This window comes from Passer domesticus, chromosome 3, assembly GCF_036417665.1.
Source record: "Passer domesticus isolate bPasDom1 chromosome 3, bPasDom1.hap1, whole genome shotgun sequence".
Classification (NCBI taxonomy): Eukaryota; Metazoa; Chordata; class Aves; order Passeriformes; family Passeridae; genus Passer; species Passer domesticus.
This window is the reverse complement of record NC_087476.1, coordinates 34,084,943-34,156,837: the sequence shown is the minus strand read 5'-3', so window position 1 is coordinate 34,156,837 and position 71,895 is coordinate 34,084,943. Positions and strand designations below refer to the sequence as shown.

At 40.3% G+C, this 71,895-nt stretch overlaps 1 protein-coding gene and 3 long non-coding RNA genes across 5 annotated transcripts; all 4 read left to right on the top strand.

Moving 5' to 3' along the window:
* Positions 1-240: 240 nt before the first annotated feature.
* On the top strand, positions 241-7,630 carry TENT5A (terminal nucleotidyltransferase 5A). Of its 2 annotated transcripts, none has more exons than XM_064412526.1 (3): positions 241-398; positions 1,243-1,750; positions 2,764-7,630. In XM_064412526.1, exons 2-3 carry the CDS (start codon positions 1,328-1,330, stop codon positions 3,541-3,543), a joined length of 1,203 nt encoding a protein of 400 aa, XP_064268596.1. In that variant the 5' UTR covers positions 241-398; positions 1,243-1,327; the 3' UTR covers positions 3,544-7,630. The 2 variants fall into 2 exon arrangements, with proteins under 2 accessions (XP_064268596.1, XP_064268595.1); XM_064412525.1 differs by lacking the exon at positions 241-398 and adding an exon at positions 806-1,034.
* Positions 7,631-10,339: 2,709 nt separating this feature from the next.
* On the top strand, positions 10,340-13,873 carry LOC135298006 (uncharacterized). Its single transcript, XR_010359965.1, has 3 exons — positions 10,340-11,115; positions 12,084-12,319; positions 13,555-13,873. It is a non-coding gene; the product is annotated as an uncharacterized LOC135298006 (long non-coding RNA).
* A 26,672-nt stretch (positions 13,874-40,545) lies between these two features.
* Positions 40,546-68,695, top strand: LOC135296320 (uncharacterized). Its single transcript, XR_010358390.1, has 5 exons — positions 40,546-40,612; positions 61,082-61,299; positions 62,527-62,920; positions 63,120-63,295; positions 65,273-68,695. It is a non-coding gene; the product is annotated as an uncharacterized LOC135296320 (long non-coding RNA).
* On the top strand, positions 46,910-50,901 carry LOC135296319 (uncharacterized). Its single transcript, XR_010358389.1, has 3 exons — positions 46,910-47,143; positions 48,975-49,058; positions 49,797-50,901. It is a non-coding gene; the product is annotated as an uncharacterized LOC135296319 (long non-coding RNA).
* Positions 68,696-71,895: the final 3,200 nt, after the last annotated feature.

Below are 71,895 nucleotides of genomic sequence, written 5' to 3'. Positions count from 1 at the left end.
GCATGTACGTAACAGGTGAAAAGCAGATACATTCATCGTTATTTAAGAGAAAATGCAAATAGAATATATGGGTATGTTTATATAATATGCTTGTCTTCCACATCATTTTTACGGCTCCGCGGTTACCCAAGTTGTACTCTATAGGCGGGATGCTCCTCTGGAAAGCACTGGCTCTTCTGTGGTCTTCGAGATGTCTTTTTCCCCCCCTCGCCGGCGAGGAGGGCGGGCGGGCACGGGGGAAGGGGCCGGGCCGGGGCCGGGCAGGCACGGCGTGATGCCGCTGGGCTGCCGCAGGCGGCTCTGGAAATCTCGGTCAGCAGCCGAGCAGCGCAAACCACACGGCCCGGGATCCTCGGCATCTGCTTGGAGAGGGGCTCTTGCCAAATTCCGTCGCTCTGGTATGAAGTTTGGCTGAGCCTGGGATGACCGGGAATGTCGGGGGGGGGGGGGGTGGGCGGGGGGTAAAACGGCAGAGGAAAAAAAACCCCGGGAATGAATGGCAGCGCGGAGCTGGGTGCCCCGGGCGCGCATGTGGGCACGGCAGGAGCGGGAGGCCCGCGCCCGTTCGGGGCAGGGAGCGCGGCTGCACTTGTTGCCTGCCCGGAGCCGAGCCGGGGAGGCTGCGCCGCGCTGCGCGGGTCTCCCGGCCCGGGGCGGTGCGGGACGGCCGCGCTGGGCGCTCCGCCGGCGCGCAGGGGCGGGCGGCAGGGAGGGAGGGAGGGCGGGAGGGAGGGCGGCCCGCGGGTGCGCGGGGTGTGGGCGGGCCGGGGGCACCGCCGAGGCCGGGCATGCAGATAGAGGGGGCGGGACGCGGGCGCCGTGACTCGGAGCCCCGGAAGCGCGGAGAAACCCCGTATAAAAACTACTGGGGACCTTTCCCGGCCAGAACTACGAAAGCTCCGGAGACGGCGGCAGCCTGCGGCGGCAGCGAGCGGGGCGGCCTCTTGGGCGGTGCGGGGCGGCCTCTCCGTCGGCGCGGGGCGGCCTCTGCCCCGGCGGGAGCGCGGAGAGCGGCGCAAGCAGCGGCGCTGCAGGTCGGGCACCTTCCCTTATCCTGCAGCACCACCTGGCTCCGGGGGGCTTCTTCTTCCCCCACTCCCCATTTTATTTATTTATTTTTTAATCTAATCAGTAGGTGTGTCCCCCCGCTTCCCCACTGAAAGGGACGGCCGCAGGGGAGCGGAGCCCGGGCGCCGGGTGCGCGCAGCTGCTGACCGCTGGCTTTTCCTCCTCTTTTGCCAGGCGCGGAGAGAGAGAGGCCCCGGGGGGCCGGCGGGGAGCCGGAGCGGTGCCTGGATCCAGCCCGGGGAGGCGGCGGCCGCTCGCCATGGCAGACGATGAGAAGGCCGGCGGGAGTTCCGCGGACGGCGGCGAGAGCGCGCACTGCAACGTGCTGAGCTGGGAGCAAGTGCAGCGTCTGGACCGCATCCTCAGCGAAACCATCCCCATCCACGGCCGCGGTAACTTCCCCACACTGGCCATGCAGCCTCGCCAGATCGTCAAGGTGGTGCGGAGCCGGCTGGAAGAGAAGGGCATCGGCCTGCGGGACGTGCGGCTGAACGGCTCGGCCGCCAGCCACGTCCTCCACCAGGACAGCGGCCTGGGCTACAAGGACTTGGACCTCATCTTCTGCGCCGACCTCAAAGGAGAAGCCGAATTTCAGACTGTGAAGGACGTGGTCTTGGACTGCCTCTTGGATTTCTTACCCGAGGGGGTGAATAAGGAGAAGATCACGCCTCTCACACTCAAGGTAAACCTGCCCTGTGCCCAGGCACCCGGAGCGGGCAGGTGTGCGCGCCTGCCTGCCGGGAGTGGGCACCTTCCCCCTGGGGATGGAGTGGTGCGCTCAGGGACGCAGCTCCCCCCACCCCTCCGCGACTCACGGGAACCCCGAGCGATTTATTCACCCCACGCTTAAAACCGAGGAGGAGTTTACAGTGAAGCGCCCTGACCGGGGCTCTTCAGGATCAATTAGCTCTTTCTCCCTGCCGGTTGATTTGCTGGGAGCGTTGTTTTACCTGGGGCGTGTGCCAGGCGCTGCACACCTCTCTCCCAGCCCGGCTCGGCTGCAGCTCGGCGTGCCGGCTCCGCTTCCCGGGTGCACGGGGAGTGTAGATGGATTTAACATCTGCAACAAGGAAACCCCGTCTGCAAGGCATGCTTCCAGCTGTGCTAAGTGCCCCAGTGGGGAGGCATATTCCCTCCTCTAGAAGACACTTCGCTTGAGTTGGTTAGGCTGAATCCAAATCCTTCCAGATTTTTAGGGGGATTTTTTTTTTTTTAATATGCGACTGATTTATGGAACCTGCACTGGCAGGATTGAGGGGAATGAACACTTGCTAACTTGTTCTTTGGGAAGTAGAGAGAAAGAAGTGAAAACCAATAAATAAGATTTCTTTTCAGATTGTAGTAGTGACCTTCTGCATATGGGTGCAGCCATATTTGGCAGATGTGCCATGGACTTAGTCTGTAGGTGTATTTAGAAGTGACTGAACAAAGTAGTGTTGCTATATGCTTCCCTTGCATGACACAGTCCCAGCAGAATACCCTCCCCTGTCATACCCTTGCAGTGACAGCATTTGGAGCTCTCACATTAAGCACTTACTCTGTGGTTTGTATCTGCAGGCTCCACGAAATCTTTTATGAAATGCAAATACGGGGGGGGAGGGGCTTGGGGGGCTTGGGAGGGGTGAGCAGACACAGTGATGGAGAAATTTCTTGGATCTTTGTCTTGATTTGCTCATTTTGTCTTTCTGATTATAGGAGGCTTATGTGCAGAAAATGGTAAAAGTATGCAATGATTCAGACCGGTGGAGTCTTATCTCCCTGTCCAACAACAGTGGCAAAAATGTGGAGCTGAAATTCGTGGACTCTCTGAGGCGGCAGTTTGAATTCAGTGTCGATTCCTTTCAAATCAAGCTGGACTCCCTGCTGCTTTTTTATGAGTGCTCAGAGAATCCGATGACTGAAACTTTTCACCCAACTATCATTGGCGAGAGCGTTTATGGGGATTTCCAGGAAGCCTTTGATCACCTCTGCAACAAGATAATTGCCACAAGAAACCCAGAAGAAATCAGAGGAGGTGGTCTTCTGAAGTACTGCAACCTTTTGGTAAGGGGCTTTAGGGCAGCCTCTGAATCTGAGATTAAATCCCTGCAGAGATACATGTGTTCGAGGTTTTTCATTGACTTCTCAGACATTGGCGAACAGCAGAGAAAGCTGGAGTCCTACTTGCAGAACCACTTTGTGGGATTAGAAGACCGCAAGTATGACTATCTCATGACCCTTCACGGTGTGGTGAATGAGAGCACAGTGTGCCTGATGGGACATGAGAGGAGACAGACTCTGAATCTGATCACCATGCTGGCCATCCGGGTCCTAGCCGAGCAAAATATCATCCCCAACGTGGCCAATGTCACCTGCTATTACCAGCCAGCCCCATACGTAGCAGATGCCAACTTCAGCAATTACTATATTGCCCAGGTTCAGACGGTGTTCCCTTGCCAGCAGCACACATACTCTACTTGGCTGCCCTGTAATTAAGAACTGAAATTAGTAGACCCCGTGGAGAGAACTTTCTCTAAGATGCAGGAAGGGGTGACGGGTCCCTCTGAAGTGGGGTGTTTTGTGCAATGACGATCTGCTCTAGTTTTCAAGCTTGGGACAAGCTTGTGATTTTTCTAATAATTAATGGGAGCATGATCAAGAAAGAGCCCCAAAATAATTGGATCCTACCCCAGAGCACAAGAGGCCTGTCATTAAAAGCAACCAGCTTCCCCTGAAATAAGTGAGGGAGGAATGCTTGATGACAATATGGGTTGGCAATATCTGCTCCCATAGCTTTGGCATAGAGAAGGTGGGAAAGCCTTATTTTCTTTTATTTTTATTCTTACTCTAGAATGGGATCTGCAAAAGGGAGAATAAGAAAGAAACAAAACACAAAAAAAAAAACAACAAAAGAAAAAACTTCACAAAAAACAGTTCTTTATATATTCAGGAGTTAAAAGTTAGAGGCATAAAGCAGAGATAAGCTGAATAAAGTTGTATATTGGAATTACTGCATTTGGGGCTTGCAGCAAGTGCCGTCTATGGATTGACCATGTAGAATGTATAGCTTGCTTGACTAGAATGCTTTACCAGAAACAGCTTGCTCCAAATGAACAGTAGTGGATTGGTACAGTTATAGAAACAGAATCACGTACGATGACAAAGTCCATTATTTCCAGCTGTGTGCATGCCTCACATTTTAAAAATGTGAGAATGCTGGAAAACCAGCTGTGGCAAGAAGTAGATACTTAAGGACCAAAGATTTCACAAAAAAGTTATCCAAGCAAAGAAGATACAGTAGAGTATATATATATAAATATATATATATATATGTAAAAGGAGATGTTCCTATATTTGTACACACCAATAGTAATCAAAAGTGCCTGATGCCTTCATAAAATTTGAAGTGAGAAAAAAAAATATAGTTTTGTGGTTTAACCATGCATTTTGTTTTATCAGGGACACAAGGATAAAAAAAAAAAAGCAAACCAACCCATAAGCTTGTGAATAAGTGGTGGAGGAAATGCCCTATTTTTTTTTCTTGGCAAATACCTGTATAGAGTTAATGTTTTGTCGGTGTGCTATTATCCTAGGTACGTGTGTGTATGTGTGTATATATGTTTGTGTGTGTATATATGTACATGTTATTGGTGTATATCTATATATATACACACACAATATATATTAATGTGGTCTAGGAAAATGTAGCAATTAAGGAATGTTTAAATAAAGTACTACTTGTTTTCCAGTTTGCAACAGGATGTCATAGGACAGTGGGCACCTTGCAGTGAAATTTTAACCCACACCTGAGAAATTTGGAGTAAATGAACCAGTCAGGATTAAGGTGGGATTCAGATAATGTCTTTGGTTGCAAGAACAAGGATTACAGTAATTCATTGGGTTGCTTGTGAGCCATAATAATTCCACAGATGGAGAAACATATGACTAGCTGATTTTTTTAACTGTTTTGTACTGTAATGCCATTTTGACATTTAACCCACTAATGTTGTGACTGCATACCTCCATGATGTGTAATTTCAGTGAACGTGGATCAAAGATAGGTTTATTTAAACCCCCTGACAGCTAAAGAATATTGTATTAGTTGGTAATTTGAACACTAATTGTTAATATTTAAAGGAGTATTTTTAATAGAATGCATTATGCATTCCAGGACCACTAGAATTTAGCAAATGTGAAATGAACCCTTTTTAAGAGTGTTGCACGATTGCTGAAAATTATATTTTATATATATATTATATATATATATATTTTTATGCAAATATTAAACATCTTTGATCTGGTTGTCACACTGCATTTACAATTTTAGTACTGTACTTTATTTAAATGGAATCACTTTACATTGGAACAATAGCTATTCACTTTCATTTCCTCTCCCGAAAGACCAGCAGGGGGGAAAAAAACCAACCTCCTCTGCTGCTGTTTTCACTTCAGTGCCATCTCAGAAGGTGTTAAATTCTTTGTTGTGCTTTGAAAACCTAATGACTAAGTGACACTTGACTCTGATAGTTTGCTTTTTCTTTCTGAGGGAGGAGAAAAAAAAAGGGAATTCAGGCTTTTGAAGGAAATCCGTCTGTGCCCTGCCTGGTCACAGGCACGGTCTGGCGCTGGAGTCAGGGCAGAGGCAGGGAGAGGGCTCGTGTCCTGGCAGTGTATTTTCCCTATGGAGTGAGTAAGGTACATCTATTTTTGTCGCGCTTTGTACTTTTCACTCTGCAGGCACTTTAATAGGAACCCGATTTGTTTACTGAAGCACCTTCCCTGCGGGTCCTTCAGGAAACTTAAAAGCTGGTCCATTGCCATTGCTAGCATTGACGTGCAGACCTTGTCCCCACCTTCCCTTCCTTTGGTGCTGCTTCTTGTCCCGGCGAGGTTCCCTGCAGCCCGCTGCAGGCTCCGGGCTGGGTGCTCCTGGCCCGCTGCTCCTGGGTTGCTAGCGGAAGCGAGCGGAGGGCTGGGGAAATAGGATCAGCTGGTAATGTGGTATGTCTTCTCTCCCACAACTATTTGTGGCAAATAAATGACTCATCCTCCCTTTAAAAGGGTTTGAGAATCTATAGCTGTGCCACAACCACAGAATGCTGATAATACATGATACAGTGCTGTTTTTCCTTTGAAGGACCCTTTATTTTTGCCATTGCTTGAAAGAAAGTTTTGAATTACTTCCTCTCAGCTCAAATCTAATTGTGGGTTGGGTTTTTTTTTTTTTGATTGACAGCAGCTAGTTACCTTGTAGTGCATACAGCAGGACTCTGAGCTAAACTGCACCTTTTGGCATTTGCATTTTGATACATATATAATATGTTTTTATATATATTATATAGGTATTCCAGATCTGTTTTGCATATGTTAATGATGAAGTGGTGGAACTGGTGGAGCTTTGTTTTATTTGTGGCTGGTGGCTTAAAATGTGCCTGGTGTTAGAGGTGGGAAGAAGGCATGAGTTCAGGCCAAGAGTAAAATAAGAACCCCTTTTCAAAGCTGGTTTATTTCTGTTGTTTGCACACCTTTCCCTCCATAAAGTCTGACTTCTTTTTAACTCTTTTTTTCCCTCCTCTTCAGCACACTGGTACTTTTAAAGTTAATAACCGTGTTCTTGCTTTGTAGACTTGATCTGTCCCATCCAATCAGCTGTAAGGTTAGAGCTTGTGCTGCAGAAGACAGTGCCCCTTTTAAAGAGCTGAACTGATTAAAGACATTGACCTGATTACAGTAAAACTGTTTGTGCCACCACTGAATTTCCTGCTAACCAACAGGGCGCTAAACTTGGTTAAATGTAACGATCGTGAAACAACCAAGAGCTTTTAAATGGGATTTTTCTTCTTTTTTTTCTTTTCTTTTCTTAGATGTAGCTGTCCTCTCAAATGCAAGAACATTTCTCCTAAAAATAGAAGGGCAATTAGAAGACCAAAAAGATGATATTTTTCTAGTTTCTTGTATTGCACTTAAAATATTTTTTATCTTGCACAAAGGCCTTCACAGAAATCCTTTAAACAGCTCTTACTAAATGCTTGGTTTGCATCACATCGGAAGCTCCTACCGGTTCAAAAAAGGCGCTTTTTTTAATTGAGAAAATAAAGTGTGATAGATAAAACTGCACAGAAAAGGAAAAATTGTATTTGCATATTCAGCTCCTATCTGAGTATATTCTTTTGTACGGTTTTCTTTATGCAGAGAATTTCCCTTGCAAGAAAGAAAATCAGTGTACTGTTTTGCTGTTGTAATAGTGGTTTGCTAACAAAATAAATAGTAAAAAAAAAAAATAGCCTGCAAATTTCAAGACATCTTGGCTAAAGGCACTGCAGGCTCCTGCAGTCTGTAGGAGTCTGTGCAGATTTGCTTTCCCTCAAATTTCCTTACAACTGTTGCCTTCTGCAAGGCATCCTGTTGCAGCAAACTGCTCCTTGGATTGCTCTTTTGGAACATTTTGACTATAGGCTTTGTCACAGACAGAAAAAGAGCTGATGGAAAACAGACTCTAGAGGGAACAGATTGTGAATTTTGTTTACAGCATCCAATATTTGGATTTTTTTGTAAATAAAAAGAAGTTATTTTTTTCTATTGATTTGTGTCTGCTGTCTTCCATGTCTGAAATAGCTCTGGCCTGCTCCTACTGAATACCAAGTTCGCTTTCATTAAAAGAGGACAAGGGCAGCACTTTTCTGAGAAGAGTAGCATTCGGCTGCTTTCCGATTGGAGCACAGAACATTTTGAAAAGCCCTGCCTCGTGCCAGCTGAGTTTGGCTGGCTGTACTCAGCTGCAGAGGAACCTCCCCAGCCACTGCCAAAAATACACACTCCAGCACCAGTTGGGCTGTGCAAATGGTCTGAAACACGAAAAGGAACCAGTGCCATGGCAACCCCACGCCCTCACCGCCCTCCCAGTGTAGGGACAGGGCATTTGTGATGGCTGTGATCAGTGCACCACAAACCACCATGCTGGCAGGAGTGACGGGGTCCTGGTGTCCTTGAGGTGTATTTGGTAGGGGCTGATGTCTCCACCTTGCCATTTTGGTAGGTCTGGGGGCAATGCTGTGCTGCTGCCTGGGTTTAAAGGTGGTGCCAGCTCTAGGGGATGGGGTGCTGCAAGTCCTGAAGCTTGGGGCACTGCTGGGGAGAAGGGATGCACATGCCTGATGGATGCAGCTGCTGAATCATTCCACTTCTTCCTGCAGATTCAATGTTTACTCTTCTTCCCTGCCCTACAATGCTGCCCTTGTCAGCAGAGGTATTTTCTGTTTTTTATGTTTGCAGGAGAGATGCCTCAGTAATGAAGGCTAATTTCCTCAAACAGCACTTCAAGGGGATATGAAATATTAATTTGCAATGCTCGTGGCAATACTTTTTCAGCCATGGTGCCTCAGACTGACCCAAATTTGAAAAATACTGGCTAAGAGTGCACTATGTAGCTCTTACTAGGCTCATTCATATACTGTGCTGGTCTTGGAAGTCTCAAACTGGCTCAGTGGGAGTGTGAATATGCTTATTGTAATGATAAGTGAACCTGTACTCCTGTGTAGAAAAAACAACCAAACAAGCTGGTGGGATTGCTCATTTTTCCAGGCCCAGGAGCAGCCCCCTTGCCGAATGCCGGGTGCCTTCTGCATAGTACCTCTTTTGAAATCACCTGGTCAGGAGGGGGGTGCACTCAGCATCCCTGCCCATACAGCATCATATTTCCTCCCATGTTACTGCCAGAAAAAGGAGGGGCACGTGGCCTACCCTTTCCTCCTGTTAACTTGCTCAGTTAGGGAATATTTCAGGCAGTTTGACAAAGGCAGCTACCCAAAGACACAGATGAAAACTGGGGGATTGGAAATCATTTTAATCTAAATGCCTTTGCTTTTATCTCAAAATCAAAGTCCAGATGGATGCTCCTATACTTTGGAGCAAGTTAATTCCCATTTCTCTGCTTGGATTTGGGGGGATTTTTTGGAAAGCACTACTAGTTGAGTGGAGCGTTGTGAGTCCTCTTTCCCAAACTGAGAAGGAGTGTGATGCAGACACAGCCAACTGAGTGCTCACTTTAGGATGCTGTGATTTTCTGGAGGGAGGAAGCGGTCAGTACTGAAGAGGAGGGAGGCCGAAAGCAAAGTGGGACAGTGGAAATCACCTGAACAACAACACTGTGGAAAGCTGGAGGACATGCTGATAGATTACAGTAGGAGAGGAGAAATAGCTCAAGTCTTTAACTTCTGCTAAAATAAGTCAGATCAGAGAAGCTGTCACTTATCAAGATAAGTTACAGTCTGCGGTTTTCCTTGGCTGCAGCAACACATATTTATTTTATTGCCATAAAATAAAGTACGCAGGAACCTCTTCAGTCAGGAATGAAACTGAGTTTCTAGTTTTTATAGAATTATTTAGGTTGGAAAGACCTTTAAGATCACCATGTCCAACTGTTTACCCATCACTACCAAGTCCACCACTAAATCATGTCCCTAAGCACTACATCTGCTTATCTTTAAATACCTCCAGAGACGGTCACTCCACCATGCTTCTTAGGGCAGCGTGTTCCAATGCTTGACAACTTTTTTGGTGAAGGAATTTCTTCCTAATATCCAACCTAAAGCTCCCCTGGTGCAACTTGAGGCCTTTTGCTCTTGTCTGTGAAAGCTCTGCAGAGAGTTTTGTAGAAGTTGCACGCACCTTTTCCCCAAGTGCCTGAGTGGATCTAGTCATGCCTTCCTGAAGCTGCCACCAAGCAACCTCCTCCCTTTTTTTTATGTTTTTTAGTGACATTCAGTGCATGTGGCTCTATGAACTTAGGTAAAGCACAGCTATATGCTGTTGCATTGGAGCTGGTGTAGTTTTGCAGCAATGCCTTGAATATCTACAGATGTGTGTCAGAAGCAGCTCTGCAGTGGCGCTCTAGTCTGCACAAGGATCGAGAGCACAAAATCAAAATCTGTACATTAGAGAAGAAATATTCACTGTTCAAAAGCCTGATAAGCTATCGTGAACAGACTCATCTCCTACATACTTACATAGACTTGGGTTGTCCAGAGAGTGTGTTTTGTGGATGCAAAATTTCACTATTTCATGTGACTGTTGCACCAGGATATGCAGTGACAGTACTTTGCAGAAAATTTTCTTTTTTGCATTGTTTGGGAAAAAAAAAATGTCCTAAATACACACCTAAATATTGGGTGCACAGCATGAATATTCTCCGTGGTGAAAACATTCCTTAGATTCCCATAATGGCTTTGAGGGCACAAATTGCTGTTTTTCAAGAGGACATTGTTCTTAAACATAGTTTTCCTTCTGTTGAACTTAGGGGTGAAAATGTTTTATGAGTGAACAACTCTCCTTAGTTATATTTTCTTCTTGAAAATGGAGACATCCAGAACAGCCAGCAGTTTCAAAAAATGAAACTCTCTTGTATGTAAAGGGTCTCTTTTCTGGAGTTCATCCCTTGGGGGTTGTAGAACAGTCTGCCTTCTAAAGTCACAGCTAAAGACAGTAGACAATGAATGTCCTCTGGAGATGTCCAGCTCATCCTTGTCTGTGTGTGTAAGTGGTCACCTCTCTGCAGCATGAACGAAGGTGGTGAGGGGTGCCTGGAGCAGGAAGACAGGCACTGCTGAGGGAAGTGTACATGGCTCTGTGATAGTTTTCTCTCAGGAAATGTGTTCCTTAGTAAATGTGTGCTTGAAGAGGATTCACGTGACTGCAGTAACTGCATGGCTGTTGTTTTAACCATGTCTCCCTTTCTTGGCTTATTCTGTCAATCCAAGACATCTGTGGAAGTTCCTGCAGTACATTCTGATGTGGAACAATAATTGCAAGGAAACCTTTCTGCAATCACATCCAGTCTTAATTTAACTAATGCTTTGAGGAAAAGATAAAGCCATGGTGCTTTTGCTTTTTAGTCTTTTGTCCTTGAGTAGTTTCTCACAGTTTCACTTCTGCATTGCTGTTCTCTGCTTACTTTTCTGCTGCCTTCTCGTCCTGATTCTTGCAGAAGAAGGAGGGACCAGCCCCACACACTTCTCTTCAGACTGTCAGTAATTCTGCTGCTCTCTGGTGTTTGAGAGCCACTGATGGAAGGTGGGTGCTGGATGGGTCATTAGGTGAGGTTCAGCAAGAGGAGTGGAATATCTCTGTGCAACCACGTGTCCTGGCTATCTTGGGAAATGCTCTTCAGAAATATTTGAAGCCAAGCTGTCCACTGGCAGTTCTTCATGACAGGGAAATTATTCATACAGCCTTATACAGTTACTTGAACTTCTCAAGAAGTGCAGAATAACAGTTAAATTAATTCAAAATTTAGTAAAACAACAGTTATGGTTAAATCGGGGGAAAATGCACTACAGGGCACTTATTAAAATGTCAGCATGCAAACTAGTAAGAGAAGCTCTTCCTCAGTATAAAATACTTCCTTGACTATACTGTTTGGGCGTCAGCAGGGTGTTTATACACTTTGAAATCCAGACACTTGGATTTGGTTTAATTTACCCACTGAAGAACAGTTTGCATATCTTGCTCCTCACCTCAGTCTTTGTTGTTTGGGAAGCAACAAACACATGATTGGGGTCTGCTTTGCAAGAGTGGTGTAAACTATGACTTGACTGATTTATGTAAGTGCTGTTTATAAGTAAAACCCTATAAATGTCAGCCAGTGGCAGAAGCGAAACCAAGAATTTGGGCTTCCTTCTCACCAGCTGTGAACAGTTCTTTTGCATTTTTATGGAACTATAAAATTGAATAGTGCATCTTCTGTAGATGGAGCTTTCTGACATGCTTTTCATTTCTTCCCAACCCTCTGTCACTAATAATGTCAAATATTTAAGGCTGTATTTTCTAGTATGGCAAAACCATCCCTGCCCGTTTTTGCTGAAGTCATGGACCCCTGTGGGGTCACACAGAGACATTTGTGCTGTGTGCTAGGTGCTTTGGAAGCAGCATCTCCTTTGCTGCATCCGTCATAGCTCTTTACATATGCCATACTTCATACCGTTATTTAAGTCACAGAAGTTCCAAGAACTTGAAATTAATCAGTTTTCCTCCAAACCTAGACCCAGACAGCCCCAGATCTGTCAGCAGAGTCTTACAGACACAGCTTGCCACGTGCCATTCTCTGCCCCAGGGAGAATATCTGTATCTGATGATTACAGCATCCACCTTGGATCAGGCTATGGCTGTTGCTCTTATGAAGACAATGCATTTGGCAGCAGAGACTCTGCAGAGCTGCACTGCTGGCTATCCCAAAGGCTATCTACTAAGAAGAGAGAAAACACAGCTTCCAATTGTGGTAGGAACTACTGTCAGTCTTTCTGAGAAATGCACACACAATATTGGCTCAACGCTGGACACAATATATTTGCTTTGTGGAGTTTTGTGGGCAGACATATTTTCCACAGATCATCTGTTGCATCACTTGCATTTTAGTTGTCATGGGTGCATGTTGTTGACCAATGCACATGGAAGTGCTCTTTAAACTCTGCTCTTTGACTGCTCAGAGGGTATTCTGTATAGCAGAAAGGTACCCAGCAGATATTGTTCACTGCTAAAAGCTCCACCTTTGGTGTCAAGACATTTTCATGATAGTCTTCCCTGTGGGATAAGGAGTGTTCATCATCACAGAAATGCCCTCCCACAGCAGTGGGAACATCCATGAGTGACGGGAAGCATCTGATGAAATTCCAGCCAATGCATGAGACACCTGAGCAGAAGCTGTGGAGTCAAGAGACTCTTCCTCTGGCTTTAGGCAGTCTCTGCATGCAGCAATAGCAGCTGCCTCAGTGATTGAGGAGGCATGTGGGGAGCACACAATGCAGATTTGGTGGCTGAGCTTGACCTGAGCATTACTTGTTACTTCTTTGTTGTCGACTGTTTGTTCTGCAGTAACAATCAGAGGGCATGACCAGGTTAGGACCCATTGTACCAGGCCCTGTGCAAACACCCCTGTGTAAGTCCTGTCCCTTAGAGCCTCTCTGTGTGGAGATTTGAATGAGCTTATTTTTTCCTTTAGCTGTCTCACAGTAAGTCAACTTATTTCTTAAGGCAGGCTCTTGTTTTTTTTTTAAGAAATGGAAAATAATGTGCAAAAATTGTTCCCAAAGAGGCAATTTTCATGAAATATTATGGAATTTTGTAAATTTGTTCATCTGCTAAGTCTGTCATGTCATAATCTCAGCTTGCCTTCGTGAATAACTGAACTCAGTTGTTCTCTTAAAAGGCTGTGTACTGGATGCAATACTTTTTTGTCAGAGACCTGAAATCAGTTCTATAGTCAATGCAGACACAGGTGCATTTCTCTTCCCTCCATTTTGAATTTCAATTACTTCAGGAGGTGAAACGAAACAACTGTGGAGTAGTGTGCAGTGACATTAAATGACTGCAGAGCCACAACCAGCAACCCTGCTGAACAAACTGAGCCCACAATTGGAATTTCTTGAAACTGTGCTTCCCCCAAATGAGTGGGTGTCCTGACTGGGCTTATTGATTTTTATTTCTATAAAGGTGATACTTTTTTTTTTCTTTTAGGCTGGCCACCAGACAAATGCATGAGGGTAAAGGAATTTCCTTAACGAGTAAAGACTGATCACTTTGCAGGATTGCCTGCATCAGTCAACTGGTGAATCCACATCCCTGTAATACTCACTGTCATAAATCTACAATGTCCCAGGTTTAAACTGATTGAAGAGACTCACTATCCTGGGACACACAGTTTCACTGAATGTGTATTGCTTCCTGAATATATCAAACTGCAGTGTTTGGAAAATTTTGAGCCGTTTATGGGCAAAAGTTGCTAGAAATAAAGTTTAGTTATGGAAGACCATTGTATATAATGAGCTGAAGGGAAAGGAAGCCTAATAACAGTCCTTTATGTAATTCAATAAAATATTTGAAACTCAGCTGTAAGTCTGTGACTATGGCAGCTCCCACAAGAGCCGTGGACTGTGGTCATGGTGTAGTCTGTGTTTTCACCATCATTCCCTCTTTTCTGGGTTTATATTTCAGCTGTAAAACATCTGTCACAAATCAGGTGAGTCCACACAGGGCTTAAACCCACAAAAGGCAAGAAATTCAGACTTAGGGCTGGAACTCCCTGTCCTGCCCCCCTGACAGGCTCCTGCACTGTGTCATGCTGCCAGTTGGGAGAAGTGGAAGCCTGTGGGCAATCTCCTCCATGAAGCTCTTATTGTAGCTGCCTAATAGGAGCTATTTTTAAATATATAATCCACCTCTTCCACCCCAAAGTTTAATGCTGTGCGTTACCAAAAGTTTGGCTCATGCCTCTGGTGTTCTGATAAACATTAGTGGAGTGGGCATTTTTCATGAAAGCTTGGCATGAAATATAGGAACTTATTCAAATACGAACTGTATTTGCTTTCTGAAAGACGTATGGATTTCTAATCAAATAATTTGATAGGTATCGTTTAAATAACATGCCAAGAAAGATCAGAAGGATAACCTTTTTTTGAAAAAGTGTTTCAAATATTGCTCATTTTAGTTGTGCAACAGACAGAAACATTCTTGTTTGGAAAGGTCAGGCTAAGACCTATTTACTTTGCACCAATAATTTTGGATCCAGCTTTTCCTAAACATAGCAAAAGCAAAAATTGGCAAATCTAAACAAAAATCCCACTGATTTTTTTTGGGAAGCAGCTGCTTCAATAATCAGAGATATGGCCAGTCTACTGTAGAAAATGTCCTTCTCTTGTTCAAGCTGACTTTCCCAAAGATCAGGGACAGCTCATGGCTCAGATTCCCTACATAGCAGGAGGCTAATGTAATTTCTGCTCTCTTCTTTGGACAGATGACAGCAAAAATCACAGTGGCTGGTGCCCTGTTCCCTTGAAGGAGGCTTGCAATAGAAAGTACAACCTGCTACTTTGTTCTTTACTCTCATCACCCCAGAGCTTTGAGGGCAGAATCCATTCTCAGTTTCCACAGCCCTTGCAGGATGCTGGCAAGAGGAGCTTGGAATGAGTGTGGTCAGGTCACCACACAGTTGGCCTTGACCTGTGTAGTAGCCATAGTGTACACCTAATTTGTTGGACGTGAAGCAGGGGAAAAGTGATTTATGAAATCCTTTTTCAATAGATCTGGATTATGGCAATTTTCTTCTTACAATGAAGAGGTGGGTTTTGATGGAGCTGTAGGAAGAAACAATGTGTTACTTGAGGGGAATCCGGGGTATGGGATTTCCTACACTGCTTATAATGTGAGGTGAGCTGGCCAGGGTTTTCAGGCAAGCCTGCCTGGGCTCTTTTCCTATACTGAACATACAAGAGACTCCAGTGTCATGTGGCTCACACAGCACTCCAGCAGCTGCCCCCATGACAGGTCATGTTTCTCTCAGGCTGTCATGATTTTGGATGTAGTGACCAGGGCAATTCAAACACACCTCCTCCCATCTTTGCACCCAGTTAGGGACTTGAAATAAAAAAGAACACACCCTGGTGTGCAGGGAAAGAGATCAAGGGAAATGGTGGTGGGCTGCCATGATGCAGAGCTGAGCATCTCAGATACCATGGAGAGCAGCACTGGTGTCAGGAGAGGAAATAGTAAGTCAAGAGCTCAGTCAGAAAAACACTTTTTGGCTCTGGGACGAAACCTCGGAAGGCACATGGGGACAGAAAATAGCTTAGGTTAGCACTGAAATGGAAATTAATAGAAGGGATAGAAGATGCAGAAAATTGGTACTGAAACAGGGTATTTAAAAATAATTAAATAATCAGTTTTCTCTGTCTTAGCTTCATTTGAGACATTTTATTACATCTTAAAGAGAACAGATAATTTTATTGTAATTTATTTTATTATTTTAAAAGATGCCTTTTATGGTATTTTAAAAAAGTAAATGTAGAAATGAAAAATGTTATTTCCAAACTATAATTATATTAATTCTTATGACATTTTGTAGTCTAAATATTTATCTTAAGTTGTGGGCAAAATTTGTTTCGAAATAGCAAATTTTTCTGACAGCGAGTGCATTTTTATATGCATGCACACACGTGGCAGTAAGAATATGAAGATTGAATTATGTATTTTAGGACTTTTGTTTCTGCTTTTAATTATATGATTTAAAGAGCAACTTAACTATGGCCTATTCAGCTGCAGTTCAGTGACTTCTGTGCAAAACCAAGGCTTTTCACTGGTGGTCTCGTGCTTAAAAGAAGGAAGCATGTGCTAACAAAGCCTTCTGTAGTGAAACTTCCTCTGCTCATCATCAAAAATTGCAGAGTTAGCACATGTAGCCCTTCCCACCTCCGAGGGGAAGAGTCCCAGGAGGTCTATGAGTGAAAACTCTCTGTAAAGTTTGCTGTTCAGTCACTTTCAATTTACCTTGAAAATCACAAAATACAATTCAGTTCATACAGCTGGTGGCAAAGCTAGAGCAAGTGTATGTTCCTCATTAATCTCTTATGGCCTAAACTTCCTCCTTACTTAGTCCTCATATATTATTTTCATTTATTTTCTCATTAATCTCCAGTGTCCTTCCTTTTTGCAGCAGGATGCCTGCCTGAAATGCTTTTCTTCCTTCTCTGCTAAATCCAAGAGTTTTGACACTGAAATTTAATTTTATGTGTCAAGTTGATTTTTTTCCCCAATGTGTCTTTCATTCATAAACCTTATGTTATCTATTTTTAAGGGAAAATCCCTCAAACAAACCTCAAAGAGGAAAAATATACTTCCAATAAATAATCTGGCACTGCTGCTGTAAGAGAAAGTTAATCCTCACAGCCATTATAATGTCTTCAGATTTTTTTCTCTGATATTTATTAACTTCTCATGGAAGGCAGGGGGGATTTCTTTCCCCAGCAGACACTTCCCAGCTTGCTTTACAAGCCTCTGAGTTTTGGCAATAATCCACAAAAGGATGTCTGCTGTCACAAAGACCACATCAGGATTTTAGCTTCCTTACAAGAAATCATTGTGTCTGTGGAAGTGTTACCAAAGAAGTGGCAAAGATTTTGGCCCCCTCCCTCAGGATGCTGCAGACCTGCTGTGGACCAGGTTTTTTTCCCACTGATGAGCCCTGTGGTTTGGGGAGTGTGCAGAAACCACATCAAACCCTGAAAGTAGCTAGCATGGCTGTTGGATAGCTCAGCTTCTCCCAGGGGTCACAGCCAGCTGTTGGGAATCTACTGGAGTGCAGCAGGGTGGTGGAGAGGTAAAGCAGTAAAGGGCCTTTATATAATCTGTTTCTACACCTGGGGGTGCTCAGTGTACAACTCTAAAACTGTCAGTCCATGTGATCCCCTTAGCAGGGAAAATCATAGTCAACGAATCATGGAATGGCCTGTGTTGGAAGGGACGTGAAAGATAATCTCATTACAACCCCCCTGCCATAGGCAGGGATATTTTTCACTTGACCAGGTGGCTCAATGCTCCGTCCAACCTGGTCTTGTACACTTCCAGGGATGGGGATCCACAGCTTCTCTGGGCAACCTGTTCCAGTGCCTCACCACCCTCACAATAAAGAATTTCTTCCCAGTATCTGGTCTAAACCTACCCTTAGTTTGAAACTGTTCCCCCTTGTCCTATCACTACATGCCTTTGTAAAATATTTATCTCCATCTTTCTTGGAAGCTCCCTTCAGGAATTGGAAGGCTGCAATTAGGTCACCCTAAAGCCTTCTCTTCTCCAGGCTGAATAACCCAAATTCTCTCAGCCTTTCCTCATGGGAGAGGTACCCTCTAATCACCTTGGTGACCCCCCTCTGAACCTGCTCCAGCAGGTCGATGTTCTTCCTGTGCTGGGGATCCCAGAGACTCCAGATGGAATCTCTCCAGAGCAGAGCAGAGGGATAGAATCCCCTTTCTTGCCCTGCTGCCCCTGCTCCTGGTGATGCAGCCCAGAATAAAATTGGTTTCTGGACTGCAAGTGCACATTGCTGGCTCATGTCCAGATTCTCACCCACAAGCACTCCCAAGTTTTCTTGGCAGGGCAGCTCTTAATCTGTCCATCCTCCAGCTTCTACTGGTGCTGGGAGTTGCCCTGACCCAGGTGCTGCACCTTGCACTTGTTGAAGAACATGAGATTCTCATGGGATGGAGGAGCCAGCAAGGATATTCTGCAATGTCCCTTTGCCCAAATGCAGGATCAGCTGTTCTTAAACTCTTCCTTACTGTGTGCTCACAGCCAGACTAAACAAATATCTAACATATTTCTTATAGCAAACCCTTCGAGCTGGATGGTAGAAAATTGGTTCATGTTAGCTCTTTTGCCCTTAGAATCCTCTGCCCTCCCTGGCTGGAATCTGTAATCAAATGTCCCATGCTGCCTTGCCAGGGCTAGGCAGAAGGAGATTGTGCTGGCTTTGGCTGAGATAGAGTTAATTTTCTTCAGAGTAGCCAATATGGACTATGTTTTGGACTTATGCTGAAAAAAATATTGATAGCTCAGGGATGTTTCTGTTATTGCTGAGCAGTGCTTGCACAGCAAGGCCTTTTTTGCTTCTCAGTCCATACCACCAGAGAGGATGCTGGGGGTGCACAAGATGTTTGGGAGGCAGCACAGCCAGGACAGTTGACCTCAAGTGACCAAGGAGCATTCTATACCATATGGTGTCATGCTCAGCATATAAAGCTAGGGGAAGAAGGAAGGGGGAAAATGTTCAGAGTGACAACTTCAGTCTGCCCAAGTCCCTGCTATATGTGATGGAGCCTGCTTTCCTTGGGATGGTTGGACACCTGCCTTCCAATAGGAATGAATTCCTGGGCTTGCTTTTCTTGAGTTCATGGCTTTTACTTGCCCTATTAAACTGCCTTTATCTCAGCTCATGAGTTTTCTCATTTTTGCCCTTTGGATTTTTTCCCTATTCCAGTTAAGGAAAATTAGTGAGCAGCTACATGGGGCTGAGTTGCTGACCAGGGTTAAACCATGACAGAGATCCACCATGTTCCAAGTCAGATAGTTAGCATTTCATGTCTCAGAATAGCAGGAAGCGAGGTGTGCTGAGGATGGGTATAGGGAGGGAAAGGGATCAGTATGTCTCATCAAGATCTGCCCAGGAGGTGAGGAGTGGAAATATTTCTGTTTAAAAGGTTTGCACAGCAGATGCAGAAAGAAAGGATCAGCAAAGTGAGAACTTCAAGCCAGCAGGTTTGTTTTCCCCATGGAACTGCAGCACTTCTGAGCTCGTGGGCTGTCTCAGCACTGAATCTGGAAGAGGCTGGTTTAAGGTACAGGCCTTTTGCTTAAGGTGGTGAGAAAAAGTCATGGGAGAAGTGAGATCAGGTGCTGTTGCAGAATTTTTGTTTCCTGCCGCCCCTGTCGTGTGGCTCTCGGTGTGCAGCTGCCTGCCCAGCACGGCTGCAGCAGCTCCTGCCTGGCTCTGCACCCAGGCAGGGCTGCAACACCTCCCACCCTGGGCTTGCTCTTCCCCAGGAGAACACAAAGAGATGATGCAAAAGCAGAGGATTGAGCAGGAGAGAAAAGTTCTGGGGAAGACTGCAGGCGTGAGGCTCAGACTGATAACACACACAGTGACTCTTGTCTGGGTTTTTGTTCTTTTGAACTAAGCCAGTGTGAGAATTGGCATATCAGACCTTAATCCTGCAGAATTGCTTCATGCATACAGTTATGGATACAGAGATGGATACAGAGGATTTGCTGTCTGCATCATATCCTGCTACTGAAATTGCTTTGCAATGTGCTCTACATAGCTTTGCATGTATTGTACTGTACACCTTTATTTTAAAGAGTAGCTCCTTAGATACATCCCAGATCTAGATCTGACCATTAGCTCTGCCAAATGTGCAATAAATTCCCATTCCTCCTCCCCTTTCCAACAGTTTGCACTTTTTGTTGTTTCCTGCCTTATAATTTTCTCATTTTTCCCATGCTGCCAAGAAAAGCTGAATAAGAAGCCCCTTTCCTCCAGTTCTTTGCCATGTCCTGCATAGTGTGACCTGATGATTGTGGTGTGCCTGCCAGCTTAATGTTCCTCCCTGTTTATGTTGGGTGACTACTGTTGCTCCAAACAGATTTTGAGGGGTTTTTTTTGTGTTTTTTTTTTTTTTTTTTTTTTTTTTTTTTTTTTTTTTTTTTTTTCCCACCCAGTTCTGCAGTGTTGTTCTGTGCTTAGGGGATCTCTTGCTGAAAAAGGACTGTAATGAAAAAAAATTATTATATAGCCTATATAGCCTGTGAACAACAAAGTCCACTGGGGAGTGGGTGCAGTTTATGATGTGTTGCAGAGGGTCATCTGTGACATGGTTTTCACATTGCATTTTAACTTGCAGCTACATTGGCAGCCCCAGATATGCAAGGGATTTTGTTTGCCTTCTCCTTAGATGCTTGAGTGGAGTTTGAAAGCATTTCACGGAGTAAAATTAGTTCATTTCTGGTATGCAAAATGCACATTTGACCTGTTGTTCCACACACAGACTTTGACCCCAAGAACCGAATAACCAACTACCTATTGAAAGACAACAGGTCTGTGGAGACCCATGATCCCACAGAACAGGAAAAAAGGATGGAAACTGTTGGAAGGGCATCTTACTCTCATAAAATCCCTTTTCTAGATCTGGGCATTCTCTGGAGATGATGCTGGCTTTAGCACAGAGAGTAGAAAACAGGATGAAAGAATAGAATAGATCTAATTTTGAGAGCGTGTTCTGATCACATGACACCTGCAGTCTTGTCCCTTTTTAGAAAAGGCTTGATGGAGACTGTTTCCAGTGTCCCCATTTCTTTGGCATGGTTAATGGGTGACAGTGCAGATTTTACCTGAAGCGGCCCTGTTCCCAGTCACTCTTCTCCTGTTTGCCTCTGGGATCAGATTACCTTCTTGCTACTTTTAACTCCTCAGAGATTTGTTCTCATCTTTAGGCCTTGGCTGCAAACAGTGCAGGTTATACATAAATTGTAATGAGAACCACAGAAGTTTGCTCAGGGTAATACAAATGCAAAATTCAATAGGTCATGAGACACCAAAAACCCTCACAAAAAACCTTTGAGAGTTGCCCACTTGTCTGGAGTTTCTACCAATAAAGCATGTCTTAAATCCCCTATTCCTTTTCAAGCTGACTATTCAGTAAAAACTATTAACACTTTGCTGTACTTCACATCAGGGATCCTGAGAGCCAGACTTTGTCGCATCTGGAACTTCATGTGCTATCCAGCAAATTCTTTTCTTCACAGTGAAAACTGAGCTGAAAATTTCCTTTAGACAGCTGAGTGTACTGGAGAGTATGATATAATCCTGAGGCCTTCATGGAAAACTGATAATGGCAGCAGGTGGCATTACACAAGAAAATGTGAAAAACTGAGCATCACTAAAACCTATAAATAAAAGCAGTGAGAAACCTGAAAGGTAATAAGCACAAATCTGAAAGTTGCACAGAAGCCTATATTTGATTCTGTAAATTGAATTATACATGGTTATAGAATTGCCTAGAAATAACAAATAGCATGTTGATGAAAAAAATAGAATATCACTAAAAAACAATCTCTAATTTTCATAACAGAAAGAGAACTTAATAATGAGAATAGAAAATCTGACCAATGATTTGCCATTGGTTTGAATGGGACCTAGAGCTGTTTCTTGTTCTGTAATTGAAGCAAAAACCATTGTGGTAACAGCACACTACTCTCAGCTTCCTCTGCTTCCTCACCACCAGTGATGGGTGTCCAGCATTCCAGGGCAGGGTTACATGCAGTAATCCTGGTAATCTCAGCTCCTCCAAGATGCCCACAGTTTCTTCTAAGATTAAAAAAAAAAAAAAAAGAAAAAGAAAAACAGTAATTTGTGAGTAATGTTTGCATGGTAATGTGCAAATTTGGTGCACAATTGTTTCTCTTTAGTTGTCACAATAGCTTTGTGCCCCTCTAGTCTCCTGGAAAAAATACATTTAATTTCTACACTCTTTCTAACCAAGAGTTGGGAAAATCCTCAGAATTTGAATATTTCACCCAAAAACCTACTGGACTCAACTGATTTTGACTGTTCTTCTCTACTTACCTACTCTAGGTAGGATTGCTGGTGAACTCCTGCTCTTACTCACAGTGTTCATGCAATATAAAGAACATACTCCCTTATGTAAGATCAGAACATTTGTCATTTCTTCTGAGACTGCAAGGAAATAAAATTAAAGCACCATGAGATTCTGTAGACTTTCTCCTGGTGGTTTATTCAGTGAGATACTGACCATCACCTGCCTCATGGATGGATATGAGAATGTTTGGACTAACTTGCCATCTCAAAATCTGGATCTTTAGCTTGGGCTTATGTAAATGTCTGAATCTTAACCATGTCAAGAAAAGGTCTGTGTTATTTCTCTTTCTTTGTGATCTCAATGAACTTAAAATCCTGCTATGAAGAAAGGAAAAAAAAATGCAATCAGATTTTAAATGCTTCCCTAGGATAGTGCCTTTAAACAGTAGCACTTCTAGGCTGAATTTTCCAGCCATGTACTCCACTGCAGTACCTTAAGTTCCACATTCTGAGAAACTGAAATAAAAAGCTGAAGACTGCTCATATAGACATTATTTTTGCCCGTTAAGTCACTGATTTTTCCACATTAATGACAGGATAAAAGATATCGGGCTTCAATTCAGATTATGACAGTATTTAATGTCTTTTCCACATACAGCTTAAAACTAGGAGAAGACTTCCTCTCTTGTTTTCATGGGAATTTTGTGAATTCCAGTATATATATTTTTCCAGCTGTAGTATTTTATTTGAAATTGAAAATTGCCAATTGAAATATCACCTTTCTCATGAAAAAGTTGCTCATACTAAATCTTAGCAACATAAATTTATTTGAAGTACTCAGGTTAGATGGTCTCTACACATAAAGCAGTGTCTTGAAATCTGCAATCATTCTCCATAGGAGTCAACACCTGGATCTTGGCTTGTTTCCCCATGAAGAAATCCACCACTACAAAGTTGGAGGACAGAGAGGAGTGTGCTACATCTTTAGTCTAAGGTCACTCGAGGTAAACATTTTTTTTGTAAATCTATCTTCTGACAAAAACCAGCTCTGTTGAAGTGTCCACCTGGTTTTCTTGGGAAGTAGAAGAAGAATAAAAGCAGCTCCTGCTGTATTCATGAACTTGACTTTTTATCTTCAGTCTGGAAATTGCATCTGTGGAAGCAGTTAACCAGGGAAATCATGGCCTATATGATAAGCTATATACTATATAGACTATATGTACTAACATTTCTGTTAAAGAAAAGGTTTGTTATTACCTACAAAAAATAACTTAGCACTTTCCATACCCCAGTCAATCTGTAAGTGTGAGATTCTTTATATGTGGCCTCTCCTATGCTTCTGTCATGGGGTTGTCTCCTTCTCCAGTTCCTCTTGTCCCACAACAGTAGCTCAGCTTTCCTTCACTTGCTGCCTGGAGCCTCTGGCTAGGCTGGCCAAGAAGTGATGCTTCTTCCCACTTGCTAGGCTGCCAGTCTGGTCCAGCCCTGGCTCCCTACAGCCTTAAAGTCTAGCAGGTTTCAGGGGTTAGCTGGTGCAGCCCACGGTGACATGGGGTATTGTCCCTAGCAGCAGGAGTCTCAGGACAAAAGCAGTTCAGCTTCTCAGTGTCTTGCAGCAGAGATCCAGTCTCTCACAAGGGTGAAACTGGAGTGTGTGCGTGCACTGCCACCATGGGAACTGTACTTCTGCAAAAACAGAGGCAGCCAGGCTGAGTGGAACCATTTGTTGCCTCCTAAGCTAAGCAGTGAAGGATTCAGTGCAGAGGTGCAGCTGAATAAAACTCATGGTTTTAAACATTGGTGTTATCCTGGTCAACATTAAAAAAAAATAAAAAAATGTGTACAGTGAAGCTGAATAATCTTGGTTCAACCAGAACTGGTCTGAGGGTTTGATGGCTGCTCAGGTACTGTTTTCCTTCATGTTCAGGGTGAGATATTTGTTTGCATTCAGCACAGCAGGTGCTCTCAGATGAACTCTGCCTTCATCTGAGAGTCAGTAACGTCAAGAAGTTGAGGGCTTTGCAGTTTTGGGTGTCTTGACACTAAAAAGCATTGCCAAAGAAAAACACATTGAGAAACTCTAGTGACAAAGGTAGGAAAAATAATGTCAAATTTACTGTTTTATGGCCGTTCCAGCACAAAGTTTTCATCTATGACTTCTCCAGATGGAAAATATTTCTTGCTCATTCAATGCAGCATGTCTATGCATATGTTGCATATACACGTATGCATACATGCATATACATATATATGCAGCAGCTTTTATTCTCATCGACCACATCTCTAATTGTTTTAGCTTCACATTTTGTAAGCAGGCACAGCACAGACTCCCCAAATGTTCTTTTGCTTTTTCCTGAAGCTCTGCTGATTGTGCATACAGAGCACAGAAATCTGACAGAATTTTGTCACCACCATCTGTAGCAGCTGCATGCAGCATTAAATTGAGTTAGTAATTTGTACCTGTCAGTTTTCATTCTGATTGTTTCATGCACACACAAAATTCCTGAACAGAAAGGTATAGATACAGAAACAGAAAGGTATAGGTGATGCACAGTTTTTGAAGACTGTACATCACCTGTTTTTCTCATACTCAGTTTCATCTCTAAAGAGCTTTTTACCATGTAAGTTAAAATTTCACCCTCTGCAAGGATGATCAGCTTTTCTTTCCCCTTCTCCTTGTGCCCACATAAGAAAAAGAAATATCCAAATGAGCACTTCATTTTGCCCATAAAGCTGACTAGTCATATTTTGTTTAACAATCTTTGTGCTGTTTCTGGTCTCTGTTTAAATATTTTGGAATTTTACATGATCAGCAACTTAGACAAGATCTAGTGGACTCTAAAAGGATTATATTCAATTCCAAGAATAAGATAATGTGCCATTTAAATGAACAAATACCAGTTTTGGGGCCTTTTGCTATGACATAAAGCATCTTTGACTATTTTGGAAAGAAAAGCAATCCCTAAATATAAGATTTTAAAAACAGATAATATAAATCTCCAAAATAAACTCACCCCTCCTTTTGGCAACAGTATCTCTCTTTACTCAAGCTAGACAATTTTGTAAGTCATCTTCATTTTTGGAAAAAGACATCCTAGAATGACTGGCAAATCTGGTGATCCAATGGAAAGAATTTCTGGATGTTCAGCCAGTCTGATCCATGTTTTGACATTTTATGCAAAGGAATAAAAACTGGTTTTCCCCCCATTACTACAGGCTGCTATTACAATCATTTCATGCAGATCTGGTTACACGCTCACAGAAAAGTCATCAATGTATTGGAAGAAATGAATAAGAAGGACTATTTCTGTTTATGCAAAACTTCTGGAGGGACATTGCAGGTTATTTTCATGGTGCAGCTTGCCATAGATCCAAGTTAGCAACACAACACTGCGCAGCAAAACCCTCAGTGGCAGCTGTTACTGCTAGCCTGGAAGGCCAAATAAGACCAGTTGTATCTACCTTGTCCCTAGAAGACCAGAGAAGTACCTCCCCACACTAGACAGCTCAGGGAATGGTGGATGTGTTGAATGGTCTAATTAAAAAGTAGAAATATACCACATGCCCTCCTAGAGACGTTTGAGAAACTCCTATTTTTAGGTGAGATTTTAAGAGGTGTGCTGGGTGCGAGACATAGTGTGGGAAGAGGGTTTCATTTAGGCAATGTTTCATTGTGTTCTCACCTCTGGAAATAGACACATTTTGGGTTCCTTTTCAGAAGTCTTCATACCAGCAAGACCTATGATTCAACACATTAACCTGCACATTCTGGCACCATCCTGGTTAGTGACTCTCCTCCTGATGTCTTCTCTGCTAGTTTCACTTACCTTTCTGAAAGATCTATGAGCTGGCTGCTGCATGCTGTGAAAAAATCCAATCATGCACTTTACAAACTGCACAGTGTCTTGGGGAAAATAACCATATTCTCCTGACTTTTCTCCTCCGACCTTTTGGAGGTATAATTGTATGAGTTGGAGGGAGCTGATCCTGTCAGACTCGAGACAGACTCAGTCACAGCTTGGGTGTCATGCCCAGGCCACAAAAAACAGCTTGATCATTTTGGCAGACAAAGGTGATGAGAAGAAATAGATTAAGAAACTAAAGATATTCTGATATTCTTTGATCCCAAACCCTGGGTCTTCTGGTAGCTGATGGAATATGCTGAATTCATGATGCTGAGAACATTGGCAAGGTGGGTGGATACTTTGGGTGTACCACCCCCCAGTCACATTGTCACTGCCCAATGTGGGTGGATGCAAACCTTTGCATGTTCAATCGCCATTACATTGTGTGGTCTTCCTTCTCTGTACCTGCAGCTTTCTACTCAAGATTAAATGCTGAGTCTTCACTTCTGACTTTTGTTCCACTTGGCCTCCTAAAAACTCTAGTTAAAGGTCTTTTCCCCCAGGTCATGCACATTGGATTATATTTTAGAAAACAATAATGACAGGCTAAAGACCAATCCCAAACCTCAAAACCAACCCCCACATGAGTCCTGTCTTACGACTGAGCATAGTTCTTGCTCCAGCACTCCAACCAAGGTCTCAGCTTTTGTCAGTCTACCAGACTGCAGCTACTCCATGGGTGAGTTGTCCTTCTTCCCCCTGCTTGAATCAGCCCTTGTCAGGCTCCTCTGGCAGGCTGCAGGTGTATCTGTGCTGGGGGAGAGAAGCTGTGTCTGCCTGCCCAAGCTCTGGGAGAAGAGGCCCAGGGGAGATGGGCATTGTGAGAGTGGGCATGTGGTACTGCACTCTTTGTATTGCACAAGTACAGCTCTGGGGTACAGCTGAACAGCTCCAGGAGCTGTGCTCTGCACTCCCAACTACAGCAGGTGTGTGCAGACACCACTCTGCATCACCCTGATTTGTAACTACAACAAGCATTTCAAAACATGTCTTTTCTTTTCTCTCCTTTCCATTCCTTTTTTTTTTTTTTTTTTTTTTTTTGAGTGTATCGGGTGCAATTCTCAGCTGAGTAATGGCCCCACTGAGCATGGTAAAAAATACCACCCTCTGAGGGTGCCAGAACAGCCAGTGCCTGTCAGCTACTGCTCTTCACTAGGTTGGTATGCACAAAAATAGAAATGACAGTCATGTCATACTTGCATGCAGTGGCCTTGGATTTCTTCCACCAGCCCACAGATTCAGGAAGTTCTTAGGTTATGGTAATATAATTATTCTAATATTGATTTATTTGGCATAGATATATTAGAAACACAAGTAGCTCAAATTTCTTCCCTAGTTAGAAGTCCCTTTATTGTCTGATCAACAAACATAAGGGAAAATTACAGTATTATACAGACTTCAGTTAAAACTAAGGCTCTAGGCAATCTAGGAAATGCAAATTGTCTGAGGACCCTGGAAGCAGAACCAGGCTCTGTATACAGCCACAATGAAATGGAAACAGGGCAGAAGTGAGGCTTAGCAAGTAAGTCAGTAAAGTGAGATGAGTAAGGGAAGATGTTTTAAATTATTTGTGGAATACAAACAGTATAGTAGGGAAATACCAGAAGAGGGAAGACCACAATAAATGAGACAAATCTGTATGACTGTGGATGTGTCAAGCAGAGAAAACATCATTGGTCTTTTATTTACACAAAATAACATTTTGCTAGAGTAGAAAGGTTCAGTGAAATTGAAAAGGCAGGACATAATAAAAACAGATTTTCATTCTTCCAGTGGACTCAAATTCAGGTATGGTCCACTGGCTTTTGTTAATGGTTCCAGTTCTTCATAAAGAAACTCAAAAAGATGTACTTCTCCAGCAGCAGCTCCTTCCTGGAAGAGTGAGATGCTTAGTCAGAGCACAACTGTTTTTGTTTCTCTTGGCCTCCATAGACATTGATGGTATAGTGCCATCAGTGAATCAGAAAGCTCAAAGATACAGTTTGGAGTTAATGTCTGTGTTGTTCACTGTATATAATACATATGATACATAGGTTCGATTTTTTAAAAAAAGTTTCTTACACTTTCTGTAGTCTCTGTGGTGTGACTAAGATAACTAAATATATTGAATGGGAGTTTGTACATCTATGCTGGGATGTGTTGCAATATCCTGAAAAAGTCCCCTTCTTCTGCAGGGTACAGCCTGCCTCATGAGCCCACAGAAGAGCACTGCTCAGAAGGGATGATTGCCTAAGGGTAGGACAGGGCCTGTGCCAAAGAGGAAGAAGCTGGTCCAGAGAGTTCTTGCACAGTGCACTGGGGCTGGGGCTGGTCCCACAGCAGCAGACAGCAGTGGGAAAGCAAGCTGGAGTGCAGATCCTGAGAACATGGCCAGCGAACCCTGCCCAGGGGACCAACAGCAGACCCTCCGCAGCCAAACCCAACAGACCCTGGGACTGCAGATTGCCTTGACAACAGATGGATATACATGTTTGCTCTCAGTCTGAAGTCTGGTCACAGTCCTGTCAAATCCCCAAAAATGCTGCCTTCTGCCAGCAAGCATTACTACTGTTTTATCTGGATGGAACCAAGAGTATCAGACTTTCATCCAGACACTGGGGGCCACTCTGGATTTACACTGGAATAACACCAATGTTACTGAGGTCAGACTCTGGCAGTGGGTGAACAGAAACAGAAATAGCTCCATATCATGCAAAAGAGACAAAGAAATTTGTCATGAACTGTGATGTGACAGAAAATCTAAGAAGGTTCATGAGAATAGACAGACTCAAAATATATTTTATTTTTTTAATTACTTTTATGACCTATATAATTTAATACACACAAATACATATTTATTTGTGTTAATTATTTGAGCTTTTTTATATAATGAAGAGAAGGAGCCCAAGGTTTCCAAATTAAAAACCTGCATAAATCAAACATGCACATTAGATGTTTCTTAGAAAAATGTTTCAACTCCAATGTCTGTCTTCTACTTCCCAGAAGGTCTACATGGTAAAAGGATAGTAGAATCCACCTACAAAAAATGCATATCAGAGTAGAACCCACAGATTGGATATCTCAGGGCCTGAATAATTCAAGTCAGGACAAGAAATACATTATTTATATTTCTGCAAGGTAAAAGCAAATAAAACTACATGTTGGCAAAGATTTCTAATTTCATTCTAGACCTTTCAGAGTAAGATATCTTCCCCCCCACCCCAAGCAGACATTAGAAATGAAGGTAAAAATAGGGCTTAAAGTTTATTTTAAGAAAGAAAAATAGCACACAGAAGGATAAGTGAAAACTCTCAAAATGCAGAGAGACAGTTTTTGAAATTAATCCAAAAATAAGAACTGATTAGATTGTATTACTCTGCCAAAGAGACAAGTTCATCTGTTGTTGGACAAAAGACTCAATTCATTAAAAATTACTTAGGTGGATTCTGATATTTTTGATATTTCACCCTCTATGCTGGAGTCAAGCTGGTGATTTTCTACCTGATTTAAAATTGAAAGAGGCACTTTTGTGGCATACCAGTTAAATGAGAAAGCTAAAATAAAACATAAAGCCAATAGCTCTTTATACTGAATTAGAATGCTTCAGCCAGATATCTGGAGGATGTCAGTAACAATGTTTGAGTGGGAATGAGTCTGGGCCAGAAGTGGTTTTTTTTTCTGTCCTCTTGTGTTGCAAATCACTGTTCTTTAAATCACAAGCAAAAGAAAGAGAATCATGAGAATGAGAGGTCTGTGCCTGCTTTGAAAAAAAACTGTCTTTCAGAAAAGCCCTCATGATAGAGTTGATCAGCCTGGATAGGATGGGAAGTTATTGCATAGGAACAGGAGTAGTATGAAGCACATCCTCACTGTGCCACTTCTGCAGGCCTCATCTCCACTCATTCTTGGACTGCTCTGCTGTCTCTGCCAGTAAAGCTGTCTGCAAGGCTGAGTTCTGTGGGGTGCAGGTGGGAGCAGAATGGAGATCAGTGACCAACAAGTAGTGCAGGATGTTGTTCTGGGAACGCTGCTGTAGGTCAAGGTCACTCATGCAGCATATAAAGCTCTTTGTAGAGGCACACCTCTGAAATCTCCCATCTTTTCTGATGGCCAGCAATTGTGCCAGGTGTGCCAAACCATGTCTTCCTTCCTCTTTTGCATTCACGTCAAGAATTGGAAGGAAGTTTTTCCACCTAATACCTTTATGGGTTACCTGGAGGAGAATGACACTTGGCAAAACCCATGATTCATAGAGGTTGATTTGATCAAGATGCAGACTGCAAACTCCCTGTATACCAGCCACTCCTCTGCCTTTGTCTTTGAGTTGCTCAGGACCCAGAGTGGTTTTTAAGCAATATCCTCAATAGGATTGCCATCATGAGTCCAAATTGGAGGTATTCAAAAATAGCACTTGGTTGTGACCTCAGTGTAGATTCACAAACTGCTCGAAGGTCTGTGTTTTCATCATGTTCTTTACATGTTGGGATTTGTTTGGGATATGAAAGAATTATACTAAACAGGCTTGAAAGTCTCTGCCCAACTATACATGACCAGTTCCCTGTCCTAAACAGATATTTTCAGAACACACCTAGAGATAAAGGTGTGTTTTTTTCTCATAAAAAAGCAGGAGGCAGAAGTGGCACCATTGAGAAGTGCCACGTGCTTCCCCGAAGTGTAAGTCATATTCAGTTGTCTAAACATAACTGTAATATAAATAATAGAAAAGAAATAAGATCATAATGAAGGTAAGCTTAACCAAATCAGCATACAGAATATTCTGCTGTGTCTCCCGTTCATTCTTGTAAACCCTGAGAATCAGTACTACCCACTTTTTAGATGTGCAATGACACTCAGAAATAGTTTTGCACTTTTCTTTCCTCTGACTGCCATTTCTTTCTTTTTTTAGTTCATACTAATCCAATAATATAAACTGAGTATCTTTCAGAAGCATTCCTACAGCATGGTGTGTCGTGTGCTAGCCCTTTAAATTTAGTGATAACATCCTCAAAACAGCTAATTACAGTCTATTCCCATTACCTTTTACAGCTGGCTGCCGTGCTTACTCTTTTACTCTTATGTCCTCCCCACCTGCTTCCTGGATCTCCGGGGTTGAATCTTGTTCTTACAAGCCATTCTGCAAGAGCACCCTGTAATGTGTGCTTTGGCTGCTAATGCTGTGTCCATTTAGGGAGCTTTATTTATATATCTATATCTATAGATAGATAGATATAGATATGAAAGCATATATATATATAGTCTACATAACTACAGGTGCAAAGGTATGAGCATTAAAAGCCTTTCCTCAGCTTGTCATGATATGAATAAACTACTGAGCTCTGTATACGGACCATATCATTCACATGTAAGCAGAAAAGTATAAAAGAAGAAAGGGAAAGATGTGAGTAAGTTGAAGTGGAGCTGCCAGTAAAGGTTTGTGTAGGCATGGACTGAAGCTAGAGGTTTTTCTTGAGATGCATGGGGGACAGCAGCTCAAGGTCGATGCAGAAGACCTACAGAGTCTGTATGGTTTTGAGGCGGGTGCTTTTGCAGGCTATAACCTGTGTTTTCAGCTGAACAACTTGAGGAAGGCAGTGAAAGATAAGAAATAATCACATGAAGAAAATAATTCTGAAAGCAATTGAAATTCTGCTGAAGTGATTGTTTCAAGAAAAAAAAAAAAAAACAAAACGAAAAAGTTTTCCAAATGTATTGAACAGATCAGTGATTGGAAAAGTACCAATATGGTGAAAAGAACACCTCTGGTGGGCAAGAAGCTAAGGAATGGGGAAAAAATCTGTCTTCTTTTCCAGTCAGTGTTCTTAAATTTCTCTAATGGGGAGTATATATATTTGCTGGTCCAGATTGTCTATGAAATAATAAGGATAGCTTTTGGTTGCTAGAATAAATTCCTGATGAGACTTTGGCTGCAGGATCTGTGGCTCAATGAGAATCCCTGCTCAGCGATGCAAAGAGGTTTGTGCAGCACAGCCATCAAAATGGATGATCAGGTAAAAGGCATGCATGACCACAAGTAAAACTTCAAGCCCTAATATTCCAAGTAGAGATCCTTCTTGGTTTCCTCAGGGTTAGTCTCTCACCTTGCAGAAATCCATCACCGCTTCACAGGATCAGACTCTAAGTGTTCTGGTGGTGGGTAAAACTGTAACTGAAAGTGCAGTTCCTGTTTGATGAAAAATAAATGCCATCCTGCTGAGAGCAGCTACAGCCTTGGAGTCAGCAGCACTTGGAAAGGATGAATTACTCTTATAGCTCTCTTCAAATATCAAGCAATTTAGGAGCTCCTGGGGATTAATTTAGAACGGAAGATGCTCTGAGGTGCTGGCACTTTCTGTCTCGGCTCTACCTGTTACACCAAAACTCAACCAGTGCCATTAGTTTTATGTCTGGAAAATATTTTTCTGGCTGTTCATGTGATCTGCAAGGTTGTTTTGTGACTAAGTAGATGAAGAAGCTGGACTGAGGTATTCAGAAGAAAAAAGGGATTGTGTTAAGTAAACTGTGCCCAAAATTTTTGTGTTCTGTCCATTAATTGCTAAGTAATAATAACATCTGTGGTAAGGATGTATTATTTTACTCAGTTTCCAGTTGCAGAGCTCAAACTTTTTCCTAATTCTCAGTGCTAGCTTCTGCCATTTGGATTATTAGATAGTGCACTGAAAAATGAATTCTTAAGTATTATGGATCTGTATTTCATAGCATGACAATAACAGTCAAGATTGATTTTATTGCAGGTCCTGACAGAAAGATGTCTACATGAAAGCTTTTGCCTCTCAGCTTCATACATAGTCTATGGGGGTGAGGAGCATTCATCAAGTCCAGTCCAAGTTTCCAGTGTATTCAGCATGTTAGATCGATGACTTTTGTTGTTGCTTTTTCTTTTTTTTTGTTTGGTGGGGTTTTTTTTTGTATTTTTTTTTGTTTTGTTTTGTTTTGTTTTTTTCCTCCCCTCTCTTCTTTTATGTGTTTCCCCTTCTGTTGAACAAGACTGCTGTGCTGAGACACAGGTTTTCTGTTTATCACAGGTGGTGCTTCTTCCAGAGGTTTTGATAATTCAGGGGTGTTAGAAAGATAAAGAGCAGCAAGTTTGTAAAGTTTCTGTCTGGTCTCTCAAGAGAGGTCAGTAACAGTACCAGATGAAATCTTTGGAGTGCAGGTTGCAAAACAACATTGTGAAATCTAGAGATGCTTTTGTAAATGGGGGAATACTAACAGGGGAATACTTTTGGAAGATTTGTCCCAGTAAAGAATTCAGGGCATGCAGCTCAGCTCCCACGTGAGCTGGTATGTGGGCATGTCCAATCCAGGAGATGGGAACAGACAATTAGAATCTGTCGTGGCTGAGGGTATGTCAAGATGGAACCTAATGGGATGGCTGAAAAGCTGAGAGGAAATGAGCCTGCTGGGACATCCCAGTCTAAAAGAATGATCAGATGTTAAATTTCAGCTTCATGAATATTTCGAGGCAGAGATAAGTTTTAGATACCTGGAAGTGGTGCAGTGATCCAGCTGGCTATCACTTCAAGCTTTTCATGCAGCTGGCATCATGTGGAGGGGGGTTTATTCCAGATAAAGTGAGATTATTAATACTCAGTAGTGAATGCTGTTCTATAATATTTCCTTTGACACCTTTTCTCCCCCAGGTATGTTTTAAACACAGAAATTTCACTCAAATGTGTGTTTTCCTGCTGACTGGGTTTCTTGAAATTAATTTTGTTGCTGGTCTCACTAAAGTCAAAGATTTTCTCTACTCTTTCCTCTGTGTATGCCCTAGTGCTGTTTAGATATTGAAATTTTGTGCTTTGGTTTAGTTATCAAGCCGCACAGTTCCTTTTGTAGGCTTTCTTCAGTCTTTCAAAAATAACATTATTTATTTATATTTGCCAAGAAAGTGAGGTGTGGTGTGGACTTAATGAGACAGGGAAGACTGAGTCAGTCTTACTCCCTTAAAAGCAACATTTAAAATTGTTTTGTAAGTGGATTTCTTGAAACCAGGCCTCTGTCTCTGTGCTCAGAGACAGTAGGTGTTAAAACATATTTTTATTTCCATTTTACATCAAAATAATTTTAATGAAGCATCTGCACAGTACTATTTATTATTTTGCTGCCTTTTTATCTCATATTAAATCTATAGTGGTTAGACACTTCTGCACACGGAGTACATTCCCATTTTTCACTAGATTGGTATGCATGAACTGGTGAGAAAGCTGGGAAATTCGCATTTTCTTTGTGTATGGAGATCCTATTTTATGTATAATATTTTTTTCTCCCCTGGGAAAAGCTTTTCTCATCTCTGTGCATTTTAATTCCTTGATATTTTTCATGCTGATGCTATTGGCAGTCAAATGCAGAGAAGAAAAAATGAATATCTAGAGTGGGAGTAAGAACTTAGCTTGATGCAATTGACTTTCCTTTTCCTGACTTCCATATTGAATCCTAAAGGAAGCTATTATGAGAAAAGTAGGGGAGGGATGTCTTAAAAAAAAAAAAATTGTCAGATATAGAAGCTGAACCCACCTAATACAATTCTGAGATCTTTTCGTGCTCTTTTAGTTGATTTCTGTAACCTTAAATGAAAATTCTGACAGTATTTGTAAATGAGTGATTACTAACATAGCACTGGCTAAGAGGCAGCAGACCAAGTATGGATAGAGGCTATATTAGTTTTCACTGCCAGTGAACTTCTTTCCTAAGTTTGACAGGTCTATTATTCCAGATCTGTGACACTCCTTACAGCAAAAGCTAGGATTCTATAAGCAGTACTATTTAAATCAAGATTATTTTTGCTTTTTTGTATTTTCTCCAAGATTGCAGAATGGGGAGGGGAGGGGGAACAGCTTATAGAAACTCAAATGCCAAGCTGGTGATTATTCTTTTTCTCCTTGAAAAGGATGCCAAATTCTTCCATCACATGAGATTTCTGTACTGCTTTTTCTGCACCACTGCTCGCAGTTCATATATGTTATGGCAGAGATCCAAGTGACTTCAGTAAAAGCAGGACCAAGAGGGAGAGGGTGGAGTGAAAGGTTACAAGCTCACCAAGAAGCAATTCAAATCAAATTGAATCATAGCATCTTAAAGTAGTTATTTAGCATAAACATGTAGCCTTAAATTAATCACCCTAATTTCCAGGCTGCCTTCTTATTCTCTGCCTTGATGGGCACTTTGATGTCTTAAAATTTGTTATGTAAATCCCCTGAGTAGTTTCATCTGAATAGTGTCACTGTGAGAGCTTGGTGGAAAATGAGGGGAAAGACTGTCCAAGCCATAGAGGATCTTGGAAGGTCCTGGAAGAGAGGACAAAATACACAGGTTATCTCCCTTGAGTATTTTCTGCACCATCTCCCTGTTTAATATCTAGGCACATGGTGTGATTCTTGGGGCTGTCCTGTGCAGGACCAGGACCTGGAATTTGTTGATGCTTCTGAGTCTCTTTTAAATCAGGATATTCTACAATACAGCTTTCACAGAGGTCAATTTGTTGTCTTTCAGAAGAGGCAAGGTCACACAGAGTTCCTGCATCTACCACCTGCTGCCTTCCTCCATCCTCCATGGATAGATTGAGTGCCTTTGCAAAAATAACCCAAACAGAATTTTAAACATAAGACAAATTAAAAGCTGCACCACAGAAAAAAGATAAGAGGAAAATCTGGACTTGTAAATCTCCTACATGGCTTGGATAGCATTAAACATTATATCTGTTTCTGAAAGTATATGAGCAAACCTCTTTTTTTTAGTAGCATTTTAAATAATAATTGTTATGACTTTCTTATTTTATCCCTTGTTAAAATGCAAGGAACTCTGACTTGGAAGAAAGCATTTTCAATGAACAAGCTGGCCCTGCCAAGCTCTTGCTGTTCACTGCCTTCGTTGTGGGTCAGTGGGTTGTACTGTGGCAGCACCTCTTGCCATGGGCTGTGTCTACTGCTCACTGGAGTGGAGTGTTTTCCCCCAGGGGCAAATTGCTTCACTTGTCTTTTGTTCATTTGCACAGCAACTTTCTCCCCCCAGCCTACTCCCTCCTCCCTGAGGAAACTGCAGGGAAAACTTGAAAGAATATCTCTGTGTGTTTCGTAATGCTTTCTTGTTTTGCTGGCTGGGATCATATCCAGATACCATGTAATAGGTACAAATTAGACCTTCTGATACAGCAGTGTGCCCAGGTGGCCAAGAAAGCCAAAGACATCCTTGCTTGCATCGGAAACAGTATGGCCAGAAGGACCAGGAAAGGGACCAGGTCCGTGTATATTCACCAGTGCTGAGGATGCGTCCATGAGTGCTGTGTCCAGCTCTGGGTGCCACACCACAGGAAAGACAAGAAAGAGGTGTTGAAGCCTGTCCAGAGAAGGGCAGCATAATTGTTGAGGGCTCTGGAGCACAAGTCTTAGGAGGAGTGTCTGATGGAACTGGAGTTGTTTAACCTGGAGAAAAGGAGGCCTGGGGGGAGCTTATCACTCTGTACAACTCCCTGAAAGGAGGCTGTAGCCATGTGGAGTATTGTTTCTTCTCCCAGGCAGCAAGAGATAGAACATGAGGAAAAGGCCTCAAATTGCACCAGGGGAGGTTTAGATTGGATATTAGGAAAAATCCCATCACTGAAAGGGTTTTAAAGCATTGGAACAGGCTTCCCAGGGAAGTGGAGGAGTTACCATCCCTGGAGGTATTTAAAAACTACATAGGTGTGGGACTTTGGCCGGCTAAAACTGTAATGTTGATTTTGTGCTTATTTCTGGAAGCAATGCAGCAAGTGCAAGGTGCAAACCTTTGGGGACAGACTGATTTGGAGGTGGATACATCTATACATCTGTATGACTCTTAGTGGTGGGATGCTGTGGCCTGTTCAAACATTGTCAGTGTGACTGTAATGCTCATGGACAATGACACTGCAGACAGTGAAAGCTGTGGCCATGTCCCATGGTCATGATCTAGGGCAGGTTTTAGTAGGGGGTAGAAAGCTCAAAAAAATTGTCCCAGTCAATTACTGTCAGGATCACTTACAGGACTGATTACAGCTGGGATAGTGGGAGAAGAAAAGGAGGGTTGATAAGGCTTGTGTGTTTTTTTCCGATCAATAGATGTAAACCATGTGCTATTAAGATGTGAAAGGTTTGATATTAACACTGGGACAGAGACAGGCAGTGAAAAATTAATTATGATTTGGAGGGAAACTGGGTTCCTGTGCAATTTGGCCTGCTATGGGCTGAAACCAGGAGTTCTTCTCCAAGCCCTATCCATCCCAACCTCCCCTGAAATGTTATGCAAGAGCCAAACTTTAGTAGCAGAAGTAGGGAATCTACGTCTGGCAGTGCCAGGTGTGAGCAGATGTCAGTGTCTGCCATCTGTGTGACTTGATGCTGGAACTTGTCACAGAAATGTTTATTCTGATGCACATCATAGTAAAAGGACAGGATTTAGTCAAGTCAGAATATGACTATACTTCTGCAAAGAAGGACTCAACGTTAGAAATCTGTGAAGATACTTGATCATGTTTTTCTTTCCCCCTCCCAGTATTCTTGCCTAGAACTTGTTTTAGTCTCTGCATGTCTGCACAAATGTGTAGGTCAGTTTCTTAAAATGCACTGTAAATATGAGTTATGTTTGCAGCTCTCTCTATAAAAAGGGTCTTTGAGTTTAGGCAGACAGGTAATACATACCATTTCTTATGCTCTTGTAACCAGCCTTTCATCAAAATGTAATTGAAAGCTTACTAAGAGTAATTTAGTAAAACTGTTTCTGCTTTGAAGCAGAACCAAGTCACAATGGGACTGTCATTCTTTACTATGACACAGCTTCAAACCTCATTAAAATCTTAGGCAAATTCTACTGACGTTAACTAAGAGGGTCTGATCTTAGAGATAGGTGGGGATCTCTGTAATGCATTTACTTATTATTAATGAATTGTATTTAAAATTCTAAACATTGTATGTTTAAACTATTATATATGTCAACAGAAGTTTGTGCAAAAGACAATGATTTTAGTTTAGAGTTATTCTTCCAATAGGAAATATCTGGATGCATTTCTTAGTCATAAATTAGAGCAAAAAATTAGAGCCCTTTTATTTTCAATTTTCAAAAAAATAATGTTCCAGATGATAATAAATGGGTACATGAAATGGATTCTGATACTATATTTGAGGACTATTTTTTAATGACTTGGACTCAACTTCTTATTTCATTTTTTTATTGTTAGGCCTAACCATTTCTTGTAATCTGAACATGTAGTTACTTATGTAACATGTAGTTACTTAGTTCCTATTTTCACACCAGTTTACAGAATAGTTATTTTGTCAAGAAGGTTGCTCTGAGCTGATTGACCTTATGTAATTTAAACGTCAAATTTATTAAAATGATGGGATTTTCATTTGTAATGCTAACCCCAAACAAATATTTTTTATTTATTTTTCAACTTTAAAAAAAATATCTACCAGTGTTATTATTTCTTTTCTTTTCACTCTTAGTGAGGAAAAATTAAATTAATCTCTTTTTCTCAAGTAAGCATTTAGGGAATCCCATAGTACATTTGGCAAGAATTTAGGGGATTTGTTTTTATCCATGGATTTCTTGATCTCTTCACTTATAAACTCACCAGAATCAAAATCTTAAATCCTTGAAAAGGCATTTTGCCAGAAAGTGTCAATATTAATAAAGAGTGAAACAGGCTGTGGAGCAAATTTATGAATTCTGCTGGTACCAGCAACTATTATCTGTGCTGTTGGAAATGAGAAAATTGGAAGCATATCCTTCCCAGAGAATTACTCTGGACTCAATGATATACTTAACCTCTGCCAGATTCCAGTGATGCCAAATATCTGATTAGGTGAAGCCAGTTTCAGATTTTGATACCTACAGTGGGGCTTGTTTTTTTTGGAGGATAAACACCTTGTGGTTTCTGGTGGCTTTACACTGCAAACAAGAGTTCTGTTCTTGTGTAGGCTGGGATGTAACAGTGAATGCCACCATGTGATGACACTTTCTTGAGCTGTCATTCATGCTGGATGCATGTCTAGACCCCTCACTCTGTGGATGGCAGCAGGGGCTGGAGTTCAGTGCATTTTCACTTGCCAAAGCTTGTATCTGGGGAGACTTCTTTTACAAAGAAAGTTTTGCAGTTTGAGTCTAGTTTGATCTGGCAAAAGAGAAAAGACATTTCTTTTCAGCAGTTGTAACTTTAACAGTACAGGTAAACAAAAAAACCCTCAGAGTAAACCCCACACTGGTTGTGCTCCATGCAGGTCTTTGGAGAAGGTTCAGACTTCCTATTTAAGGTGTTGTAGGCAGATGAATGGGGAATGTGGCAATGGGGCTGGAGATTCACTCAGGACTGCAGTGCTCCTGGATCCTCACTAATTCTATTGACTGGAATTCACAGGCAGGTGTCTCATGCCTCCAGAAGATTTTGCTTCTCTAGAAGTCCCCTGAACTCCCTTGGCTAGGCAGCTAGCCAGGACACACAGCTTTTGAAAGGTTTGGTTTCTAGCATTAGATATGCATTTTCCATAAGACAAGAAAAATCAAAGCCAAAAACCTCAGAAGTTTAAGGAAGTAGAGTTTGGGTTTACCCTTTTCCAGTGGGCACTGTGACCTCTATGAAGCAGAGCCTACCACTTGTATTGCACTGCAGCCTTCTGGTGGAGTGACCCTCAAGTCCAGGGCTAAGCACTGGCTGATGGCTTAAAAAAAGGATCAGAAAATGCATCAGCCACCACAAGCATGGGCAGGTCTGGTTAGGTCTGTTGAAAAGCAGGTGTCATGGGCCTGAATCTCTTCAGGCTAGCAGAACTTGATGCCAGTGTTTCCATTTCATGCCTAGATAAGGCTCTTACCACTTGTTTGTCATCTCTACCTCCCCTGATCATGGTTTTGTACCAACTGGGATAACCCAAGTTGCAGGTGGATGAAAATTTATATGGACCTGATTTTGGCTGCAAGGAGTTCAGATGTTGAAATATCTGCAGTTTTCCTCCTGGATGTATAGGTAGTGCTCTCCGTGTCAAAGCATTTGTGAATAACCTTCAGACAGCACAGAGATCCAGTGTGCTTTTGCACAGACTAGGGAACATGTTTTAAGTACTGCAAAAAGCACTTTTTTTTTAAGCTTGTTTAAATATTTCTTCTGGGAATGATTATCTTTCCAAAAGTGGTCAGAAAAGATCCCTTTTGTATAAGATGACAACTTTTATGTGATGTTTCTGGTATTCATTGCTTTCAGTAACATATGGTGCTGTTTCAGGCAAATCTAATTCTGTCTTTGTCAGTAGTGAAAGTTTGCCTTACTAAGACTGGAAAAAAAAAAGAAAAAGGTAAAATATACATGTATATTTAACACCAAGAGCTTTGGTTATGTTGTTGGAGGGGTTTGTGTTTTGTTTTGTTCAAGAAATTTATTACCAAGCAGGATGAATTTCTATGCTTTCTGAGGCTGATGTTTTGTTCAAGGACTTTACAGGCTTTTCTGGAACTCTGAGCTGAAAGGCACTGGTAGCAAAGCTGTTGTTTATTCCTTAGGAAGACTGCAGTTTTATCTTTGTTTTTCTTTGCTGAGACAATAAAAATTCTGCATAAGTGCCCTAGGCCATGCAGGCATAATCCATGAGCCAGGACATAGAAGCTGACTTGCGTAATTCCTAGAATCCACACTGGTTTGTCAGCAGTGTGCACAGATCACTTAGTTTCTGACTAAGCTGTAGCAGCATTTAGGTATGGAGTATGAAAGCAGAAGCCCAGGGATGTGATGCAAGCAGTGAATCTACGGGTAGGAAAAATTAAACTAATTACTGCTTGAGTGTTCTGCTATCCAGGGTACAATAAGCCTTTGTGATATTTGTGCTACCTACATAAGTCCTGGTACAGTCAGGGAAAACATACAGGCACTTTAAAAATAGCATATGGCAATTTATAGTGAGAGCATCTTTTTGTTATTTAAAAGGGTCTTGTTGAGATTAGAAAAATGTACATTCTTCAAACCTTTATATTACTCTGACTTACTGCTTTCTCCTTGCAATGTGTCCAGGAGTTTCAACCTACTTTCACTTGTAAAAATGAAATGCAATATTGCAACTTTTACTGAGGAAAAGAAATAAAATTTTGGAAGCAAAAATTGGAATAAAAAAGTACAACTGAATAATGCTCCTTATTATAAATAACACCCCTGAAAAACAGAAATAATTGTTGCTGTGGTAAGGACATATCTCTGTAGTCATGGAAATCCAGCAAAGCTTTGACATCTTTGTGAACTTTCTTGAGAAAAGCTTTCATGCACAGGTTAATTCTGTGTCTTTTCCAATTCACACCTGAATTACTTCATGCAATGGGATTGTTTTGTATACAGCTCAACAAGTATGACTAGATTTTAGTCCTTTCTATGAGTGCCTAACAACGTGACTTGACATCTGCCAATGTCAGAATGATATTACAATTCAGAAAAATTTCAATTACCAACAAGTTACACATGTTGTGATAGCAAAGAATTAGCTTTCAGAGAAGCAGAGTGACCAAGCATAATACTCTTTATTGCCCAGTTTTGTGGTTGGGTTGTTTCTTGTTTGGGGTTTTTTTTAACATGTTTTGTGATATCATTTTAACATGTTATTTGATATCATTTTCCTCATTGCTTTCTCTGTCTGACAATGAATGGAGTAGTCTTGCTTCATATCTTGAAATTGGAGGATGGGAACAGTGGATTCATATACCAAGAAAAATAAATAAAGGGACAACTTCCTTTAATAAAAGAATTTTCATTAATACAGACAGTCAGATTAGCCTATCTGCCCTCAAGCTGGGGGCATGCTCTCCTGGTAGTATGTGCTGCAGGAGCATTAGTTTGCACTCAGACTCAGCTGGGGTGTGAACAGAGTAACTGTGCTGATGGTAGAATGGTCTCAGGGTATAGACTGTAACAGAGCCAGAACCTCCATATAGGGTGTTTATCCCTAGAAAGCACAGTCAGAAGCAGAAATGTTCCCTGGCTTTAAGTGGATATAGATGTTGGAAGAGAGCTGTATCATTCACCACTATTTTTACTGTCCCTTTGCATAATTTCTTCTTTATTTTCTTTGGTAAAGGGTGTTACAGGCTTTAGCAATACGTGTAGTTCCATGCAGTAATTTATGAGGCCAATGGTGAAAGCAAGAGCTGAGATATATCCTTTACTCATTATAGACTTCAGCACATGTAGGATAGAGCTCAAAGCAACAGGGAGAACTCAGGAGGAAGAACTGTGAGCTATGGACCACAAAACTGCAGACTATAAGTACCTATAGAGCTGGACTCATGCTGTTAATAAGGACACCTCTCAGACTTTGTGTTGTGTTGTAGCTTGCTATTATAATTTATTTTTGCTCTTTGAGACTTTAGCATCCATTTTCCTTAATAACAGAGTTTATGCAGCTGGTGAGCCTAGGCTGTGCTGCGGCCCCATATGGTTCTGAGATCATTCCATAAATCAGGTGTGGAGAAAAAAAATTAGGTAGTGAAGATAGGAAAATCAGAGGAGTTTTTTTTTTTTTTTTTTTCAACAGCTTTTGAATGCTTAAGAATGAACAGGAGAAAGCAGAGGCAGAGAATTTTTCTGCATCTGTCTCTCTTTCCATTGACATCAGGAAAGATTTGTCCTTGAGACGCCATCCTGTTGTGGAACAAATACCACTACTTCAGGATTAGGTTGGTGCCAACTCACAGTTCAACTTAGCTGAACAGGATACTTTTTTTTTTTTTTTTTAAATATGTGTCTGTGTAGGGCATTTATCATAAAGCTTTTGTGGCTTCCTTCCTTGAAACTTATTTTAGCCCATGACTCAGGTGCTATAAACACTGGTACTGGTTGCACAGCTCCTGCATTGTCTGCTGCACCAGCCTGTATTTAAATTGTCTAATGAATAGCTTGTTGATGTTGTGGGAAACTTATTGCCCCATCCAGCTCACAAGTGCAAAAAGTAGGGGAAACAAGCAACAAAGATAAAATTTTTGCTATGCTACTCTGACAGTACACTGTGGTTTGGGAATGGTACTGCAGCTACCTTCTGTGAAAGAAGAACGCTGCTTGGTTGTCCCAACAAATGCTGTGTTTCACCTCTGTAGTAGGAAGCAGCTCTCCTGAGAGGATCCTTGCCCATCAGTGGGCAAGAAAATGTGTGCAAATACAAAGATCTAGGAGACTTGATGATATGTTTTTCTTTCCTTTTATTTATTTTCTGTAGGTGATTTCTGCTCTTTATGGAGCAAAAACCTCAGTGGCCCAGGAGGACAATTGTACTGGCACCACAGCTTTATCACAGACTGATGTAGAATTGGGCCTTTACAGTATCCTGCTGCTCTCTCTTCTCTGGCCCTTTCCAAGACAGTGACCTGAAGGATAAACTTCATCTGGCTGATGAGAGAAGGTGTAGTGCTTTGGTTGCTCATGTACCATGCCCCTGGAGGAGAAACCATAAGAAATCATCCACAACTCTGAGCCCTGTGTGCTGACATGGGGAGTTCCCTCATATTTAAACACTTAGTGTTTCCTAGGAAATATTAGGGTGTGAAGAAAAGAATTGTATTACTCTTGAAGAGTTAATGCAGCTAAACCTTATGTTCCAGGCTTTCTCCTCTTGAGACATGACAAGCAGCACGTTTTATTTGTGGTTCACCTTGCAGTTCACTGAGGGCTCATGGCAGGGGCAGGAGGAAGTGGGGACTGTGGTCATGTGTGACCTCTGAGTAAGCTAGGTTTGGTAGCCATAACCCAAGCACAGGAGTCATGCTCTTTCTAGCAGTTTAGAGATGTACTGGAGGTGGCATTTTGCCCCGGAATCTCTTACACAGTGACTTTGTGCTGCCTGCTGGTATACTGCTGCTATGATATTACCTAAGCATTTTACCTCACAGAGCTGTTTCTTGCTACAGGTGACTATTTTTCTTAATGTCCAGTCTTTCAAATTACTTCTCTGTTTTAAAGCTGGATGAGAGCATGCACAAGAGATCTTTTTTTTTCCTGTACATGTGTTTGTTTCTTTGCCTTTTAGTTTTGTAGTCATCTTGTTGCCAAGGGGATGTCTTAACATTATGCTGTTTTGCTAGTGCATGATTCGCTGATTGATTCTTTGGGAAACTGCAAGCTCAACTTGCCATATCATTTGCACAGCTAACAATCACAGTCTAAAAATAAGCTGGTTTCCTGATAGATTGAGGTCACCCTTTTGAATGGTTGCCTCTTTCCACCTGGATCAAAAGTGCTGGCAGAGATGTTCCAAGTAAAAATTAACAGTAATTGAGAAACAAAATTTCCATTTCAGCACAGCAGTTAAAGTTACTAAAACAGACATACAGAACTCATTAGCAAAATAAAAGGCCTTGACATAATTTGTCACAAGACAGTGAAATTGCTCTGCATTGATCTGTGCCAACGTGGGCTCAGTGGTGAGGGAGTGCTGCCAGTGCATCTGAAGGAGTTTGCTTCTTGCTGTTGTGCCCCTGGAAGTATTCTTGCTGGCAGATGCTCTTGCAGAGATGTGCTGAATTTGTGCACCCTGCAGTCCCCAGCCCTTTTACCTCTCAGGCTCTTTAACCCCTTGTTTTTTCTGGTTATGCTAGACCTGCAGGGCAAGATACTGTCTGCCACTGCTCTCTAGCAGAGGCCCTGAAGACATTGGCAAAATTTAGTGGAACAATGAATGAGTTTAGTCTAATAAATGAATTTACACAAATAAGATGTTTTCTTCCTTCTTCTCCCCCTGCCCCTCCCCCCCCACCCATTTTTTTTTTTAATTCTTCATAGTGCCCTGGTTAACTTACTCAGGCTTGAATAAGTTTGGATAACCCCCAACTTTTGGCTGCCACTAACAAATTATGAAATATGGTGCAAGCTTATCTTAACCACCAAGAGAAAGCATTTCTCTCTTACACTGTATATTTTCCATTTGCTTGGACTCCATAGTAGTAGCAACAAGCTCTTTTGCTACTCTTCTACTGTTTATTTTTCCTTTCCTTGATAAGAGCAATACTGTATAATGCAATGAGCTCCTGATGGTTAGCTGAGGGTGAATGTTGTCCTTTCTCTTTGAATGGTGTCTTCTGTTTCAGATCTAACAATTAGAAGCTATGGAAATCAGTACTATTAAACAGTCTGAAAGTCAGCATGAAGGAATGAAGTGCAGAGGAGACTGAAGGCAATAAAAGAATAAAAGCAAGATAGGCAGAAATGCAGCAGCAGCAATAGGAAACTTGTATTCTATATTGCCTGATGCCAAATGTGTCTTCTGTGAAAAAAACAATAATGTCTGAGGCTTGTCAGTGTTTGCCACTCATAGTCACATCTTTCCATGAAGGAGATTTCCTTCATTTAATTTATAGTACTGGAAAAGTTTTGGTTTTCTGCCTTCTTCAAAATTTTCTGCTGCTGAGACACTCCTTTGCTGTACGTTAGGAAGCTTGACTGATTGAATCGTTTTTGGTCATGATTTCAAATATTGAAATGATGATTTTATTGATATTAAAAATTTTACTTTGTGTGTACATCTCGTTTATGTAGGTGTGCATGTATAAGAAATCTTATGGCTTGAGAACACAAAACTACAGTAACTCAATAAACAAATACAATAGATAATGTTTAAAGCATGTTCAGAAGATGAACTCTGCTTTGTATTTATGACATTCTATATCAGAAAGTGCTTTCTCTGAGGTGTGCAGGGCATCAATTATGCAAAAAAAATCTATTTATTTATTTTGAAAATAATAGTGCAGTAATTGCTGGCACACATGACTTAACTTAACTTTGGTATCCCAGCAACATTAATTGAAAATGAAACATTTCTACCTATTGTGGAACTTTCAAATGTACATGTAACCTATAAGCAATTTCTTAAAAAGTATAAACTATCATTTCCCAGATCTACTGTAGAATTTCTCCTGAATGCATTAGAGAATTGCCACACTGAGCAGAACCTTCTTATTTGACCTTGGTCAGCTTTTGCTACACTGAATCTGGACTATGGGACAATTGGAATTTGACGGATGAAAAAAAAGATCTAACAGAATACAACTTTTAATAATTTTTGGGGTGGGTTCTACCTTTAATTTCAAAGCAATTTCATATCAATAGTTGCTTATAATTTCAGCTGATTTACAAGATAATAATTTTATTAATTAAGCTATTGATGGATATATGCAATTTTCTGACTTTCATGTCTTCACTGGACAGTTTAAAATTTCTGCATCATTAAGTTTTACTTAAAATTTGACACTGGTAAAATTGTATTCTACACAGATTCTTGCAGGTGTATTCTTTATTTCCTCCATAGTCTTGGAAGCCACTATTCATGGCTGCTTTTAGTCCCTGTAACAGTAACATGTAATTTGAAGAAAAACGTATCTTTTTCAGATATCTACACAGGCATCTATGTACCCTCCTTGACAAACACATACTCTTCTGTCATTTGAACTCAGTGGGCAGATTGGTTGTGTAGAATTTCTCAGTTTAAAAATACTGCATTAAGTCTACTGCCAGATGTTTAATTTCTGCTTCATGTAGCAAGCAGTTAATGTACAACTAACAACATCTAAGGTGGGCTGATATAAAAGGAAGAAGAAAGATTGGAAAACCTATTAGCACTCCTTTCAATGATATTATATCTAGTTTTGACCTTTTTAGAGCTTTTATAACCTGTAACATATGTGCAGGGAAGCAGAAAAAATCAGGATTGGGACGCACAGAACCTGTGTAAGCTGGAACTACCAAAATCCAAACTTTGTGATCACTGAGAGTAAAGCCAGCTAAAAACTCCTTAGCTGAGCAAAGGTGGCAGACAAGATCTGTGGGACCTTGAGGGGATGAAGAATAGGATTTGGAGTGCAGGAAGAAGCTGAGGAAGGTGGAATTTTGGTGGGATGAAAGTAAGTCCCCTTATTGACATCTCAACCTCATCACGTCCACAGCAGGGCACAGCAGTCAGGCTGACCTGGTCTCTGTGAGCCTTTAGCTGACAGCAGACCTCCCTGCTGACCATTAACAACAGAGGTGCTGCAGTTAGGATAGATGATTAGGATTTAATGCAGCTGAGAAAACTGAATAACATCCCTTGCTGCTGTCATCTCCAAAAGCTGAGAGTATCCTGAGTTTAGATCAGTACTGGGGAGTATTTTCCATTTGGGATAGAAGTAAAATGCTGGGAATCATAAAGTTATTTGAATTTTCAGCTTTCAAAATTTGTATTTTCTTTCTGCTAAAAAATAATGGTGAAGAGAATTAAAGGAGCTGTTCCAGGAATCCTTTTAGGATTTCTTCTCTCTGGGAGATACAGCCAAAGTGGTAAGTTACACTGCTTGTACACCTGAAGCAAATAAAGGCAACTAGTGACATGGGATGAGGAAGAAGGGTGCCAAATTCTCTGCTGCTGAATGCAAGTAGCAGAAATGTTCTGAGGAAACAGACTAATTATCATGCCAGTGATTTGTGTTTAATATATTTCACTGGCTTTTACTAGGAATAAGGAAGGCTACTAAGGAACACATTCCAGGATGAGTAACTATTCAAAAGTAGGTCAGCCAAGTTTACATTTCATGCTTTGACTGGTGCAGAAAACAACTGGTGTGATGATCTCTTAGTAGAAACACAAACTCCTCCTTCTGGGACAAAAAAACCACATCAGTCTTCTTTTTGGGGACTTAGATAGAACTGTGACCCCTTTTTTGCAAGTGCATCCTTTTTATTCATATGTAAATAATTATTTTAAGAAAAGAAATTCCAATTGAGACCTTTCAAAAAAATCAGAGTAACAAAATATTATGGATTGCATATGGAATGAACAGCTTATTTAGGGATATTCAGGCTTTCAGTCACACAGTGAGGGGAATTCTTATATCCTCCATGATCATTTTTCAGCCTCTGATTCCCACTTTGCTTGTATTCACCTTCTATTTTGATTGAGTTTTTGTTTCCAAACTATAATTTTGTTAGCATCCTGATGACTGTATTTAAATATCATTGTCATCAAGGAAGCCAAGAAAAGCTGATTTCCATTTAGTCTTCTTTCTTGAAAAATTCTCTCAGTGGTGTCTTGTCTTTAGTTTGTCATTAGGTCAAGCACATACTCATTTTACATCTTTGAGACTTTATTTATAAGAAGCTATTGGCAGCAATCAAAGGTGTGAATGAAGTTTTGTATCTTTGTATTGACATGGCACTGGAAATACAAAATGGAGACCAAATGAAAGTGATTGCAGCATGAGAGCTGCTCATTCAGTCAAATACCCTACATGGACCAGCTGCCAACATCTTGTCCCTTTTATTATATTAACACCAATTAAACTGCTTTTTTCTTACAACTCTGACTAAACTGATGAAGTCAAAAACATTTAATTTTTTGGCAAAGAAAGGTCTGGGTTCAATTTATATTGCTGAAAGTTCTCTCTTTCTATGAGCAGGATATTAGTAAAAGACAAAAATGGTATTTGTAAAGAGAACATTCAAATGCTTGGACTTCTTTAAAAAACTTATAGCAGAAGTCATGAACATACAAAGGAGACTTTGCTAATACATCTTATGTAGTTTTCTTAATGTTGTTGACAATCTACTGAAAATTAAAGAGCCTAAGTTCCTACAATACAAGAGATTATGCCCCTACAAGGATAAAAATATTTTAAAAGCTGGAAAATTACAAAAAATTCAGAGCTTTGTTAGCATATTTCAGGACTGTTTTCCGGGAAATACAGTGCTCAACATCTTAGTAACTGGTTTGAGTAGTAGTGAAGCATCAAAATTTGCTGATGACACCCAAGGATTTAGAATCTTAAGGGCTGGGTGAAGACAGTCACAGAAGTACTTGCTGATAGCAAAGAATAAAATAGAAGCTGAATTTTGATCCAGTCAAATTTAAAACAAAGGGAATGAAGAAACTATCTCAATCCTGAGTGTTCTGTGCTTGCCTCTAGGCTGATCTGTTTTGGTGCCTGGGAATAGGATTTGGGCCAAAAATAGGCTACAAAAGCATTACTTCACTGCTTCTCAGGGAGGCCTGGGGAAAAGCAAACAAAGGCTAGTAGACTTAAAGTGAAAGTTCAAAATGTTCTATAAATCAGTGTTTCTTCTAATCAGGAATTTTTATTTTTTTTTTAATAAATATATGTTTCATATTGTTTAGTTCAAAACTATTTGTCATGACTGGAAAAGGAAGAGGGAGACAAGAACTTCATTCTGGAGGGAAATGACAAAAGGCCATAGAGGTGTAAGTCGGTCACATTGTGTCATGTAAACACCATGAGGAGGATGATCTGGGAACAGCAGTTCAGGGGCTTGCTCACTGGAGTGGTTAGGGAGCATTGAATGAGTTTTACAAGTGAGGGAATTCACCAAGTGGGCAATAATTCTGCCAAACTCCTTACCATGGGACATTGCAGACATCATTTTTTGTCACAAATTTTATCAAGGTAACTTATGGAGGAAAATCCATCTTAGCACTTAAATTCAAAGAAAGTAGTACAGTTTCAGGAAGCTTTTGTGGTTATTTTATTTTTTTTTCTTAAAGATTTGCATTTTTGTAGCTTTCATCGTATTTTTGATATAGCTGGACGACAAGATATTTGCCAATATGCCTTACTCTTACAACTAAAGGCATGTCTACTTCTTTGCTCTGTCTACCAGAATGTACTTCACCAGTTCCAGATGTCTCAGATAAAGTGAAGCAGCTGAAAGATTTTTTAGTCATGTTTATATCTTCATAAAATAAAGTTTTCCTTTAAAAGGACAAAAATGAAAATGGAGTAAGGCAATTGTTTTCCTATTATTTTACAGATGTTTCCCAGGAGATTCTTTTAAAGTACTCTGATCATTCATTCCTGTTGAGTCTGAGAAATATAATTTTGTTTTATTCTTAATGATCTTGGGAAGTGGGGAGAGAGGAGTGGTAAGCTAATGTTATGAACCTGGTGTTCTGGCTCCTAAATTTCTTTTTCTGCTTCACTAGTCTGAAAAGCTGTTGATAGCAAAGGGAGCTCAAGGAGATTGTGGAACAGAAGGAAATGCTCTGTGAAGCAACATGAAACCTCCGTATAAAGAACAAGCTCTTCGTTCTCCTGGAGATAGCTCACATGAATAATCTGCGTTAGAACTGTGACCTATTGACTGAAAAAAGGAGTGAGCTTGTTTGAAAGTGCAAACATCCCCAGTAATTCTTATCAAAACAGCTGGGTTTAGGCTAATTTTACTTCCTCCTCTCCTGCTGTTGTGCTGTCATATGGAAGGGGAATGACAGATGACTGTGGATGAAGTGGTGGCTTGGACCTTTCAGTGAACTGGAAAAAATGGGAATACATGCAGTTTTGGGTATATAACACTGATTATCCACACACAAAGGAGTGGTAAATGAATAGCCTACCCTAATAATAACTCAGAGGAGTGAGTAGCTTTTCAGGGGATAAGTGTTTTTATTCCATTGAGAAAAGCCAGGAAGACTTTATGTCTGAAAAAAAAAAAAAAAAAGGAAAGGAAAAACAGTTGTTCTGTTGGGGTTTTCTTCTATAGAAATCTTGTGCTTTTTTTGTTTGATTGGTTTTGTTTTGCCATCAGATATGTCTAAATGTGAATTCTTTACTATTTTAATTAGTACAAAATTAATATTTCTGTAGATATACTGTTTTAAGGCTGCTTATTGACACAGGTTACATAAAAATGGAAACTACTGAAGAGGTGGCAAGAGCAGCTTATGTTGAAATAAGGGTCAAATTAGTTGCTTTTCACAAGATCCACAGTCTGATATGATTTTCTGGAATGTCCTTACTATGAGAGAGATGATAAAAGGCAAAGGGCCAGAATTTCTGGTCAACATCAGCAAGCAGGGAGGTCAATATAATAACTATTCCATGTGATCCCACAGTAAATACATAGAGAATCAAGTTCAGACTTGGAGTGAGATGATGTTAACTCCCACCAAAGTGCAACCTGGCCAATAAATCATTTGTGTGAGGACTCTGCTTCTGCTAGGGAGCAGAGATTTTTGTCTTCCAGAAGCTTACATAAAATGGCCAGGCTTGTGGTGAGCATTGTCAATAAAACCTTCTCAATTTAATGTATACCTCCTATTGGAATGCATTGTACTTCTTTTACTGCTCTTGAACAGCCATAAAGCAGGATGTTTAAAACAATTACTTATTTACTAAATTAATTACTAACAACCTATCACATTTTCATGTGACACAAAGAGAAAAATGCAATCTTCAGAAAACACATTCTTTAACATAAAGTGCACTATGCTAACATGCTTGGGATACATTTGTGTGATGCTTTACACAAGTATAAGGGATATATCTTTTAGAGTTTGTTTGGAATAAGAATCCAGAAATGTGTTTCTGTGTTAGAACCAGGTGGTAACAATTAAAAGGTATATGCTCATTAGTTCATAAGCCCAAAAGTATGACTGCCATCTACCTGACTTTAAACTGGTCCATTCTGCATTCCTTTGGTCTTCTACCTGGTAGTTCCCCCTGCTGCTGGCCTGCTGAAATATGTGGCTTCTGCGTTACCTGGGATTATTGATTGGATTCATTCTGATGATTTTCAGTCTTCAGAAAAAATCACAAACGTGCAACTCAGTGACAGATTGTTAAAACAGATTTTCAGTTGATTATGAGATGTGTATCCAGATGTTCAGATAATGAGTGACTTGGGAGCACTTATCTGCAGCTTAAAATTTCACCACATTAGTCTTTGTGTGTTACCTCATGAACATTACAAATGCACAGCTCATTAATGCTGATATGTTTTGCTCTAGAGCTGAAAAATTTCAAACTCATTTCAGTTCTGAAAAACCAAGGCAAACTCCATGTTTTGTATTCAATTCATAAACCTGGTAGATGTTTGGGATTTTTTTTTTTGTCAGAGATTCAGTATCCAACTGTTGTCGACACAAATTATTTCATAGAGAAAAATATCCCCCACCAAACTCTGGCAAAGTTCCTATTATATGGATTTGAATGTTATTGTTAGCACTGATGAACATCCAGTACAATTGCTTAAGGTGTTTCTGTAAAAAAACAGTCTCTCTATCCTACCTCCCAAAATGTGTGATCTGAATGAAAAGACATTTACAACATAAAAAAAAAATTCTATTTTAATCTAACTTTTAAAATTCTGAAATTATAAGGAGATATTTTTTATTTTAGAATGGAATTTTAATATTCTGTAAGTTTCTTGAAAATTGTTTACTAAGTATTTCTAAAAGCATAAAATATTCTAATAACTTTTTCACCCTGTTCTTTTGCACAGTAGATTTTTAATCCTAATTTTTAGAATTTATATCCTGGTGAAAGTGGAATGTTAAGAGACTTGAAAAAATGAAAGTATTTGTAAAATATTAATTTTATAACTCTTATTCTCCTCGAGGAAAATAAGAGTATTTCTTTACTGATTCCTTGGAGTTATAGAAGTTCACCACTAACTAATGTAATATGTGTCAGGTGTCTTTCTGTCTAACAAATCAGTATCACTACTGATCATTATTTTGTAAGAATTTTTTTTTGATAGTGTGAAGAAGCAAAAGATATCACAAGTCCAGTTTTAAGGGAGAGGAATTAATGACTTTTTGAGATACCTTAAAATCATTAAAAGGAATATTGACTTTCTAGGACAATGTCACTTTCCAGGATTGCCTCTGAAGTTGCTTTTGGCAGTACCCTTCAATGTGATGAAAAATTTCTTTTATCCTTATATTCTCATCCAAAAAGGTTGAGCAGAGGGAAGTGTAGGCATTGGGAGTGTGCACAGCTGTCAGTTGCAGAGGCAAGAGGGGGCAGGAGCCTTTGCTCAGCACAACAAATATTTAAAATGTTATTCTGTAGCCAAAACAATGCATGGTAGCAGCACTCCTGCTCTAATGCAGCTGCAAAGTGAGCTACGTTTAAACTCCAGAGAAAGATGCCTGGGGGAAGAGTGCTTTCATGTTCATGTACAACAGGAATTTTTAGTGAGAACAACCTCTGGAACAACCTCCCCAGGGACGTGGTAGGGCCCCCTTTGCCAGAGATTTTCAATATACTGTTGAGCAGGTACTAGATAATTTCATCTAGGCACACTTTGCCACTGAAGGTTGATGAAGTAATCTTTCATATTCCTTTTCAACCTGGACTATTCTAAGGTTCTGTTATTCTCCAGCACAACTTTTTCTCTGCTAAATGCAGAGGTAAGAACAGAGGTTAATTTGCTGGTACTGGTGACTGTGTCAAAAGTGTGGGAAGTATTTCTGGAAAAGTCAAGGAGTGTTATTTGCAATTGTTGATCAGATGTATTTCTTCTTATCTTTATCAAAGCCTGGTTACATTCCCCAGACTTAGTCATGTAAATAGGCAGGCAAAGGAGAGTGTAATCCTCTAACTAGAATAATGTTCTTCTCAAACAATATTTAAACTAACTTATGTAAATAACATATGAACAGAGAGGAAATATAGGTTTATCCTGACTTAACTGGCTGCCAGCTGAGGAAGAGTAATTAATCACATGCATGGTTCAGCCCCTGGCAAATAGAAGTAAAAAGCTTAACTTCACATTTTAGTTCATTTCACATTTATCATAGGTGGTGTGTGCACTTGACTCATTACCATCTGTCAGCTGATTCACAATAATTTGTTAAAAGATTATATATGTTCACATGATTCAAAGTAATCTTCATGGCTTAATATATTACTTTTTATCACTTTGGTGTCCTGACTGTGAATGCCCCTAGTTTGCTATGGCTGTGGAATATTGTGCTGTGTAGATTAGCAAAAATCTCATTGTGTCTAAAGATGTCTAAATCTCATGTCTAAAGATGTTATAAACTCTCCATTCTTGGTGGTCTTTTAAAAACAGGATAGATAAACATCTGTCAGAGATGATGTGAGATGAGCTGATCCTGCCTGTGCACAGGGAATGGACTAGACCTCTTGAGACCTCTTCCAGTCCAAGGAATCTATGATTTTAGTTTAACTCAGTGAAATGCCACAGAGGGATTTGTGCTAATTTAATTAAGTTGGCTTTTAAACAAGTTAACAGATGTTTACACTTATAGATGTAACCTTTTAACATCTAGACTGTGCATTTTATTCCATTACTTCACTGTGCTTTTAATTAGAAAACGTTTCCCTGAATGTAACTGCAACATGTATAAGTCCATGCTTTTGGACTTACATGGACTTATGTTTTTTTGTTTTTGATTGTGTGTCATTCATGTAACTTATATTCTGTCCATCATAAGCATATTTGTAGTAGGATTTTTTTATTTACTTGGAGTCATGTGCTGTTTTTCCCACTTTGTTTATGCATTTTGGTCTTCCTCCATAGGTTTAGCAGCCTGCATTTTGGAATCAGAGGAGTTTCACCCTTCTGAATATTTTTTTCTTCTTCCCCTCCAGAAACTTTTCAGTTAACTTTGGTTTGTTTTGGTTTGTTTTTTTTTTTTTTTTTAACAGTGACTTCCCAAACTGCATCACTTGTTAGGCTGAATAATTATCAGTACTGATAAAGAATATATTTTCATGGGCAGCATTCTTGGTGGTACATACCAGAAATTTTAAACTGTTTTCAGATGTATCTGAAGGATCTGGATGCAGACTGCTTGCAAATAACTGAAAGTTTCAAATCATACTCTTCATCTCTTATGAGTTTATTGTAGATAAAAGGATATGTATCCTGATTTTTTTTTTTTTTTTTGGTTAGACCAAGGACACTGTGAGGCCTGGAGTCTTGAATATGTTTATATGCTCTTCAAGGTTGTGAGGGTTTTTTTTTTTTTGTTTTCGTTTTTGGTTTTTGTTTGTTTGTTTTTGTGGGTTTTTTAATTTTTGAATCAAAATGAAACTTCTGGAAATTGTAAGGGGAATTTCTTGATTTTTTTTTGTTTTGTCCTAAACTACAGGTTAAAGCAGTGTTTCTCACTTTTCCTTCTTCCTTTTAATAAGGAATTATTTAGATTCAGAGGGAGGATCACTGAATCTAGGGAAGTGTAAGATTAATTGAATTTCTGCCCCACCAAACATACATCTGTTTATATGGCCTTTAAAGTATGAATAATTGCCATATAGCACCAGTAGCATTAGGTTGTTGCTATCAACATGGAGGGAATTCTATGAACATTTAATGCAATTTTCCATAATCAACTCCATAACACATTTAGGAATTTGGTGTTTGGATTTATTCATGCCCTCAGGGGAGGCATGGAAGTGGATTTTGCTTTAGCTCATGTTATTTACTGACAAACACTGACACTTGTTATCCAGTAGCCATCTACAAGGGCCATCCTTCCTGCTCTGTTTTGCTTATTCCTTATGTCAACTTCTGAATATTTTCTTTGTTTGCTTCATTTTCAGTTTCAGGTGACTCAGTGATGTGTCTTTCTCACACACCCAAAATTAAACTAATGGTTAAGATTTTTTTCTATCAAATTAACAAGAGCTGTTGCTTGGGGTTGTTTTGCTTTATTTTGCTTAATTTTGTTTTGTTCTGATTTTGTGCACTTTCTGGTACTTGCAGTTACTGGGGTCTCTGGTACTGTTGGTGGTCTCCCAGCCAGCACATCATCTTTTTCTGGTAGAAGCAGTCTGAAATTTTCAGCCTAAGTGCTGCGGCTGTAATGATGCAGCTCGAGGCACCCTCTCGATCTCTAGACATTTTCACCAAAGTAATTGCCTGCTGTTGTAGGATTCTTTCCCCTTTCTGTGATATAATTGCTTTTCTTGAGGTTTCTTATTTTGTATGTGAAAGGCTTTAAGCTTATTATAGGGTGGATGGTGCTTGTTTTTGGTGGAGTTGTGGTATGGTCTAAATTCTGCTGTATGGTTACATTCTGTGCTGGGGAACTAGATTTGATAGCCCTGATCAGATTAGTGGGAGTCATGATCTCATTATTGTTATTTGCAGTGCTGCAGCACCTTCCCTAATGGCACTGCAAAAGAAACAAATGATCCCAGTCATGAACTAAAGAATTATAAAACATAGAAATGAAAAGTTCATGTAATCCTGATTAAACAAAACCAACTGTTCCCTAATTCCTCTGTGTTGTATAGTGCTAGGCAATATAGTGTTTTTCAAACACTAAAAATTTAAATAAGCTATAGTGTTAATTCAATTTTAGTACTCTTCTATTTCAATCTGTTCCCTAAATACTTTGGTCTTTGATCCTTTTCTGTTGTCCTCTTTTGTGAGTTAATAAAGCAAAGACTTCTGTGACCAGGCTTTTTCTTGTGAAATTTCCTCTTTTGTCAGCCTTTTATCCATAACCTCACAGGGCAGTTTCTAAGAGATCTCTGAGCCCAAACAGGACTCAACTAATTTAATGGCCAGCTGGAAACAGGGACATGCAAGAGCTATATTTTGATGAAAGTTTTGATTTGACACTGCTTCTGCATCCTTTTTTATTTATTTATTTACCCTAATCCTGCACTGGCCATTCATTTCTGCCTCAGGCTTGAATGTTCTGTTGTGCTGGAATTGTTATTTAATCTCTTTCATTCCAAAGAGAATTCACCTCATTAAAGCAGCAAGAAAGATTTTCAGCAGAGGATTACAGGCTCAGGAGCTGTCTGGGGGTGTATGTATACTGTGCATATGTGTATGTCTGTTGGTGAGAAACAGAGAAGAGGAAGTGACCAAAATAAGGAAGCTCCCTTATGTCTTCTCACATAGAAAGTGGAATGGTTTTATGCTTTGTTTTATTTCTTCAGTTACCACTTCTCAGAGTCTCAGTCTCTCTCAGGGAATTGCAAACCCAGTCTTAACACTCTGACTTAAAAAGTCAAATTGTTTTAAAGTTTCACTCCAATTTCAGCAACTGGTTGAACCTTTTTAAACTTCTAGTCATGACATTAACAATAATAAACAACTGGAAATGTTTTACAACCATAGTGACTAACCAGGTCCATGTTTTTTACTTCTTTCCACAGAATCACTGAAAGAGATCTGAAAATGGGTAGTTTCAAACACTGCTGTTTATAACAGTAATTTGTTCTAATATTTCATTTTTTAAAATTTAAAATGTTTCCTTTTTAATGAACATTGTTTGCTCCCACCACATGCCTTTTTTAGTTTAGCCAGTTAGGTTAGTTGAATGGAAGTAGATTAGTGTTTTCAATCAACTATAATTGATTAAGCTTGCTATAGGAGGCCTGTACTGGAACTAAGGTTGGAATAATTTCTCCTTCCACTTCTGCCATTGCTTCTATGCAAAAATGGTATAGATATAAATCTGAGCATGTCAAGCACCCATCTTGCTTTGCATTTGCTTGCAACACCTACTGATGGGTCCTTTTGAAAACTCAAAGTAGGCAGTGATGACTTTGTATGGAATTTGAATATCCCTGTACAAAGAAGCAGGAAAAATTCTGTAGAGTGCAAGGAATAGGCAAAGAATGCTGGGAAGATTTGATACAGATCATTCTGCCACACTGAGGCCAGTGTATTGTTGTGCCTAAGTCTTGTGGACAGACATGTCCAGCCTGTGATGTGGGTTCTGCAATGTCCCTAGACAATCATAATCCTGGTGATTGGGTAGGCTCATGGCTAGAGCCACTGAGTAAATCATCTCCCAGGACACGCTGTTGCAAATCCAAAGCAGAGAGCTGAGGTTATGTACAAAACATGTATGCAATGACTGCAAAATTGGATATATGCACATACAGCAAATAAATACTTCTTTTAACTAGCATATGGAAAGAAAGCTGAGTGGATTTTTTTTTTTTTTGGGGGGGGGTTTAATTGTCACTGTTAACTTATGGGATCATCTTAAAGGAATATTTATTTCCCTGAGAACAGTCCCCTTCTGAAGTAGGGATGCACAGAGCACAAATGTATTGCATGTGGGACACTCTCTTTGCTACAAGTTTACAGCATAGGAAGGAAACATGGAAACAGTTGGTCTGGTGACAGAACTTAAAATTATTCTTTTCACAGATTGTTTTACATATGGTCTGTCTTGTTGGAAAGAAAATAGAAATCCCAAGAGGATGCATAATAACCTCATAAGAAGAGGGGGAAAAACCCCTCTGAGTGTATAACTAGAGTGATAGACCTAAGGGAAGAAGTAAGGGCAGGAGGTCAGGAAGGGGTGCTGCAGGGAGACAGGGAAAAAGAAGAAGAATAACTATAAAAGCTCTGCAAGATCCCAAGGACTCTGAAGAGAAACATGTGAGAACGTCATCACAGTGAGGGGCACCAGAGAGCAGGCCTAAGTGCTCAGTCTGTCCTATGAGAGTCCATCTGGGGGTCTTTCCTCTCTCCAGAGTGTGCTGGTGTGTTGGGGAGCCCTGGCTGGGCTGCCTGCCCACGCTCTCATGCTGCTTCTGCATCTGCACCTCCTTATTGCATCCCTTCCCCAGCTCCTTCCACAGAGCTGCTCCTTGTCGTTGTCTCTACCTTTCCATGAGAGATATGGACAGCACAGTGCCATCTGTTCTTGGAGCACGAGTCTTACGAGGAGCAGCTGAGAAGACTGTGTTGTTTGTGCTGGAGAAAAGGAGGCTCAGGGCAGACCTTATCACTACAGCTGCCTGAAAGGAGGTTGTTCCAAGCTGGAGGTGAGCCTCTACTTCCAGGTAACAAGTGACAGAATGAGATGAAATGGACTCAACTTGCCCCAAGGGAGGCTTAGATTAGGATTTAGGGCATCTAAATGAATGTCTTCACCAAAAGAATTCTAAAGCATTGCACAGACTGCCCAGGGAAATGGTAGAGTCACCATACATAGAAGTGCTCAAAACACATGTGGATGTGGCACTTGAGGACATCTTCAGTGGTGAACGTGGTGGTGGCAGTGCTGGGTTGACAATTGGACTTGGTGATCTTAGAGGTCTTTTCCAATCTTTATGGTTCTATGGTCCAGACCTGTGGAGTGGGAAAAAGGACCACCAGTGAGTCTTGGAGGCTGCCAAATCGGACTTACAGAGAATGACTACACATAGAGGAACACACAGTGTGTGTCTCCTGGGTTTGCCTTTGGGACTAGGAATTGTATCTTATGTGATGAGTGAATGCAAACTTGTTCATGCAGTGATTGAAAAAGTGGCTGCGGTCAAACTAAAAAACACTTTTAAGCAAAAATTAGCAAAAAATCCCAATTTCTTTATGAAATGGTTTTGTGAGATCCAGTGAATGACTTGATTTCCTTGCAGATTCTTTTGTTCTTCTGGTGTTGTTTGCAGACACCCTTTTACACTCAGCTCCAGTAACTGAGCATTGTTATCCTTCTTAGGAGCAGCCATTCACACCACTGGAGCAGATGTGAACCCTTTGGTTTGCATGCTGGTCCAGCTGGGTCCAATCAGCCTTTTCTATTCTGATGGACATGTATTATGGCTTACAATTTAATAAAATCTTTTCTCATTTATGCCTTGTAGTGTCTAGAGGATCCATCACAGAAAGACAGGTACACTGACCTGAAATAAAATATGACTCATGGCACCATGGTTTGCTCTAAGCTGCTGGGCCAAGACAGGCTTTTGAAATGCTGCAATTATTTACTTGCATTTAAGGTGGTCTTACTGAAGTAGAACATTTAGTTAGGTATCATCAGGCTACATCGTAGAGCAACCATTGCTGTATGTGGGTAGAGCGATCATCCCTGGAAGTGGTTAGAAGGAAAAGACAGGAGAACATTCCTGACTCTTTTGAGATGTTGAAAAGACAGGAGAACATTCCTGACTCTTTTGAGATGTTGAGAGAAGTATATGGCTGAGGTATACTCAAACAAACATTAAGAAAACCAAACAAAGAAGTGCCAAAATCCAACAGCTGTGATTGCTCTTCTCATCCTTCAGTTAGAACTTGGATTATTTGGAATATGAAAAGCTGCAAATCTTGCCATATAATCTTGCTTTTAGTTTCATCCCACTCAAAATGGAACAATGGAAATATATATATAATCACACAAAGTTTTATCTGCAATTGACAGAAGATATTTCAGAATTACTCAAAAGGAAGATGGTATCCACTGGCTAAAAGTAGAGAACTTAGTCCTTTAGGCAAGTGTCTGAAAATAGAGATGAAAGCAGACTTTGAGACATCAAAAGGTATTTCAGAGGAAATCTTGCAATCACTATTTTCTACCAGAAAAAAAAAAATTGGTTAAAAATAATAACAACAATAATTAAAATGTGATCTATAAAGATTTTAACCTATAGCAATCCAATAAAGACTGTAATTTGCCTTAAGTTTTCTTCAATTTGAAGAGAGACTTGGAAACAAAGCCAAACCCACAGTTTCTGACAGGCCTCTGGATTCCAGATTCTGCCTCTTTGCTGCCATGCAGAGAAGGAAAACAAGCCTGCTCCTATGCAACTCGTGTAAATTAAGGATTTCTGGTTTGTAGCTGGCAAGCAGATGCTGAATTTATTAAAACAAAACAAAATAGCATGTCTTTGTTTTTTGATTTCCATTTGCCACTTATGAGGGTTCTCAGCTGAAAATAAGAAACTTGCAGCTTGAGGAATCCTCACCCTGAATTCAATGGGAAATGTCTCTGAAACATCAATGCCAGGACTTTGATTTCTGATTAGCCATCTGAGGGTTTTTTGGTTTTGTTCTGGTGGGTTTTTTTTGTTTGTTTTGTTTTTTAGGTTTTTTTTGTGTGTTGCCATATTTTGGGTGTTTGATCTTGTGTTCTTAATGTTTTTTTCTGCAGTTCAAAATGTGTTAATAAATTTCTTATCCATTGTCAGGCTATTGAAAACATTATTCTGGAATTATTGAATAAAAAAATTAGCAATTGCTTGCTCACAAATTTTAAACAGAAGTCTTCCTGGTATAAAAATGTTTTAATCCTCTTAGTAGGAAGTTCCTTTTTAGTGTATTGATAAAAATATTTGTTTAACGTACATTCTCTTTAGTAATTATTTCCAAAACCAGTGTTTAATACAATGTTGGAATTAGTTCAGGTACAAAAACTTGATTTTAAGTTTAATTTTTAGGTCTATTTTTTAGGTATATATAAGATATGTGATAATAACAACATATCCAAAATTGCAGTTACTAAATTTTTGCTATGTACATGTATCCATAGATATTTGTGCATAAACACGTAGATATATATGTGCTTTGAAAATACAAATGTATTAATATAGATATTTTACATTAAATTTCTCTGTATGTGTGTATATAGATATTTCTTGAATTTATTTTTTTTTAACTTGGGCAATATCAAGTATCTAAATATCCATAGTTGGGTTCATTCAGCTGCTTTGCACTGATGGCTGTTTTCTCTTCCTGTTTTCCTTTTCTGACCATCCCTGGCAGATATGTTTTAAAAAGGAAGATCACAAGTTCTCCTTCTCATCCTCCATGTTTGAAAACAAAATGATCTTCTGAATGCAGAGAGGCCCTCTGTAACTTGGAGTACCAGTCCAGAAATTAATATTATTTGTGTAGAAATTGCAGAGTGTCCTGCAAAGGCAAACAATGCTGCAAATGAGAGCAAATAATTTCATCCTGGTTTGAGAAGTCCTAAATTTGTGGTGAGTTGTGCATAGCTGTCTGTTTGAGATAGCCTGAGGAGTTACTGCTTCTTTGTTTTTCTGCCCCTCTTGTCTCAGCTCTACCCTGTACAGTTCCCTTCAGTGCATGGATGTGGATGAGATCATAGCTAGTTCTGCTTTTCTGTTTCCCTTTCTCTCTTGTCTATGTTTACAATAAAGTGCCTGTATTGAAACTGCAATTAATATGCAGAGTGAAGGAGGAACTTCTTTTGGTGCAATTCTTTTTCTTGGAGAAGTTTTTCAGATAAAGTTGAGCAAGACCCTGAAGGATTTTTTTTTTAAAATTGCAATTGAAAAATATAGAAGGAGGTTTCTCAATGCATGTTGTCCTGGTTTCAGCTGGGATATAATTTATTGTCTTCTTCATTGGTTCAGAGCTGTGTCTTAGATTCAGTAAGATAATAATGTTAACAACACACTGATGTGGAGGACTCCCACAGAAATCAGTAAGGCCTAGGGATCACAGGGAATGACTCTGCTGCTTCCCTACTGATGCAGTAAACAACTGGCTGCAAGGCTTGGGAAAGGCAGAGGGGTGGGGAAAGCTTTCCTCTTCAATTAATATTCTACAAATACCAGGGAATTTCATGGTCCAGCAAGGCTCCCTACCAGTTCACAGCATAGATTGTATCCTCCGAGAGGGCTTGTCTGGCAGACATGCTTCTCTTCCACTGGTGAAGACTCCAGCTTTCCCTGCATCCCAAGCATTATACTAATATGTCTTTCTGTGGTGGCTGGTGTATGTTAAGACAAATATTAGGAAACCTTTAGTGCACTTTAGCAGTTGAAAATGAGAATGTTCAGCATCACATAACCAAGCAGTTATTAGTGGATGACAGGCGTGTGTTCCACATGCCACGTGGCTGGAACTTCCTGATTAATGCCTTTCCCAAAAGCTGTGCAGTCCATCCTAACTGCTCCTGTCACCCCAGGGCCTGAATGCCTACTCCAGCTCATCGCAGTTATTACAGGCAGCTGAAGCAGAAATGGCTCTAGGTAAAATTACCTGGCAATTTCCATTATAAAATACTGTTTTCAATGACCTATAGCTTCTCCAAAGTTTAATTTGTTTTTAACTTTCCACAGTAAATGCTTTGTTCTTGTGGGGGGAGGGGCAGGAAGGGGCAAGAGAGGAAGGAATAATAGTAGGTAAGGAGAACAAATGGATAGACTTAAAAAGGGATCCTGTCTATTTTTCTCTTCTAGAAATATGTGCATTTTTTACCTGCCCGTTTGGGAGCAAGGACAGTAGAGAGTGTTTGTGGCACTCAAGGTGGTTCCCGTGGCTGCTCCTTTGTAAATGCACCCCTGGTTATGCATTTGGAAACCTGTTTGCAGGTGGTCAGACGTGGGGCAGCTGACAGTTGATTTTTCCCATGACGATGATGTGTGTGCTCTTACCCCTTGCCAGCACCAACGTCCTGCCAGCCGAGCCAGGCTTGGAACCTGTCCCTTCCCGAGTGGCGTGGGACACACTGGGCTGTCAGTGTGGCCGGGAGCTGCCGTGGCATTGGGCCCAGGACCTGGGACTCTGGATCCAAGGGTGCAAGCAGGAAAGAGAAGATGGAGATCACACTGCTGGGGAAGGCTCCTTGTGCAGGTGGCAGGGTGGCTGTTGGCATTGCCAAGGGAGAAGGAGGCACTGGGGCAGGAGGAGAAACAGGGTGTTGGAAACACAAGGGATGAAAACCTCGTGCTGAACGGTGCCATTACACAGGAGTTACACGCGCACTCATGTGCACTGTTACACGGTTCTGGGCTGCAGCAGTGCTGATCGTTTCTGCTGTTTATTTCCAAAGGTGTCCAGTGCTTGGAAGGTGAATTTGGGCTGTGTCATAAAGGCAGCTGCTCCCCGCTGGATCCCTTCCTGCTTTGTGGCCAATAATGTTGAAGGACAGAGGATGGCTGAAGAAGAGAAGATGTCTTTCATGCTTTTGTGACTTGATTTTGAGTTGTAACCCATACATCTATCTTGGTAAGTTTCAATTTCGTAGTTTTTATTTTTTTTAAACTTATTTAACTAATAACTTTTTACCATAAAATGCATACTATGTTGATGAACTCCATGGAATTAAGACATTATGAAACTTACTCTGCATTCAGAACAGATTTTTGATAGCACCATGTAAGTAAACCACGAGATTATATTTTTAGATGTTTAAATATTTTGATGTGTTTTCATTAAGTGGGATTTTTTTCATTGAGAACAGTCCATCCTGTGCCTTAAATGGTCAGAGGCTCTCTGGGGGAGTAATAAATGCATGATTTTTGAATGAAACTTTGTCTTGGCATGTAGCAGAGAGAAGAAAAATGTAAGGTTTTCTGTGCAAACTCATGTGGAAACTTCTTAGGTTTTGAAATTTTAACTGTACTACCCTAGTACTGTATTCAATTAAAAATATTTTTATTTATTATTTAAGCTAATATGGATTTTTTTTCTAACTCTTTTCACATGTGTGTGCTCAAACATATATATGTTTATGCAAAGTGTAATCATTTAGTATGCATAAAGATGAGTGAGAGATGTATGTTGGGCCAGAATGCTCTCATTCCTCAGCTGCCCCATGAGACTTTAAAAATTATGGTTTCCTGTTTACTTGTTAATTCATCATTATAAAATCCAAATGCTCTTAGTATTCTCAGTGCTCCTGGTGAGTATCTAGAGTATTAAAAAAATCTTTTATTTTCATAAAACGAGGACAAGGCTTTATTTATATCAATTTGATGTTTTTTAAACACAGAGAATGGAGTGTTTTTAAAACAATTCTCCCATCATCTGAATTGTAATTACTGAGGATATTTTGAGAGCACAGTGTTTAAGCTGTTCTTGTATTCCTCCTATTTCAAATCCTATGTTTAAGAGTAGATTCATGTGTCACTTAGGTGTTACCACTGATTGATTCTTCAAGGTGACAGGGCAGGCAGTGAGCTATGCTGAATAAAGGAGAAAATGAGGGTTTACCACAACCAAGGGTTGCCTTGGTGTCATAAAGCTTAAAAACTATGTTGTATCTCTGCCACCTAATGCACTTTCCCAGCTGATTCTGAGTGCAGCTGTCAGATCTGCCAAGTCAGTTTTCTCCGAAGTTCACTGAGGATTTGAAACAGTAATAATGATGAAATTAGATGTGGGCATTTCAATTGTGTTCTCTTGGTATCTTAAAAGTGCAAGTTTGTTGTAATTCACACAGAGCTTGTTCTGGAAATTGCAGTTTTCTGCCATTGGAACATGCACAGCTCCTCTCCTGGAGGAGCCTCTGGCCATTCCCAGACATTGTTTATGGCAAGAGTTCAGGAGGATGCGAGCCAACTCTCTTAGCTATTTGTACCATTTATCTCCCAGTCCCTCACCCAATCTTGACTTTTTCCATGGTTATGAGAAGAAAAGATTTTATAGACATCTTTACAGCCCAGTCTCTCACTGATGTCATGAGCAAGCATAATCTTTTCAATATAATGTGATAACGGAGTCCTAAGAGGGATTTCAAGCATGTGGTGGGTGACCTGCCTGGCATGTTTCCTCTCTACCTCTTTGATTTCCTCTCTCTGTACTGCACTCAGACTGTAATGGTTACTCAGCTGAAGCATGTACATTGGAGTGAGTATTGATCCCTGCTCCACTTGCAGAGTTTGGCCGGCTATCCCTCCTCTGAAGGTCTCTTACCATTAAAAAGATTGTGTTTGACTGAGGCTTAGACAACCAACCATTTATTTTGAGTTATAAAGTCCTTGTCTTTTTTCAAAGCTTCCCATGTAGATAATGGTCATTCTTCAAAATGCCTTTTTACCTTTGAGCAGCTGAAGACATGCCATTTTAGTTGCATTTTGCATTTTGGGAAATTTTTAACTGATTGTTCAGTGGTAATGTCTTTGAACATTTGACAATATAATTTTTCCCCACCTACAAAGTTTGTTCATTGTCATGACTCTTTACCATTCCCTTTACTTTCAGGTTTATGCCCAAAATTTAGCATCTAGAGATGTTACTGGGCAACAAAGTATTGCTGTTCACTAAATGCTCTTCATGTATTTGTTGCAAGAGGAAGTTGGATCTCTGCTAATCCATTTGAACAATTCTTTTGACATTAACCACACTGCGCTTCTTGATGAAAGGAAGAATTTCAGGGAACCAGCTGGAAATCCTCTTTTCTCCTTTGGTCAATGCCAAATTCTCAGCTGCACATCATGTTCCCGCGTATGAACTGAAAGATAAGAAAGAACTTTGAGAAACTGAATCTCTCTATTGTGGTACCTGGAGGCCAATTATTGCTTCAGGTGGCTATGTAATCTATCATTTACAGATTGTTTATTCCTGTCTTTGGCTGACACTGCTGCTTTTGTGGTGATTGTCCAAGTTGGATCAGGCACGAAGCGTCTTGATTCCTTGAATCACTCCACAATTTGTACTAATGCTTTTCCTGTGGGCCAGTTGCCCATAGACAGATAATGGATACATTTGTAAAGTTTTGTTAGTATGGTGACAAAACCCTTTAATTGTGGGAAATAGTACTCAAAGAACAACTTCTTGAAAGATTTTAAGAAACTCTTCTATGAAATGTTTTAAATTTATGCATAGATCAAAGACTGAAAATAACATGAATAGTTTAAGTAGGCTGATAAGGAATACCAGGTAATAATGGTACAGTAAATAAAATAATCAAAAATTAATCCCTGAAACTGTTTTCAAAATACCCCACAAAACATTAAATCTCTAAACAAAAGAAAAGAACACACTCTTTATACTTTTCTATGAAATTGAAATCTAGAGATTTTGATGGTTAAACAGTGAGAATCCTTTTATACTGGGTAACAAAGGTTTGTACTGAAAATACAAAGAGAAATAGTTTTTAGGTCAGAGCACATGCAATAACCAAACAGGTTTTGAGTCTGTTCCTCATCTTGGATCCCAGAACTAATAGTATTTCAGCTATATCACTCTGCATCCTGTTTAACAGGACTATTTTTAAAGCAGTAGATGGATTTCAGTATGAAAACTGAACAAAGCTAATTGATGGTTTATTTTTCTTAAGCTCTGACACATATTTTTTAAAGTACATTTTGTCCATTTAATCAGCCAACTGTTACCATTACATATCTTCAGAGAACTTTTGTTTTCATTCCACTTTTCCAAAATGCTGTCTATTTTCTCATATTTTTAACAAAATTGTGTAGGTTAATGTTAAACTCTTCTGGAAGAATGGGGAGGTTCTGGTGCTTCAAAGCTTATCTATGTGAAGTCAGTGGGTATTTTATACAAGAGCATTCACTGACAACAGGAATGCTGGTATTGCATTTTGCCAGCAGGCATGTCCTCAGCAGTTTAAAACTGCAAAACAAACCTCAAGCCCACAGTTTTAAGAGAGTCTAAAGTTGTTTAACAAGAAATTAAAAGGATGCCAGTGCTTTCTGTTGCTTGAGAATTTGGAGAAAGCAGAGAGTACTGGCAGCTAGACTGAGCAACACTGGTAAAACCAAACTGCAAATTTTCAATACATGTTGAATGTTTATAAGACTTTCTCAAAAGACAGATGTATTATTAGGCCAGCAAAGAACAAAAAAATCTCTCAGAAGTAAATATATACTTTTTTTCTTTTGTGCAAAGAAAATGAAGACTGGTTTATGCAAATTCAGAAAATATTGTGCACATGTTCATTTACTACGATTTTTATTTTTAAATAATAACTTCACAAATACATAATATGGAATATTTTGCCTAAAAGAGCAAGTTGTGGGTCCTAGACCAGTCTATCAGTTCAAGCTGCATATCTTAACTCATGGGAGATTTTATTGTTTTTTCTGTGCTTAAATCAAAGGGACTCTGTTTAGTGCAAAAAATAATGAGGTTTCTTTTGAAAATTTGTGAACTCTGAATTAATATGAAACCAATAGAGTTTAGAAAATAGTTTCTCACTTTCTTGTATCTCTAAAGGGAGAACAATTTCCCCTTGCCACCTGGTTTAATTTGAATCCATGCTTTCAACAAACAGATGACAGAAAAGATAAACTACAGGAAGAATTAACAGGTAACTAGAAGAAGAAAAAAAGAGCTGAAGCAAGAAAGGGCAAGATAAATTTGTTAAATAGGATTTGTGATTCCTGTTGTATAAGGTAAAAATCTTTTTCAACACCTGATTCAAAACCACGGGTGAATTTAACAAAGTGCATGTATTTTGAGTGAATTAACTTATTTTTCTCTGTGTATTTTCACAGAGAGAATTTTTCAATGATCTATGCTAATCTACTGTAATACTTACTCAGGTTGCCTGCAAATATCTGACATTAAAAAAATCTTATATATCACCCAGACTTGTAATGCAGTACTCTATCTATCCTATTACAAAGTTCATAAAAGATTTCTCTATAAATAGAGATTATGAAAATAATTTCAGTGTCAACTCAATATAGTGTAGGTGGGACATGCTGCAGTGTAATCAGAGATTTACTCAAGCCTGTATGGGGGAAATGACTGAGGCTCTGTGTGCAAAGGGGAATAAATTAGGAAGACAAAAATATTTGAGCAGTAAAAGCAAAACAAAGCAAACCCACGTAACTTATTGCCATAGCAGTGTATTTGAAATGACTGATGAATGATGAAGGTGTTATGGCTACTTGTCAGGACTTGTCAAGATGACAATGCCCTAGAAGAATGCGTGGAAGCAAATCCCTTACTGAGCTCTAGGTCTCAAATCCTGAGGACAGAAACACTTCAGCTGTGGTATTGTTGGTTATGTTACCTGAAATTTGAAATCATGAATGCCTAAAAGTGCAAATATCTATTTAGAAACATATTTGAAATTATTTTACAACACCTTGAAAAGTACAATGAGAGCAAATGCCAAAGCCAATTTCACAAGTGAGGGATCCAGGGGCAAGAGAGTGCTCTCAGGTATAGGGAGGAGAAGGCACAAAAGGAAATTCCATACATAGGATAGGGTCACTGACCAGTCCCTGAATGTAAAAACTGGGGTTTGAGCTAAAATATACCAGTTTAAGCAGGCTCTGGGGCTACTTTTTATCTGAGAGCATGAACTTTGGGCGGGAGAGGGAAGAGATTGCAGGAAATCACAGGCTTCTTTAGGGTGAAGCTTCCCTTAAATGTGAGCTAAGACGTGAGCTGTGAAGCAGTGACAGAAGAGTGATAGTTTCACAGTGATCATTTCCTGTAATAAGGAGCAATTCCAGGCAATTATTGCATGTATTTAATTGTTATAATGAAAATATAAATTAAGGGCTATTCAGAAACCAGTTATTGCATGGGCAGAAGATGACATATAAAAAACACAAGCACATTTAAATATAGAAAAGTTTTGCATAGATAGAATGTAGAGACTCTTGGACAGTGGAGAGTGAGAGTTAGTAGAAGACAAGGACAGGAATTTCATATCTTTATTTTTTTATCCTAAATAGGAAAATTTAGATAATTTCTGCAGTCATGTGAGTTTTAATGGAAGAAGAATGTCCTTCTGTCTTCGGCAGGATGTTCATTGTCCCATTGGGCTCTTGGTGCTGTAGTCCTTGTGTCAAGGCTGACTACCCTTATTCTGCTTTCAAGATATTTACAGACACCACTTCTCTAAGTTACTAAAGATTTATACATATTTGCTTGTTTTCTTCTCATCTTTTTTGTTTTTTTCCCCCCTTTTAGTTCTGCTTGCCCTTTTTTTGTCTGGAGGCATTAGAACATAATTTTTAACACCTTTTTAATTTTTTCTGTAAAAAATATTTGCTTTTGGTTTTGGATTTTCCATCCAATTTGGCAAAATGTTGGATAATTCATTCGAATAATATATTAAGAAAATTAATGTGAAGTCTTTTGCTGATAAAATACTTTCCCTTATTTAATTAAGGAAATCACATTATTCTCTGTTTTGTGTCATAGTCACAATCCAGAACTTTCTCCTCCAATATGATTATTTAGGAAGGATCCCTACACTCTGTGTATGTCCTTGTGCACTGGGTGCCTCAGGTACCTGAGATATCTGCGTAGGGATAGCAGGGAAGAGAGAGGAACCTATAGGAGGCTGGGTTACTTCTTGATTGTCAGCTGCCATCTGGGGGCCACAGGGGATCCTTTAGGCACTGGACATCTGTGTTCTGCTGACAGAGTCCAGTGACACATTTCACTTACCCAGACTTTGCTCTGGTGCAGTCATGGCTGTGTTAAATCTGTTGGAAGGCTTGCCCTCCACAGCAGTGTTTTCTGTGCACCACTCTATGGTATTGAAAGGGGTTTTTTTGTTTGTTTCTAATTCTCTACATGTTTAAGTCACAAGAAGCAAAATAATATTTTGTAGTGAAGCAATGCTGATTTTCCCCACCTGGATTTGTGGTTGTTATATTAGCTAAAGCTAGGTAAATAACACACCAGGGAAATGATTACTGAGGGTTGCATTTACTGAGTATTTTCACAGAATTCCATTATAAAATTTTCTGTCAATCCTTGTTACATTAGGGAATGTATTCTCAACTGTGTCATCTTTCTAGTAAAGTATTCTAGTAAAACTGTCATTGTATTTTCTTGTTCCTTCTACTGAGCTCTCTGGGGTAAAAACAAGGGTTTAATTTGAGGGCAATCAGATGCTAATTTTTAAGACACTTGTTTATCTATGGTAATTTACTGCAAGGGAAATTTCACTGGTACAAGGCAAGCAGGAAAACAAAGCAGTTTGGCTCAAGTTTCACTCACAGTCTCTGAATGGGAACTGTGCTGCCTATGTAAATCAGATCTGTGGTCTAAAAGAAGCTTCAGGGCTTTAAAAGCCTCTATATGTATGGGTGTCTTACTGACCCTGCATCATTCCCACAGCCCCAGTGACTAACAGGACACAACCTGGCCCCTACCACTTTTCTCTACCTACACTCTTGCTCTATTTCTTTGTGTGTGTGAGGGGACAGAGGCATGTCTGTCCTTCTGTTCAAGTCTTCCCCCTTGATGCCTGTCTGGCAGATCTGCCAAGCGAGAACGGGGCCATTTGAGACTTACGATTCAAATACTAACCTGGCATTGGGGTGACAGTGGGCACAGCCACTCTTCAGAAAAACAAGGAGTTCTTTGAAAAGCAAAGTTAAAGAAACTGTGCTTCGTACAGCTTTACATGTTTTGATTTGGCCTCAATGTCTTCAGCTCCTACTTCTCCTGCCCTTTTTATATCACTCTTTCCACCCCTCTCCCCAGGAATCACATTCAAACAATGCTCTCCACTCTTTGTCCCCTGTTTGGCATGCTATCCAGAAACCACATAAGCTGTCTAGCCAGCTGAGCACAGTCTGGTGTAAGGAAAAAGTATTTTTGGCTATCTGCCACTTTGTCACTATTTCTTTTACAGCTAGTTATTGGGGAGCTTGCATCAGTCTCCTTTGAGATCTCATTAGCACCTTGAAAATCCAATGTCACTTGAAAAGAGCAGGAAAAACCTGAAATTTGAAACTTCTCTGTATATTTTTATTCTGTCTTTGATTGATATTTTCCAAGATTGTTTTACTAGTAATTGTTGTTCTGGGAAAGATGTCAAGTGTTATCAAGGTGTTCAGGCAGCAGAGAGTTACTGCTCCACAGAAATCTGCTCACAGGTTATCTATTGCTAACAAAACAACTTATTATGGGGTTTTTATGAACACTCAGGGTGGGATCTGTTATTCAAATAGTGATTAATTAAGATATTAAGAACTTTCTGTACTTTGATGTGGGTGGGTATCTCCTTGACCACTGGGATATATTGATACCCAGTCCTAACCCTTATTACATAAACAAGTTAGGAATTTTCTAAATTATTTTTCGTTGTCTAAAGCACCTTTTCTACAGCTACAGCTGCACTTTGACATGAAGGCATAAGTTCTTTTTTTAAAAGCTATGTATTACATTAAACTCTTCAGTGTTTTCATCATAGTGCTAGTGCCTTAGCTTTTATTTTATTATGGGGAAGAGATCCTCCCTTTTACATTTAATTTGGCTTTCTGTTCTGTAGATCAGATATTCTGAAAGAAGTATCAGAAGATTTACACTCCATATTCTGACATAGATTTACTAGCTGTATTAATTTTAACATTCTCAGGATAATATTGATACCACCATTGAACTTAAGATTCATAGAGAAAAAGATCAAAAGGATCCATTCTGTCATCTTCCCTGATCTGTGGATGCCTTATATTTAACGCAGTTACTAATATCTTGATCCAAGTGCCATGGACTTCATTAATTAATATAATTCAGTAGCTCTTGTTACGCCTTTCACAGAAATTTATAGAAGATAATCACCAAACTCTCCCTGTTTGAAGTCTATGGGAGCTGTCTTCACAGAGCATTGAACTCTCTATATCATCTTTGAAATAAAATAAACAGTAACACTCTGACTGAAAGGTATTTGCTCCCTTTTCCAGTCATTTTTATAGCTCTCTAATGCATTATAGAGTACTCAAAAATCTCCATTAGAGCAGGGGTATCAGAAACACCTAGAATAATCCAGGATATTAAAAAAAAATATCCTGTATCTAGATAACATCACATTTTCTTTCTTCTTTCTCACTGTTGTCTTTCTAGCTTTAGCAAGAGAGATCAGGCTTTGTTATTTTTTCTCA

Bases quoted from the DNA above. Each gene is read 5' to 3' on its own strand.
- TENT5A (XM_064412526.1), top strand. From the start codon at position 1,328: ATGGCAGACGATGAGAAGGCCGGCGGGAGTTCCGCGGACGGCGGCGAG. The intron at 1,751-2,763 runs GTAAACCTGCCC...TTCTGATTATAG, and splicing joins TCACGCCTCTCACACTCAAG to GAGGCTTATGTGCAGAAAAT.